Genomic DNA, 72089 nt, shown 5'->3' with positions numbered 1-72089 from the left:
CAATACAGAGGCCAAACCATCTACCGAAACATAAAAATACATTAAAACAAACAAAGAAACTTAAAAAAATAAAACAGCATGACTTACCAGTAGATGGCGCTCTCTAACATGTCTGTAACCGTGCCGACTGCTTGAGGGGAAGACTTGCCTATTCGCATAGAAATACTGTAAGTTGTTTTCTATTCAACATGGCTGGCATACCAAACAACTTATTAAACTTTCAGGCAAAAATAATCAAATGCAACAATAATCAAATGTCTTTCTATTAAAAGAAAATGTGTATTTTACGTTTCTTGGCAAAATGAAAGTGGAGCTCTTAATATTGCCTTTAGCTAATCACAAACTGGAGAAAAAAAACAGCATGGTTTTAATGCATAGAAATACATTGTTTTTGCTGTTTGAAATACCTGGCATAACTGCAAAAAAGGTAGACTTTACTCTGAACTCTATCAAATGTGACCCTTGACCACAAAACCAGTCATAAACAGCATGTAGCAATAGCCAACAATACATTTTATGGGTCAAAATGATCTATTTTTGTAATATGCCAAAAATCATTGGATATTAAGTAAAGATCATGTTCCATTAAGATATTTTGTAAATTTCCTACCATAAATATATCAAAACTTTTTATTTATTTATTTTTTATTTTAGTATTACTTCTTGAGTTTAATATGTTTAATACGGCTTTTATCTATCTTTGTTTATTAGTTTCATTTAACAGTTTGGACGCATGTGAATTATTATAGTTAAAAAATCTTCATTAAAAATCTTATCACAAACAAATACAGAGGCCAAACCATCTACCGAAACATAAAATACACTTAAAATAAATCAAAGAAACTTAAAAAAAAAGTATGACTTACCAGTAGATGGCGCTCTCAACTATGTCTGTAACTGCAGAACTGCTTGAGGGAAAGACTTGTTTTGGTCTGCATTAGAAATACTGTAAGTTGTTTTGCTATTTCGACATGGCTAGCATACCAAACAACTTATTAAACCTTTCAGGCAAAAAATAACAAATATCACATGTCTTTCTATTAAAAGAAAAATGTGTATTTTACGTTTCTTGGCAAAATGAAAGTGGAGCTCTTAACATGTCTTAGTTTAACTACAACTGTTGGAGAAAAAAAAAACAGCATGGTTTTAATGCATAGAAATACATTGTTTTTGCTGTTTGAAATACCTGGCATAACTGCAAAAAAAGTAGACTTTTACTCTGAAACTCTAATCAAATGTGACCTTGACCACAAAAACCACTTCATAAACAGCCATGTAGCAATAGGGACAAACAATACATTTTATGGGTCAAAATGATCTATTTTTGTAATATGCCAAAAATCATTGGATAATAAGTAAAGATCATGTTCCATTAAGATATTTTGTAAATTTCTACATAAAATAAAGCAAAAAACTTTTTTTTTTTTTTTTTTTTTTTTTGTAGTATTACTTCTTGAGGTTTTGGCGTTTAATACGGCTTTTATCTATCTTTGTTTACTGAGTTTCATTTAACAGTTTGGACGCATCTGAATCTTTATAGTTAAAAAATCTTCATTAAAAATCTTATCAAAACAATACAGAGGCCAAACCATCTACCAAAACATAAAAAATACATTAAAATAAATCAAAGAAACTTAAAAAAACAAACAAACAGAAAAATAAAACAGTATGACTTACCAGTAGATGGCGCTCTTCAACATGTCTGTAACTGCATGACTGCTTGAGCGAAGGACTTGTTTGGTTGTATAGAAAATACTGTAAGTTGTTTTTCTATTCGACATGGCTAGCATACCAAACAACTTATTAAACTTTCCAGGCAAAAATAATAATCAAATGCAACAATAATCAAATGTCTTTCTATTAAAAGAAAATGTGTATTTTACGTTTATTGGCAAAATTTAAATAGCATCTGATAACAGGAGCAACATAAGGGAATTTAACCTGCTACATGTTAACATTAACATTCTATCATTTAAAATCATATATAACAACATTATTTTAATATCGGTCACAAAACAAAGAGTGCAAAACATATTTCAGTTTTCAAACAATTTACATGACAAACAAAGCAAGCAAAAAGAAAGTCTTACCAGTAGGTGGAGCTCTCAACATGTCTTAGTTTAACTACAACTGTTGGAGAAAAAAAAAAACAGCATGGTTTTGATGCATAGACATACATTGTTTTTGCTATTGGAAATAACCTGTCATAACTGCAAAAACTTTACTCTGAACTCTATCAAATGTGTCCCTGACCACAAAAACCAGTCCATAAACAGCATGTAGCAATAGCCAACAATACACTGTATGGGTCAAAATTTCTATTTTCTAGTATATGCCCAAAATCATTGGATATAAAGTAAAAGATCAAGTTCCATTAAAATATTTTGTAAAGTTCTACCGAAAATATATCAAAACTTCATTTTCAAAAATAGCTGTATCTTGTCAAATAGTGTTGTACCTAAAAAAAAACACACATCAATGAAAATGAAAACATGCAGTTAGTATGGGAATGTTGTGACATGGGACACGTTAAAATTTAGATGGAACATGAGCCATGGTGCTTGATTGGAAACAATAGAAAGAGAGAGACGGAGAGAGCGAGCCTGAGTCACTGCCCATCCAGGAGCTCAGATAAAGCAGACAGTGTGTACGTGTGTCCAATCTGAAAACAGGTTTTCCACAATAGGAACTCTCACACCCATCCTGGTTGGACTTTAAAAGCCAAGCCTCTACTACAGAAAGACACCTGTTTTCTTCAGCTCTGCACACCTGTTCTCATCTGAAACATCGTCCACTGCAGCTCTCCACGGTGTCTTTTGTCCAAAACTATGAGTCTGAGAAAAGAAGAGCATCAGTTCCAGCAGAGCTCGGTGGTTTGGAGCAGTGGGAAGATGGGAGGGGATACGGGCTACAGCAGCTTCAGTGGGATCTCCTGGGAGCATCTTCCCGAGCTTTAGCACCAGCTCGCTTTCTGGGGCCTATACCATAGCTAGCGTCTCTGTCAACAAGAGGCCTGCTTTGCACTCTCAACTTGGAGATCGACCCAATATCCAAATTGGTGCGCACTAAGGAGAAGGAGCATGAATCACAGTCGCTGAAACAAACCGCTTTGCCACCTTCATCGATAAGGTAAAGTTGGGTCTCTTGTTCACAGAGTTGTTACAACGTTTTGTAAAATTTCAACCAAAAAGTAGTGGTCTTTTGAATGCTAAAAAACCAAAGGGTGTTGATGGCGATGATAAATTCTTAATACGATCAACATCCCAAACTTCTGAGGGAAAGGTGATTTGGTAGAGAGGCATGAAACTGATAGTTCTGTAGCGTGACCCACTTCTCTGAAGCCTGTAACCTGATAAAAAGCAGGGTTTTTTTTTCCAGATCTGATCAAGCCACTGAAGCACAGCCACTATCCCAGCGAGTAGTGAAGGAAGCTTTTGGTGCAGGAGGACAATGCAACCAAATCCCAGGGGCCCGCTGGACTGAAATCAACACTTCAATCGCCACTGAAGTACAACTAAGTCACTGTTGCGGGTCGGGGCAGGGGGGGGGTCCTCCAACAGGTGGTCTCAGGTCGGCTTTTTAAAGCGCTCAAAATTAAGGATTTACGGAAGAACCCATCTAGGTCAGCCGCTACTCTCCAGAGCAGTGTTACTGTTCAGCTAAAAGGGGAGTCATATGGCTCCGGTAATGAGTCCATCCTGGGCAGGGTGGGCATCAGTCAAAGCGTCCGGCTTTCAGGATGTGCAGTGAATTGAAGAAGTAGTCTCAAAGAAGAGCTCTTAAAATGCTTGTGAATTCCACAGAAGTGGACTCTTTCTTGTAAAAGATGATGACAGGAATAACTTTGGTAAACAGAACATTAGGTCAACACTTTAATTAACCTACTTTATGTTCTTCAAGGAAGATTTACATTTAAGGTGAACAGCTTTTACATCAATAATACAGTATACTGCGTACAAATGCGGTTACTTTGAGCACAATTCTTTAGATGATGTTGTAGAAGCCAACCTAAGGATTTACCTTTTCCTTCCATGAGCTTTGTGTAAAATGTTTCTTATAACATTGAATACCGAGACTTATCAGTCATACTGAACCCATACTGAACTTATATTATAAATTCAAAATTTTGATACTGACACTGGAAATTTTAATTAAATAACCAAATTAAATAATTTCTGTATTATAAATTAACTATGCATTTATGTTACCTCTACAGGTGCAAAAATAAATTTTTGACAATCAATAACAAAGGCACATATTTCTATATCTATTCCATATGAAAAACAAACTGAATTTAAAAAAAAATAAATAAACATGCATTTATTGTTACCTCTACAGGTGCGCTTCCTGGAGCAGCAGAAATAAGATGCGGAGACCAAGTTTGAGCTGCTGCAGGGCCAGACCCCGGGCCGGTCCAAACGTTGAGCCCATGTTTGAGGCTTACATGGCCAACTTGCGCAGACAGATGGACGTGGTCACAATGACAGGACCAAGCTGGACGGAGAGCTGAGGAACATGCTGGGACTGGTGGAGGACCTTCAAACACAAGTATTTAGATCTCACAAAACACCACTGTTGTCTGAACTTAGAGTCTCTCCTGCATTTCTTTGAGAAACCAATTATATAGAGCCACACCTGCTAATGATTTTATTCTAACCTTGAACTGACCACAGCTTGGGTATCATCAAAACCAATGGATCACACTTGCTATAAATGTGTTTTCAAATCCTTTGTCCACATTCACATTCACTAAATATCCACTTTATATTTTCTTTTGACTCAGATATGAAGATGAGATCAAACAAAAGGAACAACCTGGAGAATGATTTTGTGATTCTGAAAAAAGGTGGGGATACCTAGATGACTTACGTCAGAGGTCAAAATTGTATTTGTACACATTATGAAACACAAACCAATAGGTATGACCTCACTGTAATGTGGGGTTAGGGCAGGTAACACAGTGAAAAGCTGGCTTTTTTCAGGACCAGGGAAAGTTAAACTTTCACAACACGTTGAATAAAAGCAGCCCAGGAGAGGGAACAATGAAATGTTTGGGAGGGGTAAATAGCTCTGAGCTCAGGGATCAGATCACCATTGACAAAAGCCTGGGTGGGGACGCAGCATTATTTATACACTAGAGGATATCTGTTTTCAATGGCCTCCCTACTGAGAGAAGCAAGAAGTCAAAGTTGCATACTAAAGATCTCCAAGAGATGTAGGTTTTGATATATCAATATGAGTCTTTTCTGGTGCATGGGGGTGGGGGGTGGGGCTTCAATGGACATACAAGGAAGACATACAAGTTACTCAAGGTTGCAATTGAGAAGAGGAAAAATGGAGTACTGTGTGTCCCGCAGGATGTAGACTCTGCATATCTGGTGAAAGCTGATTTGGAGGACAAAGTTGGTGCCCTGACTGATGAGATCAACTTCCTGAGGACCATCTATGATGAGGTAATGCATATAACACTTAGAATACCAGCCATAAAACTACATACCAAACAAAGAATACTGTTTTTTCTTTAAATATTTTAACTACAATTTGCCATTTAAGGAAACAGTGGTTGGACCACAACAAACATCTCAACTAATATGGCTTGCAAGAAATGTGCAGTACAGTTTACACACAGCTAAACTACACATAAACTTTGCTCTCATCTCTATGGATCAGGAATTGCGTGAGCTGCAGGCGAGCATTAAAGACACGTCCGTCATTGTGCAAATGTCCCGAAACCTCAACATGGATCATATTGTGGCCGAAGTCAAGGCTCAATACGAGGAGATCGCAGCCAAGAGCCGCGAAGAAGCTGAATCCTGGTACAAGTCCAAGGTAGACACAAAACACAAACTGTTTACTGTTCCCTTTTATTAAACTGGTTGCCAAGTCAGCATGAAATGCCATTTTTCGAACTGTATTTCTGATTGACAAAGCACATTCAGTGACATAAAATCTAGGATGGGACCAATACATTAGGAATTTGTTGGGTAGGGAAAGTCGTATCTTAACATTTTAATGAAAGATTTTGAAGACATTTTTCAATTGGAATGAGTAGTAGTTCACAATTAGACCCAAAAGATGGATTAAGAAAGAAAATAGGGTAAAAATTTTCATGTTGACTTGAGGTGTTTTCTTCAGAACTTCACAAACAGCTTTCATTTTGGAAACAATCAAGTGTACTGATCGCTTTTCCATCTCGTGCTGCTCAGTTCGATCAGATGTCCTCTCAAGCCATTCAGTACAACGACGAACTGCGAAACACTAAAGGAGAGATTGCGGATATCAACCGCATGATCAGCCGTCTGCAGAGCGAGATCGAGGTCATTAAATCACAGGTGAGAAATGTGCTGCATTAACCTTTGCATTAAATTAAACCCATGGTAGTCGCTAACTCTCGAGCCTACAATCGATTTAGCGCGCTAACCTGGAGAACCAGATAGCGGAGGCCGAGGATCGTGGCGAGATGACTGTGAAGGAGGCCAAAGGTCGTATGAAGGACTTGGAGGACGCACTTCAGAGAGCCAAGCAGGACATGGCCCGCCAGCTCCGCGAGTACCAGGAGCTCATGAATGTCAAGTTGGCGCTGGACATTGAGATCGCCACCTACAGGAAGCTGCTGGAAGGCGAGGAGGACAGGTAACGCAATGACTCCTGTTTTAACACACTGTATTCTTCCTAAGAGGGGTGGAACTGAAATGCTAGCATTAATACATATTGACAATCCCATTTTTTCTTAACCTCTTACAGAATTGGACAGCAGCCCATTGTGAACATCCAGGCTGTTCCCAACTACAGTAAGTGTAAATGGACTAATGGGACATTATTCCTTACAACAATGGCCACATTATACACACTTCTACATGCCATTGCCCATGGCATTGTACAGGCTTGTAATGTACTGTCTTTCCCTAAGAGATTTAAAAAAGGGAAGTTATTATCATTGGGGATATGTGGAGATGCTCTTGAAATTTTTCACACCTCTTGGTCAAAAAATGCTTTCCCAAAAATATTGCCGCTGGTCCATTTCCTTTATGAAACAGCCACTTCCAATCAATTGTCCATGTAGAAATTCAAGCCTGTCTCACAGTTTGTCTGAAAGTGAAAGAGGACATTCATCATCACATTACAAAAGGAAAATGGGTCACAAATACCATTTCATGTTGAGCTCATCACCACAAAATCCAAAATTTTAAAACATTTGACCATCATACACAATTTGAAAACGTATTGTTTTTATTGTTTAATTGAATAATTGTTTTTCTTCACAGGTTCCAAAGGGGTGAACGGTTTTCAGCAGAACAGCTCTCCATCACCTAAAATCCTGATCAAGACTACTGAAACCAGAAACAACACCAGATTCAGCACTCACTGAAGTGTTAATCTTTATCAAAAACGCTATACTATAACCATGACAGTTCACATTAAATATAGAAGTAGTTTTCTTTTGACTTTCTATGAATCAATGGGAAGAATCTGAAATTAATTTTCTGAAAGAACAAAGACCTTGTGTTTTATTGAACTAATATATATATATATATATATATATATACAATTTAAATGAAATTACAGAATGATTTATTCTACAGAATTCATTTTTTTTTTGTTATTTTTGAAAAGGATAAAGCCTGCACATGATTGCAATACAACTAACACTTTTAAAATGTTTTTTTTTTTTCTTTTACTTCAGTCTGAATTAGATTATTGGATTTGATTATTTACTTATTATTTTGGACACAATGTGTATGCAACAGCAGTATATATCGTATACCTGCAACCTGATACAACATCTGAACAAACAGATCTGATTTCACCACTTGAGAAAAATGACAGTGCAGACAGTCCTGAAGACTTAAGATGAAAAAGAAATCATAATTGTGTGTGATGTGAACAGAGTAAGATTAGTCAATGTCTGTAAGAACACAAACCATACTGAAGAAATAAACACTTACCTTCTTCAACAAGAAAGAAATGAGAAGGCCTGGAAAATAACACCAAAGCGAACATATTCTCAACAGTGCAATTTGAGTATTTCTTCCTGTAAAACCTGTTCAAATGTAACAAAATAATTGTTTTATTTGGCTACAGGCAAATACACACAGGACAGTCAATGTGCACTCTGTGACAGTAAAACATGATATGATGATAATCTTCATATTGTCCTTGATGCTTCCTAAACTCACACAAACACCAACAACAGCCTCGGGAATAATTTCTGTTTGAGCAATATTTCAACAGAAACCATTTCAGTTCTGCTGTCTGTAATCCCATTTAAGACAGGAGCCGTTTACTTTGTCAGCGCATCATGATTAGTGAGGGTTTAACATTACCTTGAATCAGACAAACCCCAAATTTAATCAAAATTACATCCTGAAGACCTTTAGGTGATGAAAAGCATCACGGTGGAGAAGGGTCGTGCACAGACCTTTTTTGAGGGGCATGTGCTGAAACATGAAAAAGGGCACCCCTCTCCCTTTTTTTTATACCAAGATTATTTAGTAAGCCTGCATAAAAGGAAGAAGAAATTGTCACATCTTCATGACAAATTCAATAACACAAAATAATAGTCTCAAAGCTTTAGATTTATTCACGATTAATAACAACCATAATAATAATATTAGATAATTAGATAATATAGATCAAACAGGGTTTTAGAGTACTGAACTGGAGTAATGATGCTGAAAATTCAGCTTTGATCACAAAAAAATAAATTACATTTTAAACATATATTCAAATAGAAAACAGTTATTTAAAATTGTAAAAATATTACACAATATTATTGTTTTTTGCTGTAATTGGGATCTCAAATAAAATGAAGCCTTGGAATGAATCATGAATTCATTCTTGCATGATAAAAAATATAAGATTTTCACAGTGATCTTCTGTAATTTTTTTTAGTTACTACTACATTACTGTAGTAAAACCATGTTTTACTACATTTTATACATGTGAGGACGAGCGGAGAGTATAAGAGTATACCATACATGATTAGCCTAAAGTTAATAAATAAGTGTATCAGCAATCATAAAAGCAAAGAAGAAAATTTCTTATATATGTTATCTAGGTGACGGGGATCACTCGTCGCTTTGTGTAAGTTCCAGTACTAAAACCAGCGCGGGGGCCGCACCTGTTATGATTTTCAGATGGTAAAAAACAAATTATTGTTGTTGTATACTTATCAATATATAGTTTTTTGACCAGCGAATGTGTGCAAATGTGAATTTGTTTTTTGGTCCGTCATTTTTAAAACGGTGACGGCGCCTCAAAATACATTTGCATCCTACAGGGTCTACAAACTAGTTTTTGGTAGATATATAGACGGAGCGCATCAGTTTTTTTCACTGTGTGTAAACATGCATTTGGCCAAAATCGCATTTTATAAAAGATGAAATGCTACTGTATGCACAGGCTATTTAATGTTGGCTATGTATTGGCTATGACTAGAATGGCAAATGCTAGCCCTCTCTCTCAGGCGACGTCCCACTGTCTCAGTCAGTGAGTCATGCAGACATCAAATAAATAAAAATAGGAGCCTTTATAGACATAGGGTTTAGTAGTACTACTATTCAAAACACACAAGATATTTATTTACCCTTCGCAAAACTTTGTTCAGCTATCTCAGCTGTTGTTTCTCCTTGTGCGGCTGCTGTGGAACTTCAGTTGATTCATTGAATATTAAGAGGGGGCGGAGTTATCAGCTTACTGACACAGCTGAGGATCGAATAAGATTTACACAAGCTCGTTTTAAGAAACTTCATTTGCTAAATATTTGTAAAACAGACAACAGACGTAAAGGGTGACCAATAGCATTGATAAAAAAAAAAACACCAAAAAAAAGGGCACTTCAGAGTGTAAGGGCAAAAGGGCATGTGCTCTGCACAGGTTGAGCCCTACCTGTGCACGTGCCTGCGGTGGAGAACACAAAGACCACGATGAGTTATGAAGGCCAGAATACACCTACTTTCATTACATAAACAGCCCCAAATTACTTGACATTCACAAACTCGATGAAGCTTAACTATGATAATAAAGGATATTAATTCTTACCACAAGGCTTCACAGTTGGACGAGCGCTCTCCTCGTCCAAAACATCTTCGTTCATGTATTTCTGGTCACTTTCATCTTCATTTGTTTAAAACTGAAGGAGTCCAATTAAAAGTAATATTAAAATAATCACACATAGAAGAAAGCGGACAGCCGCTAAGTTAGACCGTTAAATCATTCGTCAGTTAATGTTTGAATTCTGACAGTCTGAAAGAGCGGGAAGAGTTCTGTGACGTTCAGTCTGGAAACGCGCGCCGATTTTAGTAGCTCATATCCATACATACATACATACATACATACATACATACATATATAGGCTATATATAACATTTACATTTCAGATAATTGCTGTTCTTCTTTCTTCTTTCTATTCATCAAAGAAACCTGATTTTTTTTTAAGGCTGCCCAGCTGTTTTCAATAATAATAATAATAATAAGTTTTTTGAACAACAAACCAGAATATTAGAATGATTTCTGAAGGATCATGTGACTAGAGTGATGATGCTAAAAATTCAGCTTTGAAATCACAGCAATAAATTACATTTTAAAATATATTCAAATATTCAAATAAAAAAAGATATTTTAAGTAGTAAAAACATTTTGGAATTTTTACTGCTTTTGCTGTACTTTGGATCAAATAAACGGGGACTTGGTAAGCAGAAGAGACTTCTTTAAAAACATTAAAAATATTACTGTCCAAAAACTTTTGACTGGCAGTGTACTTATTTTCACTTTACGCTCATTTGCAAAACGAGCAGTTAAAATACTGTGTATAAAACAACTTAAATTCTATTTATATGCAGTGCTCTAAGAAAACAGCAAATAAACAAGACATTAGAAACATTATAGTGGAGCATAGCGTTTATTAAATTAAAACATGCTAAAAGAAAAAAAAAAAAGACTATATCCATCTGTCTGTAATTTAAAAAAAATATAAAAATAATCCAGAGGGCAAACACATTCTTCTCATTCTTAATAATTATAAGTATAATAACAACAACGATAAACTAAAAATGCCTTCTTTGCATCTTTCAATTAGATATACTGTTACTTCAAAACATGTAAAATAAAAAACAGGAACGTGTACGTCACTAGTGCCCTCTTGTGGTTGGTTAAAATAATTACCAGACTAGTGTTACAGTCTAGTGTAGTCAGGCAGCTGTAGACTGATCTTGACTGTTTTGCTCCTAATCATCGTCTTTTGAAGAGCAGAAGACTTCTGTCCCATGCTGTATTGCCAAAACTCTGCACCAAATCCATGCTGCACTGCTTTTCCAAGTGCTCTCTAGCATGCGCCGCCATGTCCCCTCGAATCTCAAGGGTCTTGAAGTGGTCGAAGTCACTGCGCCCCAGTTTGCGTAACCGGCGCGCAGCAGAGCGGTAACACTTCCACGGCTGTGCCTCCAGCAAAAAAAACCAAAAAAAAAACCCAATCCTGAAAAAAAAAAAAAAAAACGCTGCGTCTCCGTGATTCAGGTGCACCCACATAGTCACCGCAAAACAGGTGCACAGCTGGAAACGGGGGCAGCCAAACCTTCCCAGGTAGGACTCCAGCACTGCCTGGCTCTCTGCAGCATCTGTGATATCCAGGGGGATAAACTGGATATTTTGGGTAAAGGGGTTGGAGTTCTGCGCCCGGAGGATTAAATCCTGATCCAGGTCAAATCCAAGCAGATGCACTTCTCTTTTAGAAAAGTCACTTCCAGAGGCTTAACAGACAAATAAATACAAAAATAATTAAAAGCCCATTTTTATGAGTTAAATTTAATACATTTTCCTTATTGAAACCCATATGACAAAATTATATGAGTCTTTAGACAAAATAATTTACTGCTGAGCATAACTAGAAAAAATTCAACTTTTGACTTCCATGTCTGGAAACCTGTTATTGCACTGAAGTCATTTATATCAGGTTTTACACCTAATACTTAAAAATGGATACATATGAGTGGTTTTGATTCAGTTATATCGGTCTAAAAAGAAAAAAAAATGTTAAGGGTAAACATTAAGGCAAGTTTGTGTTTAGAGATAACCACAGCATGCAAAGATAAGAGAGTGAAGAATTTTACAAGCTTAATATCTAACACTAAAAGTATAACATGATGATTTAAATACCAAACCAGATATTAAAATCTGCAATCCTTTTACCCCTGAATTGCATCCCACGTCCAGTATTACAACGCGTTCAGAGCCGAGTCCGATGTTTTCCAGCAGCGTTCCTGGTATCAAACTAAGGCGGTTCTCTGGCGGGTTGAAGGTGTAATAATTGACGAAGTTTCCATAGGGAGCGGCTCCTGGGTCTTGGTTTTCCTCTTCACTCACATGGGGAACGCGAGTCTCCATGTCTGTCCAACAACAAAATAATCCCCGACGGCGCGCGCTGCCTTAACAAACTAGTTCCTCAATTAATAAAGGCAGGCATTATACCCAGATATTCGGCTCAGTGCTGTAAAATCGTTCATTTACGATGATAGAGTTTATAAACTCTCGGGAAAGTTACAAGAGGGGAACTTTACTACACTTGGCCCTTCTGCTTCGCCATAGCGTTACTGAAGTAACTGCGCATGCGCACAACCCATTTTCCCGACATCGAGAGCAGAGCTGCGTCTCCTCCAGACCTTGAATTGTAATTTAAACAGGTGAGACTCCACGTTTGGCATATTTTATGTAAACGCAGTAATTATTAAACGACTCTAAAATCGTGTTTATGTAGAAAGAAATAAAACTAAATCTCTTACTCAAACATAAACCATGCGAATTGTGGTTTAGGTCAGAGAGCTGAGGTGCAAACTCGTGCTGATGTGTTGTAAAAGAAATAAAACGAGCGAATATGCATAAATTAAAGGTATAATCGTTATTAAATATGGTGACATGTACCATGGAATATTCCTTGACGTATTTTAAGATCTTTAAATCTAGAGCCACAAATCTATAAAATTAATTTTTTAGTCTTTCTTCAGTAAAACTGTGGCACATTATATATATATATATAATTGATGATATTTCAGATATTTTCATATTTTAAAGCTTTGACATATTGTGTATCATGCTTTTTATTTTTTGGTTCCCAGAATGTCCTGCAAACATTAGGTTTAGGTTCTCATGCTGTTTCCAGGACAGAGTTTTTAAGGTTTGTTTTTGGTCAGCCAGCTTTTTGCAGACAGTACACATTCTTTTAAGGTTTGCAGAACCTGTAGACGTCTTGCAGAGGAGCGTGCGTCTTGCAGATGTAAATGCAGACGTCAGATAGACATCTCTGTAATGTATATGTGCTGTCTTCACAGATCACAGTCATGCTCAGCGGGAAGCGCATCGCTGATGTGGGTTATAAGCTGTTCTCGGGCTCCATGATGCTGTTGACGGTGTACGGCGGATACCTGTGCGTCCTGCGGGCTCAGCGGTACATGCAGAAACAGAAACAGCTGGAGGCACAGAATGAGAGCGCGGCTTCAGAAACTATTAAAGACTGAAGACACGGGCTGTGAATAATCACTGGACCGGACACTGATCATGTCACACGAACAGATTGTCAGCAGAGCCACACCTGCGCTCACGACCCCCGAAGGGTTTATTTTTGCCTTTTTGAGGAGTTCAGTGAGATCTTCTGTGTTGCAATATATTAAATACTCCTTGTAAAATCTACCATCATCACGAGTGTCTGTGCATGTCCTGTAGATCTGCCGGGTTCTCAAGTTGTGAAAATGCTTTTAAAGATGACCAAACATTCTAGAGCTGAATATAAATTTAAATTATTATATTCCAGGGTTTTCAATGTTTACCCTAAAACTAAAAAATATTACAATTGTTTGTTTATTGAAACGAAGCTGAAATAAAATACAAAATTAGATGAAAAACGAAAATTTGTTAACGGAAATAAAACAAGTTTAGGTTGAAGTACTAAAATTAATCTGAAATGTATATATAAAAGCACATAAAATTACTAAAAGTAAAAACAGAAAACATAAAAATAAAAGCCAATTTAAAATATTAATAAATACTAAAATAATATTAAAATAGTTTTATTCACCATGCATCGTGTTTTTAATGCCCTTCGTGGTCAGAAAATACCATTTATTTTTTTTTGCATTATAGAAATTAATTTTTAAAAAGATTTCAAAATTGACTGGAAAACTGGAAACTACACTTAAAATTCTATTGCATTTGTAGTATAACTGTGGGAAGCCTTAATCTATAATTAATTTTTCATATTTTATTTCCTCACATAATCATTTCATTTAATTTAGATTTTCAGCGTCCTATTAATCAAAAAGCATCTCATTACAGAGCAAAGGCCCAGCTTTCATTTTAATAACCTTATTTGGTTTCCAAAAATAAAAATAAAAAGCGGAATGAAAAACAGCACAGGAAACAATTTACAAACACATCAAACAAACAATGAAAAACGAAAAGAGAAGCAAATGCATATGGAAACTCAAGTACATCTGACCATTAAAATCGAGAGAGAATCTTCTTTCCTGACTTCAGTAAAATGTGAAGCGCGGAGAAGAAACGTCTTCTCGGCTCCCGAGACAAGGAAACGAGGGAATGCAAATATCACAAATTTAATCGTTTTCTCTTTCACAAGCTTCTCATAGTGGCCATATTGTCATTACTGTCCCATCGTCACTGGAATGACGCCCCAAACTCCGTCACTGAGTCTCAGAAGTCCCACAACAGGGTGATTCCGTTGGTGTTTTGTCGATTTTTTGGTGTTGGAGTGAGTTACAGGGATGAGGAGTAGTGCCATCGCGATATTTCTGGGACATGAGTTCTTTGTGCGCAAGGCCACACGGAGGGAGCGTCACCAGTTGTTGTGGTTCTGGCTCCAGTGTTTGGAGCCAAAATGGCCATTGGTGCCATTTTCTCCTCGGGATGAAGCCGTCTTGAGTCGCTCTTTGGACGTCGTTTCGGTTTCTTCCTCCGAGCTGCTTTCGATGTCGCTGCGGTCATCTTTGGACACCTGGAACGACATTTGGTGTATCAGTTGTAGTACTTTTAATGGTCTGGATGTAGTATGCAAAAAAATAAAAAATAATATTAAAACAGTTTTAAAAGCAGATCAATCCAATAAAACGCTTTTTAATTAAAGGAGTGTTTTGGTTCAATTCTCTGGCTGGAAAATGTTGGCGGCCTTCCTCAAGAGGGCGCTTGGGTGCTTTAAAAGCAAAATCCTCCACTCAAAGATCTAGATGAGTTTGTTTCTTCATCAGATTTGGAGAAATGTAGCATTGCATCACTTGCTCACCAGTGGATTCTTTAAAGTGAATGGGTGCCGTCAGAATGAGAGTCCAAACAGCTAATAAAAACATCACAATAATCCACACCACTCCAGTCCATCTGTCAACATCTTGAAGACAAAAACTGTGTGTGTGTTTGTAAGAAACAAATCCTTATTATGAAGTTTTAACTTCAAACTGTTGCTTTTGGCTACAATATGACTCCACAATCCATAATAATGCTTCCTCTAATGAAAAAGTCCACTCTTGTTGTCCTCTCACGTCAAAATCCTCCAACAGTGCAGAGCTGTTTTGGATTGTAAACGGTGTTTGATCTGTGCAGATTTCGCTCCTGATTCAGACGAGACAACCTTTTCACTTTAGGAAGCATTATTATGGAGTCATATTTTAGCCAGAAGAGACGGTTTGAAGTTAAAAACGTCTTGATAGATTTGTTCTGGCTTTTCACTTCACAAGACTTGATTAGTTAATGGTCTGAATTGCCTGTGGATTATTGTAATGTCTTTTTATCAGCTGTTTGGACTGACGGCACCCATTCACTGCAGAGGATCCATTGGAGAGCAAGTAATATAATGCTACATTTCTCCAAATCTGATAAAGAACCAAACTCATCTACATCCTGAATGGCCTGAGGGTGAGTAAATGTTCAGGAGAATTGCATTTCTGGAGTAACTAGTCCTTTGAAACACATTCAGTTCAATTCACATTTCAAGCCACTACAAAATGAACCAGGAAATCAAGTAAAGAGAGCAGACTTACAGCCGAAGACACTGAGAGAGAGGGAAAGACCCTAAAGCGAGCGGGTTTAGCAGAAAGAGCGAAAGATTTCTATCAGGACAGAAGCTGAAAGATGGGAAGAGGCCTCCAGCAGCTAGAGAGGGGAAAGACAAACCAGTTCTGCAGGAGAGAAAGATAAAAAGAGAGGAAACGCGTGTAACTACATGAACGTGGACCTCCTGAACATGTGGCTCAGAGCCAGAGAATAACGGCGGGTTTGTGCGCACCTTTCCTCTCATGATGGCTTTGGAGGCGATGCGAGCGATGAGGTAGGACCAGATGATGTGCAGCACCTGCAGCACCAGCAGCAGAGAGTTGAAGAGCCACCAGGACGGGTACGGCCCGATGATCTCCCAGCTCTCGAAGAGCGTCGTGTTCAGAATCCTGCAACAACAAAACACGTCATCTCATCTGAACGTATGGGGACGATTCATTTTACCAACCATTTCACCATTAAACTGGATGAAGCAGTTTTATGGATTATGGAGTCAGATTTTGGCCAGAAGCAACAGTTTGAAGTTAAAACATCCCAATGATGGATTTTTTTTTTTTTAAACACAAACATGCAGCTTTTGGCTTCACAAGAGATTATTTGATAGACTGGAGTGGTGTGTATTACTTGTGGATTATTGTGATGTTTTTATCAGCTGTTTGGACTCTCATTCTGACGGCACCCATTCACTTCAGAGGATCCATTGGTGAGCAAGTCATGCAATGCTACATTTCTCCAAATCTGATGAACAAACAAACTCATCTATGTCTGCTTTAATATTTTGTATACTACTATTTTCTCACGAAAAACGTGTACTTAATGTGTACCACAAACATTCGTCGTCATATTTTCAGATTTTGAGACAGTTTTCAAAGAGAATATTTACAATATCTATGTTTACGTCCAGAGTTGCGAATTTAACTTGAAATATCACAGAAACTTTTGTGAATAAAGCACTATTTCTATCCCATGTATACAAGATAACAAAATAGCCACTTCCTGGGAAACTGGCACAAAGTATCAATAATAAAAATACTGGATATATAATTAATAAAATAATCAACTTCATTTGATAACATATTATAACAAAAGCATTCAAACAGTCATCGTTTACATTAACATAAATTTGTTGTTTTGATAAAAAAAATAAAAATAAGAATCAGAAAATTTAAAAATTAAGTTTTGAATAATTAGTGTATTTTAAAATTATGGCTGCAGGCAGGTTTTCATGATCTGTTGGCATTAAAACTATTATTTTTATTAAATGCAAAATACTATTACTATTTTTTTATTTCATTTCAGATGCTTTTCATTAAAACTTTCTTTTCATTTAAATTTCTAAAATGCTTGAGACTTTCAACACTTTTAATACTTTAGTATTAATACTATGAATACTAAATGAATGCTATTAATATGCTTTTAGTATTTAGTATAATAGAAAGTGATAAGTAAGCAATAAGAGAATGAGTCAGAGCTGAAGGGCGTTGTTAGACACGAGTCACTGCAACCACTTCACTCATTATTCATTACATAAATAATAAACAGTTCACTTTGCTGAATACATAACACACGGAACAGTTTTGACACTATATTATTGATTGTTTATGTAGCTATGGGTGTTGCACAGTGATACACAGAACCGGATGAAACGGTCATAGCTGTTCTTTATCGGGAATAAAACACTGCTGCTGGCCAATCAGAATCAAGGACTGTATAGAGACTCTTCAAGGCGTGTAATAGTGATTTCTCTATGTGATGTCCTGCTGATTGAGTGTTGTATCTGCGGTGGAGGTCAGTGGATCTGGACTGCGTGTCTGTTCTATCATCGTGATACCAAAACCCAGACACTGAATCCAGCCGCTCGGGTTTCGCTCTGCAGGAGACCATCAGCGGCTCTCAAACAGGTAATTGGACTATTAAATGATCGCCCGTGCACACACACACACACACACACACACACGGATGTGATACTGACCAGAAGGGGAAAATGATCAATCTCGTCCCGAAGAAGATCATACTGAACACCACAAACAAGAAGTCACATAAACGCTGGTATTTGGCATAGTTCGCTAACTTTGCGGCCTGTAAGATAATAAAAATAAAAATAATAAAAAAAACAAATATTAATTAAAAAATGTTGCATTTGGAAAAAAAATACAGTGAGGTAGAATTTTATACATCATTACTTGTTTAAATGCAATTTATATACAGCTATATAATGTTTTTTTTTTGCTCGATTTTTAATAGTTTTTGTCAACTAAAATAAAATATATAATTATAATTTTAAAAAATGTTAAATAAAATTAAACAAATATATAAAAAAACCCTTCTACTTGTTTCTTGAATTTTAATTTTTTTTATGTTAGCTGTTAAGGCGACATTTAAAAATTTAAATGAATTAATAATAATAATAATAAAAACAGTAAATAGACATAAAAATGAATGAATATAAATGACAAAAGCACAACAAAATGAGTAACTAAAATTGAAATAATGGAAAGTGTGAAAATTCTATTAGTATATTAATGATACAAAAAGTGTCATTTAAATGCTAATTTCTAAATGGTAATATAATAATGAAATAACTATAATATCTGGTATCTATCTATCTATAATAAAAATAATAATAAAAATAAAATTATAAAATTAATTTAATTATCAATACATTACATAAATATTATACGTTACATTTAATATATTACAATAATATTAGAAAATAATACAGGTAATTTTAAATATATCTGTTTTGTAAAGGCTGCTCATGTAGCACTGAATAAAATATAAAAATACTAGTAATTGTAGGCGCAATTTGACTTTAAAATCTAGTTAAATGTTGATTTAAAAATCAATAATTCATGTATCATTGAGGACAAAAGTGAATGCAGGTAATTTTGTGTAACGTTACACACTGCTCCTCAGTTAAATGCTGGTTGCTGAATATTACTCAGAATAACGTGACAGTAAAAGCATTGTTATGCGTTCTCACCTCCAGCAGGAAGTCCGATGTGTCGTGAACGCACATGACCAGACTCCCCACACGCAACATGTTATTAACATACGAGAAACTGATCAGGCTGATGGTCGCCAGATGATGAACGAACATGATGAGGAAATCCTGCAGAAATACACGGGAAATACGTGTAAAACTTCCAGCAGGACATGAAAATATGATGCAAATTAAACACGAGCGCACAAAAACAACTCAGATTTGTAACTTTTGCCTTCAGCTGCAAACAGTAGCCTAATTCTCCAGACTGTTTCCACCGTGTCCAGAAATAAAGAGGAACCACATCTCTCTGTTATGATTGAGTCACTGTAACTTATTATACAAAACTCTGGGCTCATAATGGCCACAGCCGCGTATCTTAAACAAATAAGACCGGCCGCACCCTGAAGATGCTCTTCAAACGCCAGAGTTATGTGTCTTTACGAGCGAGAAAAGGAAAAACAATAGAGAAACAAAAGCCATGTGCGAGTTCATTCTTGTTTAGTTTAAGGCCTTTCCTTCTCTAACGCACCGATCTTGAGTAGTTTTAATCTGTATAGCATGACAGAGCTGCTGACGTGAGGCGGTGGAGAACAATGCTTTGTTAAGTATGTAAAACAGCAGTATTTTGACCGTAGAGTCGAGATATATAAAGCTACTTTGAATATGTATGTCTGATGTGGGGGGAAAGTTGAGAGAGGAGAGAAGTGAATTAAAATAATGGATTAAACACAGTAGAAATGAATAGATGGTTGCTTGATTCAGGAACGCTCACCTTTCTTTTGATGTCTGTGAACTGTGACAACATCAGTTATATAATAATAATAAAAACAATACATCACCAACTACAGCACACACACAAAAAACACACACATTAAAAACTCCAAAAATTCAAAAAATAAAAAAAAAAAAAATAAAATAAAAAAAAAAAAAAAAAAAGTAATAAAAGAAAATAAATAAACCTAAATAATAATAATAAAAAGTAAAATAAAATAAAATAATACATTAAAATGAAAAAAAAAAATTGAAATAAAAAATGAGCATAAAAAAAAAAAAAAAAAAAAAATTGTGAAGTTTTTTTATAATGTGAAATCTTATTTATGATGCATTATGCATTTAATCCCTAAATCTTAATTTTATCATAAAAAAAATCAGCAAACAAACAAATAAATGCTTAATGTACATCTCAAAAATAGTTAATTTACTAAATCCTAATTTCTATAAATTACATTACATTTAATCCACAAATCAAAACCATAAAATAAAATAATTTCATTTAATTTGATTGAATTTCATTTCATATATGAAGTGACAACATTTTAGGTTCTTTAAAACCTTTTTTTTTTTTTTGTCATGTAAAATTTCTTTCAAGACAACCAAGCACATTTATTATCTAAATCCTTATTAATATTAATAATAAATTTGAATAACAATACAATACATATTTATTCGAAATGCACTTTTCTAATACCCAAAGTGCTATACAGTATTATATATAAAAATATTTTTGCATTCCCCATTTGCAATCATTTATATGCTTAAGAATTTTTATTTATTTATGATAATTTAAATTTGCCTAAATTCAACAACATGTCCTTTGCAGTTTTCCTTTATATGCTCTTATATTGTGGATTGTTTGCACAATTGAACCATAACGGGCAAAAGATTCGTGAAAATGTCAATGTTAAGTCAAATGTTAAGATTCATTTGAACCCACATCAGAAAACGGCAACATTAAGTGTTACCTGATAGGGGTAATTGTACCAGCAGTGTCTCGTGTCCCACATCCAGGGAGACTAGAAAAAACACACACACGGATTTAAAATAAATAAATCACATAAGTGGCCCAAACAGTGATATCTGTCCGTAATTCTACATCTTTCAGTTGAAACTCACCTGCCACAGGAAACGGATCCCATACATAAATATACACAGATAGAATGTAAACCTCCACCTGCAGAGAAAGAAGCAGAGAGAACAAAAGACAGAAACTCAAACACACGGCTGCATATGAGAGTATAGCAATCAGAAAGGAAATGTTGAACACAATCCTATCAGTCCAATCACACGTGTTGATAAACATGGCAGCCAGAGGCCTGATTTCACTGCTGAATCACAGAGAATGAGGGCAGATCTTGTGTTTGACAACAGATGCATCTGATATGATTAAATCAGGAAAGACCCCACAGGGATCTGTTAATAGTTTCCCATGTCAAGCACAACAACCTGCTCCTCCAACATCAACATGCATTTATATCTTCACGGCCAATCTAGAGCACTTCCAGTGAAGCTGTGATTGACAGGAAAACCGACCAATGGAGGAAGAGACTCACTGTTTCACTGGCAATGGATCCACAAGTATTTTTCCATTGGAATCTCAAAACAATCCTCAATACAGATTTCTAATGAACCAAACCAGCTATCTCTAAGATGAATTATTACTAGATTGTGTACTAATACTTGAGTAGCTTATACTAGAAACTATTTAGTCCAAATCTCAATGATAATTTCCTCATCACTTTCCATAAAAGTGTCTATAATGCACTAGCATTCATGTGCGCTAACAGAAAAGCATTAAAACGTACATGCTCTCACAAAACTTGGTTCTTGTGCTGGGTTTGTCCTGGTTCCGCCGCTGTCGAAACCATCGCTGGACCTTCCTCACGTCCCAGTCCAGCTGCTTTGACAGACCCTCTAAGTGCCGCGAGTCCGGGGACTGGAATAAACAAGAAAAATTGAGAGTAAATGTAATCATATCTCAAATTATCCTTCATGGTATTGTGGAATTATGAAGTTACGAATAAACTCTTGCTAGCAATTAAATTTATTTGTCCTACACACACACAAGTAATTAATATTTTCAATTTTTTTGCTTAATTCGACAATTTAAGCTAAACTGGAAATGACAATTAAAAAAAAAAATGAAAACTTAAATTTTTTTGGAAAAGGGGGTGGGATTGGGAATGTTTCCTCGAGTTCTCGAGTTAGGATTCGAACTCGGGACACAAGTGACCTTCACAGACATTTCATAACTCAAAATTTACATCTTAATTTTATTTAGTTCTTCACGTCTTGTATCTCAAGACCTTCACTGACACTTTTGTATACTAATAAACTAATAAATCAACTAAATGTTATAAAGTAAAGCATTTTTTGTTGTGAAGATTGTTATAGGCATAATTTGTTTAACGATGTATGTAAATCACACAATAAACACTGAAATAGCTACATTTATTTCACTTTTTCATTTTCTTCGTGATAGTTTTAAATTAAGATGATATATTTACATTTACATATCTCACATTATATGAGATTTTTACATTGTAAGCTTTAAAATCTTGATATAAGACAAAAAAATATAATTTAAAAAAAAATAATCTAAAAAAAAAAAAAAAAAAAAAAAAAAAAAACACAAAAAAAAAATTAGTTGCATTTATTTCACTTTTTCACTATGATAGTTTAGAATTGAAATAAATAATATATTTATTAAGGATTTTTCCACTGTAAGCTTTAAATTCTGGGCCTGGGACAAAAGTAAATACATTTTAGTTTTCATTTAAAAAAATTAAAATGTAAAAATAAAATGTAAAATGTAAAAATAAAATCAAGCCTTGGAGCATAAATGGAACAAAGGTATATAAATTCTACTTTCCATTAAAAAATAAATAAATAAATAAATAAAACCCTGGAACATCCGGAACATAACCCGTCTTAAGTTGATACATAAAACGAAAAAAAAAAGAAAGGCCTACAGAATAACCAGCAAAATGACAAATGAAACCACAATGACAAAATGAAAAATGAGACCACAGATTGACAGCTTTCTTAAGAAAGTTATCAGTTCAGATCTCCACCCACATCAGCTTGAGAGCTGATAAAAAGGTTTTACAGCAGCTTGACAAAACAGCTCTTTGAAGCCACTGGTGATTGTAAAGAGAAATGTCACAACTCTATTCATCTGTCTGCTGATGTTAAACCTGCCTGAGGTGCATTTACTGTTGGTTTCTAGACTAAAGTTGAAGATATTGCCTCATAAAACACACAGTGACAGCAGAGGAACAACAGGTTCACGAAAGAGAAAAACCAGGACTGAATAATGTCTAAAAATGGGGCTGGGAAATGTTTTGATTGTATTTTAATCTTATTTCACCAGTTTACTTCACATTGAGCATTAGCTTCGGTCAATGACTCTCTCTCTCTCTCTCTTGCACGGCTTATCATGGCTTTATTTTCCATTACGCTGCTCCAGCATACCTTTGTGATGGATGTAAACACTTTCTCCAGGACAGCGTTGGGCTGAGCTCTCCGACTCAACTCCGTCTGGATCTGAAGGAGGGAGGCACATGGACCCGCGATACACCTGCAGGGGGGACGCAGAGATAAATCACAATCTTATCTTGTGCTATCAAGACCGAATTCAAGCGATTTACATGCCGGACGTACTAATCTAGATCTAAAGTGTTTTACATTAAATTGTGTTTTGAATTGTGTTTACATTGAAAAGTGTTTTACATTAAACTGATTTTATGGTTTTGACTTCTGAGACTAAATTTTAAATAGTAGTTTCCAAGACACAAGCACCGAGTTTCAGACTGTTCTGAAATGTTAAAACATACTAACGGTGTGTGCACACCAAAAGCAAAGCGAATACTTGCATTGCGTTACTCGCAAGATGTTTTTCATGTTGCTCGGATAATTTAATACATAAAAAATAGAAACCGTTTTGCATCATGCAGATTTTACTTAAATTGAAATTTTTCGACGTTTTTCAAAATGCATTGCCCAATTTGCGTCATTCACATTTTCTGGCGTGAATTTCTGTTTGTTTATCTCACACCTCACATAAAATATATTTTCTAAAAAAAATATACGTTTTTTGTTTTCAAAAAACAAAAACAATGCGCTAAAACATGTTAGACATTGCTAAAAATGGGTTAAATCATGTTAACAACATGCTAAGAAGATACTCAATCATGTTAGCGATAAGCTGTGGAACTGGAACATGCTAGTAACATGTCAAATTATGCTAACAATGTGCTAAAACATGCTAGTGTTCATGCTTTGCACAACATTCTTTGTTCTTAATTTAGAAAATATTTTGATTGTCATTTGTTTTTGTACATTTAATTCTTTGGAAAAAAAATGTGCTAAAATTGTGCTAAATCATGCTAGCAACATGCTAAGAAGATACTCAATCATGTTAGCAGTAAGCTGTGGAATTAGAAAATGCTAGCTAAAACATGCTAAAACCACATGCTAATTCATGTTAACAATGTGCTAAAATCATGCTAGGAACATGTTAAAAAGTTGTTATTAATAATGTGTTTTCAAATCATGCTAGGAATCATGCTATTAGAAGTAGGAACCTGTTAAAATGTTTAATAATGTGTTTCAAAATCATGCTAGGAACATGTTAAAATGTTAATAATGTGTTTCAAATCATGCTAGGAACATGTTAAAATGTTAATAATGTGTTTCAAATCATGCTAGGAACATGTTAAAATGTTAATAATGTGTTTCAAATCATGCTAGGAACATGTTAAAATGTTAATAATGTGTTTCAAATCATGCTAGGAACATGTTAAAATGTTAATAATGTGTTTCAAATCATGCTAGGAACATGTTAATAATGTGTTAAATCATGCTAGCAAAGTGGCAAGTTATGCTTTCAACACAGTAAAGCAGGCCAACAGTCTTCAAACATGTTAGCAACATGATAATTCAATTTAACAACATGCTAAAACGTTATCCACATGCTAAACCATGCTGGTAATGTGCTAAAACATGTTAGCAGCATATTTTAATGACTTCAACTTCAAGCTTTTCAAACCCCAACACAAGGCTTTGTCAAGCTAACATCAATGTTTGTTTATAGACTTTACTCATCTAGATTTAATCTACTGTTCTACTACTCAAACACAAATCGTGATTTAATGAAAATTAACATGATCAAATAACATTTCACTATGTACATTTTGAAATCCCGTTTTAGAAGTAGGTGCACAATAACAGATATATAATACCTAATAGTAGGTGCTAATAATGGACAACAAACATATCCCAAAACTTTTAGTTAAAAGGGGCAAAGTTCCCCGCTAATCTCTCAGGTGGTAATGTTAGGAGCTAGTTTATCTAGTTAGCTCTTAAATAGCAGCATTTCAGACCGTATTACAAAAAGCACAAAAAGCAGATTTGACTCATGCAAAATCCAGCTACTTTCCTAAAACTCCACTGAATGCAAAACAAATTAGTCTTGACTGCAGGATTAAAGCTGCTGACGAATCCAAAGGACGGGAACATTTATGAGTGGGACACTTCAGTTCCATTAAATCTATAAACAAATTAACAAACGAGCACTGGTGATGGGTGAGGGAAACCTATTTGCATGACCTGATCCCAAACCTCTCACATCCTCAGGTCAGGTTTATCTCACACCATAAAGAAATCAAATAAGAATCAAATACATCCTGTTCTGGAAATGCGTCCTGTTCACAGAAGTAAATAAATGGAAATCTAGGCCTCCACGTCATTATACAACAAAGTCAGGACTTGGTTTTCTAAGAAACCTAGCTAAAAAAAGATGTTTCGTGTCAGTGAAGTAACTAAGATCATGTGCTTTTTAACCATTTATAGACGGATTTCTTTGAAAACTCTGAATACACTGCATTGTTTTCAACAATGATTCAACCAATGATGTGTGTTTTGGGTGGAAAATATATCCAAGCAATGACTGTTGCAAAAAAAAAAAAAAAAAAAAAAGTTAGTTTTGGCAAATTTTGAAAAACTAGTGGCAAGGCAGAAATTGTATACTTTAACAGCAAAAAGTAAAAAAAAAAAAAAAACAGGAAATATTCTATTTATTGTTAATTTGGTGAAATAAAATATCTGTAGAATAATTCATGTAAAAAACAGTGTGGAAAACATGCATTATTTTATTTTACATTGAATATGTTGAATCTACTATGCAACAATGGATATTTGATCCGAAAGATGCATTCTGAAAATAAATACAGAAATACAGGAAAAAATAAAAATTAAAATTAACAAAGAAATACAAACTTTTTCAAACACTAGAATAGAATACAATAAAATAATTAAACTAAAACAGAAACCCAATGGGATTTCTGAATGGTATTTTCATTATATTCCCAAAAACAGTAAATATGCTATATGACGAATAAAATAAAATAATTAAACTAAAATACAGAAAGTGCATAAAATGAAAACGTGATAAAAAAAGTTAACAAAATACTATCACAAACTCTGAAAAAATTATAAAAAATTACAAATTTGGAAAATTACACAACACAAGTTTACACGAGTGTCTGTAGTTCTGTTTTTTTGTTTTAATGTTTAAATGTATGAAACTGTTTCCATTAAATTATTTTCTAAACACTTCATCATCACTTAAAAATCTTAACTCAATGTAAGTTTTGGTACATTGTTTAAGTCTTAGTAATATTTATGTTTAGGAAAACGAAAACATCTCTGTTTACTGCTTTTTTATTATTAATTTGAAGAATTTAAATAATACATATCTCAGATTTTTGATGTTTTACATTTTACTTTGAACGTTTTGAATCTATTTAGCAACAATGGTTATTTGGTCAAAAAGACAATTCCTACAACTAAAAACAGGCAAAAGTCAAAATATACAAACTTTTTTAAACACATGAATCATTCCTCATGCTAAATATTTAAACAAGTCTTCATAAGAACAAAAACGCCAGTTAATTGTGGTCAAAGTTCTTAATATAAAACTCACTCCACGTCTCTCAAACAATAAAACCGGACCAGTGAGCAGCTTCATAAACACACCGCTCCGTAATGACCCTACATGCTCAATGGGCGCTGCAGCAATGTGTTGTCAATGGTTGTTTTGAGCAGTTCATTAACCCAGAATTGGCACACGTGGGTGAACTATGTCTCCAGGCCTGTTAAACTGCACCGCCTGCCCACAAATACTACATGCTGCACTGTGGAATCTGACACTCGCCATAAAAAGCAAGCAATATGTTTTAATTAAAACAGGGCGGAAAGACATTGTTAGTGTCTAAGGATGAAGTTAAGTGTCTTTGCAGTGCACCAGGAGGCTAAGGCTAAGACCTTCACTGACTGACACATACAAAATATTACATTTACGATGATAGGGTCAAAGTGACAGTTGGGTCAGAACTAAACATTAGCCCGCTGATTAGAGAAAACACTAAAATCTGAGCTAGTTCATCAGTAAACAGATGTTTTGAACGATACAATCTCAGTTAATCTCGAATTTATCCATATGTCTGCTCTTCACTTACTCCCACATATTGACATTTTTGACTGTTTTATGAGACGTGCAGCAAGTGTGCGTTAGCTTATGTCCAACGGGTTCATATGTACGCATCTAAACTCCTAATTATGAAGCAGATTCGTTCTGAATGAATATCTTCGCAAATCGTCCCTCCCTAACATTTCCGTCTCGTTTTTAGTCGTTGGGTTACGGTCATAGTTTTAGTCATTTCTTGTTGACGACTTTTTTTTTTTTACCTTTTGTCGTCGGTGAAAAAATAAATGTTGTTGACGAAAATTATGACGAAAATTATTCGTCAACGAAATTTTCCACAATCTCACTTAATTTTCAGAATTGTTTTTTTTTATTTATTTTTTTTTTTTTTTAAAAGACGACCATCTTAGGTCATTTTGTGTCATTAAATGCATCTTCATTTACTAAAGTTTATATATTTGTACTGGAAAACAAAGCAATACTGAGGAAGAACCTCACTTCTTTATATGAGCTATGAAAGGGAAGTAGAGTATTTCCAGGCTGGTTTGAAAGAAATCACGAGGTTTTGAAGATCTTGTGAAACAAACAATGATGACCGAAAACTGACTGTAACAGGCAACGGACTTCTGATTCAATGCTAAACAGGATGAAGTGTGGCAACAGCTCAGGGTCAAAAGCTGAATGCTTGATTCATGCGGATTACATCACTGCTATCACACGCATCATTTCTGGCACAGATTTAGCTGAGGCTGTTATAGCAGGGATTCTGAATTGCTCATGGTTTGGCTGTTGTGTGGATGTTTGTGTATCAGGCTCGTGTTCAGCGCTGCATGCAAACCTCGTCATGCCAGTACAGCCGGCTAACAGCATTTGCCATTTTCTCACTAATTTGATTTGAGGCTCTGATAAGTGAAACATGACCTGAGCTTGTCCTATTTGGGTGGAGACTCGTTCTGTGTGTTTCTATGTCTTTACAGGATGTAAAAGTAGAATTTTTTGGCAGGTCAACATGACCCCCGGAAAAAACTACAGATAACCAGATAATAACCAGTTATTAAACTATTTGACAGCTGAAGGTTAAAAGGATTATTGACACAGAATTGACAACTCTGTCATCGTTTACTCACTCAAACCTGTTTGAGTTTCTTTCTTCTGTTGAACACTAAAAATGTTTTGAAGAATGTGGATACCCAAACAGTTGACGGCAGCAATAGCATTTGTTTTTATACTACGAAAGTCAATGGCTACCATCGACTAAGGGTGGGTAAATTTTTTCTGAATTTACATTTTTGGGCTAACTTTTCCTTTAACTACAAATAAGACTAAAGACAATCAACACAATTTTGATAAATCACAACCATAATAAGTTTTCAATGTTAAATTCTTAGAATAAGTCAAAGATATGGGTGTAAATATATACTGAAAATGGGTAGATATAATTACAATTTCTAAAATTTTCTAATTTCAATTCTTTACTAAAAAAATTGATGTAGATTCTTTACAAAATTTCAAATTAGGTCAATTTGATTTAAGTTTTTCCACTAAATTATGCGAGTCATAATGGAATTTGACTTTAAAGTATGATTCAGTTCAAGAATCAAGATTTGGGAGATTCTTTTAGAAAAATAGGAAGTCCAACATGATATCTGATCATTATAATTCAATTGCGATTCACTTCTAAATAATGCAATGCATCTGAAAAAAATCTGAAATTTGGTCACGATTGGATTAAACTGCAATTTTGTACTAAATGGTCACGTTTAGATTTGATTATTTTAGTACAATTCATAAATTAAAGATCATTTACATCATTGTGGAATACTTCCAAAACCAGTAACCAAGTTTTACATTTACATTACATTTATAAAAAATATCACTAAAACCAAGTACGACCAAGATTTAAGATTTGAAAAACCAATGACTTAAAAATTTTCTTAAAACACCAACAAAAAAAGTTCTCTTAAGTGCGTGAAAAAAAAAATCATAACTCAACTTCTTCAAAAAATGCATAATTCATCTTTTTCAGCGCAGGAACTACATTGGTTTAGCTAGGGATGAAAAATGCTTTTAAACTCAAGTTTGTAAAGTGATGATAGTTTTGAATTTTCGGATTTGAATTGAACTTAAGTTAGAAACTTTAAAATATAAAACGCTGTTAAATTCAAAAGAGGTTGCAGATGCTTATATGTTCCAGAAATAAGTAATGTATCCTATGTAAACATAAAAGGCAATGAAATATATGAATTGTTAATTAAACGTGAAGATGTAATCAAACAACTTGACACATATTTGTGACAATGCATGCAAGCTAAAACTAAAGGCAACCTTTGACTCAGGAAAACCCAGCAGACCCACAGTATTAGAGCTGTCTAGAGCATTAACTATTCAGTGACAGACTGAACTCTAGAGGGAAGGATCCTGGAAACGGGTGATGACACATTTCCAAAACCTAAACCTCTTGAGCAACAGCCCTGTGAATGTCAGCGTCACTCCTGCGGAGTCATTATGATTCGCTGTTATCCGCACGACAGTTGAACACATTCCTTTGAGAGAATGAGCCCAAACAAGTGCTGCCTGAATAAGACCTTGTGCGAGTGTGTGTGTGTGTGTGACAGAGAGAGAGTAATTATTCTGTGTGAATGAAGGTTGTGGTGAACGTTTTGAGTCCTGAGGGAAAAAAGAAACACAAAAAGCGTATGCAATTCATGCCAAGAGCAAAGTGACACTTCAACTGAATGACATAATTTAATGTTTTGCCTGGGGGAAATAAATTAATGTCTTATATAATAAATTAAAATAAATAAGTGTATATTTGTACAATAAGCTAAAATACATTAAAAAAAAAAAAAGAAGTATGCATTCAAGGTAAAAAAATATATCCTTCTAAAACAACCATCTCACTTAACGTCTAATGTTAAAATGTATGTTTTTAATTTAACCTTCTCCCTTTAAATACTTTGGTCAGTTCAAGAATAAATTTATGCAATTTTATATTATTTATTTAAAAGAATTAAAAGAGCAGTCTCATGTCCATTCTTGTATTTTTCAACTGGTCGAAATTGAGATATTTAAAAAGTAATTTAAAAAAATATTGCGTTACTTGTTACTAAAGAGAGTTATTCGTACAGCAATCTAATTACACTATTGAAGATGTAATTAGCAAGCAGTAATGAATTACTGTTTTAGGGTAACCTAATTTTATACAACTTTTTTTTTTCTGGCTTTTGAGAGTATTTTCTGATTTGTGGAGTGATAAAAAGAGATATCCAAAAACTTTGAACCTGACATCTGTTAATTTTCATAAAAAATTAACTGTAACGACATCAAAAAATTCCCATACATAGTTCAATAAAATAAAAAAAGTCTTTGGTTTAGATGTTTGTGTGTATGACTCATCGTCGCTAAAGCACATTAACACTATCTGTGGTCCACAGTTGCCATGAATAAATGAAGAGAGTGACTGCTGACGTCATCCTGACCGACCGCATGCAGACGTCACCCTGAAACCAGACCAACCCCCTCTGGACTAACTAGGCTAATTGGCCACCGCAGAGGCTCGGTCAGACCCAAGACATGAGGACACTGGTGAAACATGACAGGGGTGAGCGCCTGAAAACCAAGTAGGCCTTTTGGTTCCCCTCAAGATAAATCAATCAGCTAAACAGTGCTGAAAACTTGCATCTACTTGTCAAGGAAACATCTGTCATTTCCATTTAGTCTGAAATAGACATGTTAATCAAAAGGCAAAAACACAATTAAATTACTAAAACTTCATCTAAAATTAAAATGGGAAATATATCAATGAAAACTAATTCAAAATACCACAATAACATCTCACATAACACTCTCTAGTATGTATCTAGTATATAATCTGAAAAAAAAAAAAACTGGATTCAAATGTGTAAAGTAGATAATTTACTTTATACACCTCAGTCCCATCTTCTGACATTTTAAGTGAACATCAGGGTTTCACACTTTTAAGAAGAAACCCAACACATCTGATGATGCCATGTGTCTGAGCGAGTCCTGTGGACTGGTTTCACTTGCTATTTTTAAACCACGTAAGTAAGTCAAACGTACATTTTAAACCGTTTCAACAGAACTGGTGCAACCAGACTCAAAACCACAAATACTTTTACCTCAACTCGATCAGGAAGAAGTTGTTGTTTCTCCTAACAGGTTCCTCAAGATATTTATCATACTCCGCATCAACGAACCATCAAGCAGCCAAACAAACAAATACTGTTTTGGACGTAATACCTTGGAGTTTCATTCAAACCCCATTATACGTGATTCTAGCAATTATTCAGTAGGATGCTTGATATCAAAGCAACACAGTTCTGCTTGTATTCATAATGGACCCACTTTTTCTCATGAAGACTTGAGTTTTAGACGTCAAACGAGATCCCACCCACCGAACATTCAGCTTAGAACGCTCTTAAATCAATACGCTGAATGCTCTTCCTGCAGAAAGCCAACAGCAGATAGAGCAGAATCGAGTTGTTACAGACACAAAACCAACAACATACACAAAAAAAACGATTTTGAAAAAACAAAAAAAAAATAACTTGCCCCAAAATTACGATTTTGCCATCAATTACTTGCACTCAAACTGGTAAAAGACGTCCATAAAAACAAAGCATATTTTAAGTCATTTAATATTACAGTTTAAAGGGGTCGTGACATGAGAAATCAAATTTGCCTTTGATACAAATGTGGTCTTTGTATTATTAAAACATCCCGCACGGTTCATAGCTTAAAACGTCTTTATGAACAAAGCATTTATTTTATTAAGCTAAAAAAAAAAAAAAAAAAATGCATTAAGCTCGTTTTGGATCCGAAGTGCAAGGTGACAACATCTAGGCGCAGTCGTTTGCATAAACTCCGCCTACTGAGCAACATGTCACCATAGGCCCCGCCCACTGGCATTCAGTCACTAAAGAATGTTCGGTTTGATGCGTTTACAACTCGTTCGCATCTTTGTACAGATATCATAAGGATCCCAGCGTAAGAAACAAGTGTCTAGTTTATTTTTAATGTCAAAACAAATCACAACAACACGAATATTTAACAAATAAACATTTCACAAAATAACAAAAACTCCAACAAATAAATTCTGTAATTGACCACAAGCGGTACTAGATGTGACTGCAGCTGCATCCCAAACCATAAGTAAATTATTTAATAATGCTTTGTCTGGAAATGACAGTTTTATTTTGATGATGTTGTCAAAACACTCACATGTTATAGTTAGGGAGTGTTGATGCTGTTTCCTACGCAATGACGTTAAGCTAATCATAAAAGAGAAGCCTGAAAGGCCCCGCCCCCTAAAACAGGTCATTTTTTTTGTGTGTGCATGTGTGCAAAAAAAAAAAAAAAAAAATTAACATTATAAGTAGGCTAAACCTCAATGAACATATTAAGATAATAAAAAAAATCCATGTCAAGACCCCTTTGAAGAACATACAGAAATTTAAATCATGTTTCACTTCGCGATAAAGTCACTTTAGTATTTTTTCAGACCTTGACAGAACTGGTACCCATTCACTTTCATTGTACGGAAAAGTGCAGCGTGAACATTGCGCCAAGCATCTCCTGTCGTGTTGCAAATAAAAAAAAATAAAATTCTTCGACAACCATCAAAAGGTTTTGACAGAAAACAGTAGTTCATTTTTGAGTGCACTATGCCTTTAAATCCAAGCTTTCCCACACTGACACACTCAAGCTCTCTTGAATTCAAAGCATAGTTGAGACATGACACTGCACGTGTTTATGCATCACAGGCTCTGCTAAAGGTGCGGTGTCCATTTCTGACACTATTTCCAGATATTAAAGTGTCAAAATCAACATTAGGTAACTCTATATCATTACACATATTCCTGCACTTCTGCTCAACGTGGAAGGTTGACTAAAAAGCATGCTTTCTTTAAATGAGAGTGCGGTTGTAAAGGTAGGGGTGGAAAAAAAGACACATAAAAAGACTTTTAAGCAAAGAAAAATAAAAGCAATCCTCTTTTCTGAGTCTAGGCCTTAAGCTGGTCAGCTGACAGATGCCTCAGACTTAAAGCTCACAACCTGGAGGCTTGAAATTCCTCTCAAGTTCATCCAGCCCAGATGGACCTCATAACAGCTTGTTTTAAACGTTCATACACTTGCATGCATAGCCTAAACTTTAAATATTAAATATCAGTTGAGTCTACACAGCGTTTTGGATGGCCAAATGAACGCCAGACGCGTTAAAAGGCGCCCAGTCAAACGCGAATCCTACCTCTCGAAGACGATCCGCACCGCGAAGATCCCCAAGGCCAGCGGCAGCGCGGAGAGCAAGTGGCCGGCTTTCGGGTACTCCACCCCGGGCGCAGGGTCGGCCAGATCCGCCCAAGTGACATTGTGCGGAAGCCAGAAGCGCTCGTTCCAGAACCAGGCTGAGAGCGCAGCCATGTTAGGAGGAAAACTAAAGATTCAGAGAGAGAAGAGGACGTAAAGAAAGAAAATATGCGGGTGGCAAACGATTCACCGCCCCCTTTCTCCCTCTCTCTCTCTCTCTCTCTCTCTCTCTCTCTCTCTCTCGCGTGTGTGGATGAGTGTGTGGACGTGTTGAAGGTGTTTCCACACGATGATGAGGAAGTGTGCGCACTACGTAGACCTCACAACATGTTACGACACAAAATGCTCGTTAATAATACATATTACATATGGTAGATTCATTTATTGCTCTGGTGTGGCGTTTCAGAACGCTGATGTTCGTGTATTTTTGGCTAAAATTGATTCTTTTTCATGATTTGGGCAAAATGATTCTGAAACCCAAGAAACTGTTACGCTTCACGTATCATCAACGAACTATTTTGATCGAAAATGTAGTTTAAGCAACAGTATTTAAGGAAATAATTCATTTAAATGAATCAGTTCTTTGAATCGATTCTTTTGGCGAGCCGCGGGAACGAAGCGATTCGCTTGAATGAATCATTCCTGTCGTCGCAGTCACGACAAGTTCACCACTTGTTATATTGCGCCCCGTTTTGGACAAACTATGAACAACAACAGTAACTATATTAATTTATTGATTGACATCAGTCAAGAGCTTGAATAAAAACAAATATCCAGCACATACAATATAATTTTAGTGTTTTACGGCGCCCTGCATACAGGACAGCAATTAATATGATTAGAAGCTTTTAATGGTAAAGGAAGATGGAGGTCAAATAACTAATGACAAAGCAGAATCCCTAGAAGACATTCATCTTAAAGATAAAATTATTCTATTAATTATAAACAGGCATATGAATAAATGTACAAATTTAATTGCCAGTATATTATTTGAAGACGTCGTAATTTAATGATTTCCCTCAATTCATTTTGAAGGCTCTGTGTTTTGTTTTCAAAAGCAGGGCAGTCTTTTCCCTTTATCTTTTCACTTTAAAATTATATACAGTACATGCTATGGTTATCATCAGCTGAAACATTTTTTAAATTTGAAATGAAATAAAAATTTACTGAGATAAAATAATAAACCAGTTCTTTTCCCATTTAGTTGCCAAGACAACATTTTAAAGTCGTTCCAAACCCGTAAAAGCTCTGTTAAGGGATACTCCACCATAAAATTAAAATTTTGTCATTAATCACTTACCCCCATGTCGTTCCAAACCCATAAAAGCTCTGTTTGTCCTCAGAACACAATTTAAGATATTTTGGATGAAAACCTGGAGGCCTGTGACTGTCCCATAGACTGCCAAATAAATAACAGTGTCAAGGTCCAGGAAAGTACTAAAGCATCATCAGAATACTCCATCTGCCATCAGACGTGCAATCTGGGTTATATGAAGCGACGGGAACACTTTTTGTAAGTGAAGAAAACAAAAATAACATCTTTATTCAACAATTCCTTTGTCAACAGTCTCCTCTGTGTCTCTCTATATCACCGTATGCATTGTTTGCTCTTCTGTAAGTGATTAATGACAACATTTTCATTTTGGGATGGTGTATCCCTTTAAATTACTCAGACTAAAACTTACATAATTATACATTAACAACTATATAGACAGAGTGAAAAAAATAATAATTTAGAATATTAATGACAAAAAATAGTATAATATACATACTGGCACATGCTTAACCAAGTAATCATTTACTTACAAATAATGATAATGTATAACATTTAAAAAGTTTATTTAAAAACACAGATTGTGCTGCATTAATTAACATCCTGTCATCAAAAGAATCTGATATATTAGTCAAATGTTCATTCTCATAATGAACACACAAATACAATACAAAAGTAACAACCACTTTTTCAGTTGTCGTGGCCTCTGGAAATGTTTTTCCAACTTATTTTCTCCATAAGGTTTTCAAATTCTCAGAGGTGAATAACAAACATTGTTTTTGAAAAAAAATAATAAATAATTCACATGACAATAGGGAAAAGAAAGATATGAGACTAGGTACTTCAAGTCTTTTTTTATTATGATGCCCACAACATCTCAGAGAATACATTTATATTTTAAAATTTCTGTTAACAGTACAAGTAATTCCAGCAACATCCATCAGCTGACAAAATTTCTCTATGTTCGGATATTAAAACAGTACAGATGGCACTTCTGGTTTGGTAATACAGCGTTAAGATGCACAGTGTCTAAGCTCCATGTTATTTCATGTTATCCTTTCATAATATACCTTGTTTTTTCAATACATTGAACTCATTACATCCTTTTTTTCATGTTTTATTTTTAATTTTTTTTTTTTTTTTTTTTGCAATGAAATTCAATAAAAAACATTTCATATATATTTTTATGGTTGTAAAAAAACAAAACAAAAACAGCAGGTTGCGATGTATTCCATGTTTGTAATGCATATATTGTCTTTCAAGAATCTGCTCAATAACAACAACAACAACAAAAAAAAAAACGTACATGCAATTATTGCAACATCAGAACATAGCGTTATGCAAATGTAGTTAAAGACAATACCTGTGATTCTACTGGAGGCATTCCTTTGGCTTGATCACATACCATAGTCCAAAAAACAAAATGTGTAAACCCACCATTATAATACAAAGCACATAAGTTAATATTCACTCCCTGGATGTCAGGGTGAATAAATAAACACTACAACTGCATTCTTGACACGAGTCAGAGCCTCAGTTACTTCTCAGAAGTAAACACAGACATGGTCTGTAACATTAATTCCAGAATAGATACTACAGATATAACATTTTATTAAAAAATTTTAATAAATATTTTAATAAAATATATTTCTTCATAATTTTACAGCTTAAAACCACTCTTATTTAAACACTCTGCTTTACGTTTGTAAAAATGTAATTGAATGGGGAAAAAATGCGGTAGATAATCCCTGTTGCGATCTTCTCAGATCATGTGAACTCCATCTTTCTTGTCCTGTAAGAAAACAATAAATCACAGAAGATAAAGAGAGGGAAATAAACAGCATCATTTATCAGCACATCTATTAGTGAACATGATTCTGTTAAAAATGTTTATTTCCCATAGGGATGCTCTTTGGGAAAGTGAGTGTTTTCTAGACAGGCATACTACAGTAGTACATTATCTCACCTCATTCCTGGACTTCACAAAACCCCTCATATCATGCATGTCTGCTTTGAAAATAAATCACAAACATAATAAACAATTATTTTTGCACATTGCACACAATGTTTTCAGGTCACTGTAGTATCTGTAGGTGACTTGCCAATTCTGCAGAGAGATTTAATCACAACAGCTACAGCCACCAGCAGAACAACACCAGCAACAATCCCTGCTATTTGACCTAAATACAGTCCCGAACCTGGAACAGCTGAAGACAGACGGTCATTATTGTGAAAGAATGTCACACTGACCTTTAACAAACACTGAGATTTCAGAAAATCTGTGAAAGTACACATGAATCTGATACAGTTTGAAGTAGAACACAGTTTCATACAGTGATGTCAAAAGTACTGTTGCTTCGGTACTAAGTCATCAAGACACTATTATAAAAATGTATTGATACCATGTTTTTTTACTCCTCTGTAGAAGTGTTTTTTCTCCGAAATGTCCGAATTACTCACCAATGACAGTAACATCGAAGCTCTTTACACTGCTGATGCTGCGGCGGCGGCGGCGACTGCTGCTGCTGATCTTTAGTTCATAAAGTCCAGAGTCTGTGGTTCTGGTGTCTGTGATGTTCAGAGATCCAGTCTGATGATCCAGCTTCAGTCTATCTCTGAATCTCTCAGGACAATGAAAATCTGTGCAGGTCTTGTTGGGATCTCCAGTGATTTCAGCGATGAGAGTGTCATTAAAATACCACGTGATCACATCATTTGTTTTTATTACACCAGGATCTAAAGTAACAGATTCTCCCTCCTCCACTGACTTTTTCATTTTATCTCGTTCGGCAGCAGAAACACCTGAAACACACAAACCAACAGCTGCTGAAGGATCTTTTTGACGAGAAAACTCTATAACAGGAACAAACCATGAAAATGATTGTGCACATAGTTTCCCTAGATACGCAGAAAACATTTATTACAAATAACCTTCTTTAAACATTCATTAATCACTCACCATGGACAGAAATGATGAAGGTCTCTTTATCGTTGCTGCTGTTGATCGTCAGTTTATAAACTCCAGAGTCTGTGATTGTGATGTTCATGATAGTCAGAGATCCGGTCTGATGATCCAGCTTCAGTCTGCCTCTGAATCTCTCCGTTCCTTCATTACACTGAACATCTGTGCAGGTCTTACTGGGATTGCCATTGATTTGAGCGATACGAGTGTTATTATAGTACCATCTGATTCTGTCGTCTTGGTTTTTTTTAATACTGGTGCTTAGAATGACTGAATCTCCCTCCGACACAGACTCTGAGACTATATCTGCATTAACACTGAGAAAACCTGAAGAAGAAATGAACAGCAATTTATAAAATCACAAAAAAACAACAAACAGGAAATTGCTGTAAAATTTTAAAGATTGTTTTAATAAAAGAATATTTCTGGATGCATAATGTAACATGATATTAACAGCATTAAAACAAACAGAAGAAGAACCTCATTGATTTACACATTCATTCACCAAACATACATAAGAACATGGCAAAGATGTCTTGAATCCAACTTGTTTATTCATCTATTATGTTTGCATTATACAACAAACTAAGGTTGTCACAACAGCATAAAAAATAATAATAGCTAAAGTATCACAATAACAAGTAGTACTGCGGTACTTTGCAGTATTGGTTAATAATTAATAATTCAAAACTACAGAATGAACCACATTTTCATTTTACATATACGCAAATGTAAACAGGCTATATTTTCCACTGAATACTTTATAAATGAAAATGAATAACTGGCTATTGTTACTAATCAAATGAAATCAGTGTAAACTAAATTCATCTTAGCACTGTACAGTAGCACAGAATCTGCATTAAGGGACATTTAGATGTGGTGTTAAGGCACTTAGACAGCAATTACAATTGACCCTTCGCAAACAGCTTGATTGACAGGCGATCTGACCAACCATAACGCTGAATCCACCATCCTGTCCAGCAAACAAATCAGACAGGAGAGTAGATTAACTTAAGTGGACTTAAACTTGAAAAATTGTGCATTACTTGATAAATTGTGTAATTTATGGCAGCTTTCATTGGCCAAGGCCCGACCATGAGGCTGTTTGACAATTCGTTTCGTTCAGCATAACGTTTCGAGGTGTGGAAATGTTGCCACAATAACAGACCGGTGTGTAAAACTCTCAGACATATATTAAAGATTCTATGCCGTGAACTTTAAATATTTCACATACTTTTGAAAATCCAGCATTTAGTTGATCCTGAAAAGGACTCGTTGTCACAGCTGTAAACAATAGGCTTTCTTCTTTCGTGAGGGGGGGTTTAGTGCCACAGCATCAGGGGCTGAGGCATCAAAAGTAACAAGCTTTTTTATGGATTGTAACTGTAATATTATTACTAAAATCTTATTAGTATTCAGACACACTAAGTAATATTATTACTGTAACTAGTTACTAGTAACTGCCCAAACACACTGCTGCTGATGTATCCCAAAGGAGACTCTTGAGTTCATACCATAATGTAAACTCATATTACAATTATTGCATGTAAACACCACATTTACTGGCTTAGTAATGGTGAAAGTAAAACTTTGATACACAGTGCTTAAAGCCACAATAAAATTAAATGTTTACGTCCAGCCACATGAAGCTGTGCAGAAAGACTGAGGATTTTCTAGAAGCAAGGGTAAAATAACATTTTGAGTACCCACCCTAACAAAATGATAGCTGAAATGTGGTATTATATTCACTAAAATAAATTTATCATGCTGCTGTTAATAGAATAAATGCACTATAATGTTATTAAATACTACGTGGAGACACGTTTTTAATTAAAATATTCATATTAATCAAGAATTTATTGACTTTTAATGTACCTTATTCCAAAATGTACCGAAATGTGTTTCATTTGTGCTTTAGTCATAATTATTTCATTTATTCACTACATACTATTTATCATTAATGTCTCATTTCAGTTTTAGTTCGGCCCAAGTTTTTTTTTTTTTTTTTTTACAGTTATATGAAAAGGTTCATGTAGCGTGGATTAAAATTTCATATACAGAACATCCTTTTCACTGAACGTGTTGGTGGGGAGTCGTGACGTTGAAGGCAAGCGACGTGGTGTGTAGTTCGTTTATAGCCTAAGTTTAGCTTTTTAGGTCTAGGGCTTGTATTTAGGTTTCAAAATTCATAAAAGTTCTATTATTTTGGAAGATTATCTTGATGGACAAAACGTGTAAGTTCTATGAACTATGGTTGAACACAGATCTTATTTTTTTTAGATAATCCAAAGGCCTATGAAAAAATCCTATTTGCTTTTTTTCCCCAAGGACCAAGCAGCCAAGGTTTTTTGTTTTATTTCAGACAATCTCTGTTTTGAACTTGCTCTCAAATTGCACTGCAATCATTTCCCCAAATGTCACTTGTGTGGGCAATTAAAAAACCTCCCAAAACGTAACTTAACTGGGGTCGCTCACTGCTACTGATATAAAGTTGGTTCAACGTTTGACGTTTGACATTTTGTCAGAGATTCAGCCTCGGAAATCTTTAAATAATTCTTTAACGATTTAACACAATGACAAGAAACATACTGTGTTGTAATTGTTTTCAAATGTAGAAGAGAACACACATTGTGTTTTATTGGTTTTAATCTGGCTTAATGAATTATAACTAATAGACCTTATAATGTAAAAGTGCAGGAAAGGGACTGTCTGCAAAGTGCAAAACGAAGAGAAAAAAAGCACAATTATTCCAACTAAATGCTTCACTTGTGAAATGTATAGATAATAAATCTCAAATCAAAGGGGTGTGTCGTATTATGTGTTCATAAAAGAACATTTAATTGTTGGTTTCACAGAACTGTAGCACAACATAAGTTATTGAAATGTACCGACTGAGAAAAAGCTTGCAAAGCATTACAAAGATTGTGCAGTTTACCGCCCACAAAAATAATATTGACCAAGTCTGACATTCCGAAGTTTGAATAAATTAATTTCATTTAGAATGCATATGTAAATTTAAATGGGTGTGTCTTGTTACTTGTTCAAAGAACAATATTTTCAGCCATCTTTTACTATCATATGTAAATCAGGATGCATACTATTGAATACTATTTGAATCCGTTAACACACTCATTTTTAAAACATACAGTATTACATCTCAACTTCAAAGGGCGTGTCTGCTTGTTACTGGTTTCTAGAAGAACATTTTGATGGTGGTTTTAGCCACAGAACTATAATAGAACACATAGTATTGAAAATTAAACCAATACATAATTTAGTTTCAAATAAATACAAATACACTTATATTTCAGCTACAAAGGCTGTGTCTTGTTACAGATTTAAACAATTATTATATTTTTTGCAGTAGTTTTTACTGTCAAAAGTGATGCAGAAGTCACGCTATTGACTTTCAAAAATCGAAGGCAAAGCCTTCCAAAGAGTCTCCAGTATTACTGCCCCCTAGAGGAAGATAGCGCAGGTGTTTTGACTGAGTTTGACATTCAAACGTATACATTCATTTCAAATCAATAAAGTCTTCTATTTCAACTTCAAAAAATGTGTTTTGTTTCTGATTTCTAAATGAACATTTCAATTCAGGTTTTACTCTCATATGTAATTCAGAACACATGCTATTGAATTAAACAGTAGGTTTCTTGAAGTGTCTCGTTGTTACAGTTCTTCTGGATTTATTCTCTCTCAGTTTGTATGTCACTCCAGACAGACGGATGATGATCAGATCAGATCTCTGTGTGGAGCACTGCCTGCTGTCAGACAGAAATCTCACTGGATTATTACAATTAACGGCAAAATTAATGATTGGAAATGTAAACAGCTATTTCCTACTGACACACTACAGCAAAAGATAGAAATAACTGACTTAAAACCATTTTTAGAATGTAATGAAATGCTAATCCAAAAAAAGAAAAAAAAACAGCCCATATATATTGTATATTAGTTTACTGACATATAGTACATTCGTTTTTTGAAGCACAACACAAATTACAATTAATAGATCTATAAATACACATACATACACACAAATATAAATCAGCATAAAATTTCTATCCATGCATTACCACCACCAACACCTAAAAAGTAGTCTTCCACTCTTAAAAGAGCTTTTTTAAAACAAAAGTTACTGCACTTTTGAGTAAAATATTGAGGAAAGTCCCAAATGTTATTTCAGTGACATATACAGAAAATATATTCAAACAGGAAATGATTTTGTTTAATAAACATCATTATTAAAAATATATAATAATAATAATAATAATAAAACAAAATAAAAAAAAAAATTACAGAAAGTATTTAAAAATCTTGCATAATTAAAATGTAATGTAAATACAGAAAATATGTAAGCAGGTATTTATTTAAATCGTTTATTTTGGATTGTAACATTTAGATATATGATTCTAAATAACAGTAAAATATAAATAAATATAACATTCGCTAGCTGTCAAAGCAAAAAAAAAATGTACAAAGGGTCCTTTTGATTGCAGTTTATTATTATAGTTCTATGAAGATATAGTTGTGGGCAAAATGTTAATTATTTTACTAAAATAAGAGGTATTACACAAAATGCATTTTATTTTTAGTGCTGCCCTGAGTAAGATATTGTGCATAAAAGATGTTTGCATATAGTCCACAAGACAAAATAATAACTGAATTATGTCAGAAGCTTCAGAAGAAACCTATATATACAATTAGCACAATTTATCCAAAGAGTTTGTGAGACCTGGAGAGTTTTTATGAAGAATAGTGGACAATTTAACTGCTCAGGAAAAAATAAGGGACAACTCAAAAACTTTGAATGTCAAACTCAGTCAAAACACCTGCAGTATCTTCCTCTAGGGGGCAGTAAAACTGGAGACTCGATGGAAGGCTTTGCATTTGATTTTTGAATGTCAGTAGCATGACTTCTGCATCACTTTTGACAATGAAAACTGCTGCAAAATATCATTTAATAAATCTGTAACAAGACACAGCCTTTGAAGCTAAAATAGAAGACTGTATTTATTTTTAACTAAATGATGTATTCGTTTTATCATTTTCATGTACTTCGTAGACGGTCCCTATCTGGCCTAAGCGCCAGAACAGCACTACAAAACTCACAAAGAAGAGACACCCTTTGAAGCTGTGTAATAAGACGGTGTGTGTTTATAAATGAATTTATTAAAATGTAGATTTTCAAAATCAAGTCAAAACAACTGCAAAACAACTCTTTGCCAGCGTTGTCTTATTTGTAGAATTTCAATAGCATGTTTTCTGTTATAGTTCTGTGACTAAAACAAATATAAAAAATCTTCTTATGAAAACAAGTAACAAGACACACACCATGAGGTTGATACAGGAGAGTGCATTATTTTAAATTAATTTCTTTCTTGGTTTTAATTTCAATAGCGTGTACTTATTTGGTGTCATACTTCTGTTAATATAACGGGAAAAAAAGTTCTCACAAGGACCTGGAATCAGCCTGCTGCATAACCACTGGATTATGGAATACTAATGCTTTTAATGTTGTTTTCCTTTTATTAATAAATTTATTAATAGTAATAATACAATAATAACCACTATCACATATCTTGTTTACAATATTTCTTATTTAAATTCAAGTGAGCATTATAAGTGTTTGTCTTTATATCTTTCAAAGACCTTGGTGCACAAATTGCTCTTGTGTTGTTAATTATGAAAAAATATTCCGGTGGGAAAATTTTTGTTTTATCATTTTCATGTACTTTGTAGACGGTCCCTAGCGGGCCTAAGCTAAAACAATCAACTGCTCGAGTCTTTATGTTTCGAAACAAATCGAGGAGAATTAAAACAATTAAACTGCGATGTGTGTTTAGTTCTACGTTCTATGGCTTTTCAAATAAGCCATTTTTTATACAATTATACTCATCCACTAAGAATTTATTGATTTTTTTTTTCGCGGCTGAATATCTGTGTAATATCCACCAACGTCAAACGTCGAACTAACTTTATATCGGTTCGTTTAAAAGGCAAGAGACGCAGAAAACAGACGGGAAAAAAAGCAGAAAATTACCCGACGCAGACTGAGCAGCTCTGAAGAAACAGTTGTCTAGAATGGCAGAAATATTCATTGTAGCAAATAAGCGCCTTACCGTACACGAGGAACGCGAAAAACTTATATTTCCACCGGCATCCTCCAACAACCACCGTCGCCATCGAAGCTCTTGTTCGCGAACGAGCCGGTATCATGAGGGTCATGGTGTCTTCTGGCAAACCTTTTACCAATCACGTTACGCAATCGGCAAAGCAAACTACCAACACGCGACAGTTTACTCGTAAAATACAATAGCCGCTCCTCCACTGTCGAGCCATTTAAAGGGGCGGGGCTAATAGACTCGGACCTGTAGCACCGAGGCCAATAAATCGCTGCGCTTTTATGTTAAATCCGTACTGTCAAAAGCTGATAGGGTAGAGTCTGGAAAGAGGGAAGGGTTTTGCATAAAAAAGGGAGTTTCACTGAGTGCATAAAGAAAGCTTATTTGTATAACGGCAGTGCACATAAACACACACACACACACACACACACACACCACAAACACACACACACACACACACACACACACACACACAGGTGAAATGGATAGTTCCAGCGGTTCTGAGAGCTGTTTGGAGGACTTCTCTCCACCAGAATCCCTGAATCACACTGGGATCATATTGATCTTATCAGTTTGAACGGTTAGACCCTCACATACATACAGGAGAAAGTCAAGATGATACTGATGAAGGACATATCGAAGTCGTCTCGCACTGGTGCGTTTTTGTATTTCCAATATTTCTAAAAAGCTCAATATGTATTAATCAAATCAAAAGTTCATCTTGAATGTAAACGCCAAATCTTCATGTGCAAAGTATCATTAAGATGCTCATCATGTTGTAGTTTTATAACAGCTGTCTCCAGACTCAGTCCCTGGGAGAATGTATGTTGTAAAAACATACCACAGGTAAGAACTCACTTCACCTCAGTTTCTGAAGAAAAGCACATACTCATCTTCATGTTGTAGCCTTTACAACGTACCAATATGTTCTTTTTTTGCATCAGGTGATGCACAGATGTTGTGGACAGGTGGATGGCGTCGCCTGTCTAACAGATCGAGTAATATCTCCCCTTGAGAAATATAAAATGTTTTGACTGTTTTTAAAACTGTGTCACTGTTTGGACTGTAATAGTGTTGTCTTACTTGTAACAAGTTCATAAGATGTCTTGTGTCAAAAAATAATTTATCCACTTACTGGCCTGAGGGCTTTCAATGTCATTTATTATATTTATGAATGGTAACACTTTACAAAAAAATATAAAGCTAAAATATAGTTCATAAGATGTCTTGTGTCAAAATCTTTATGCAGCTATGCTACATTTAAAAAAACTTAAGGCTCATTAGGGTATGTTGTGTATACCACGTAAACGTAAATGTAGTAGTACAATGTTGAATAGGGTGATTAGTAGCTTATCAGACATGGGCAAGTCATTACCATATCAGCGGGGTTGACTCATAAACAAACATTAGTACACATTAGCATTCTAACAGCCATCACATAATGTGTGAACAGCAAAGATGATTCAGCATTTTGCAAATGTCTGAGGTGAGAATGGCCCTTATAAAATCTCTAAATCAGAGGACATATTTGCTAAATTATACAGAAAAACTGACATGTACTGGTAATAATAAGTTTGTCCAAAGTATTTAACTACTGTCGACACATTCAACCCCAAAACAAAAAGGTGAATTTTTCTTTGCATTAAACATTTATTAAATAAAAAAAAATAATAATAATGGTTTTACATGCATATGCATCACTTATAGTTCTCTTTTGACAATTGTAATGTAAAAATAAATAAATATCAGATCCACAATCTCCAGTAAAACTTACATACCTACCATAGGACTTCACTTTAGCGGCCTTCACTGTACATTCACCTTTTTGTAGCGAGGATACTGTATGTGCCATCTAAGCTGTCCAGCAGCAGTAGTGGCTTGTACTGTTTTCATTGTAGTGCATGGCTGCCATCTAAGATGTAAAAGATACTGTTACATACTGTAAATCACGTCCCACTTTGCGTCCCACTTTCCCAATATTCAGCATTATTTGCTCCTGGAAGCTGTCAAAAATTCAAACAAGAAATTTGTTCAAGGGAATATTTGCAGATAAGAACATACCTGCACAACATTCAAAAGGCACTATGCTATACATATAAAAAACAGATAATATATCAATGTTTACATGGTTGTCATTACTTGGTTTGAGCCACTTTCTTGCTTGATCATCCACAAGTGGTTGAAAGAGGCATTTTGGAAATTCCCCGTCATGCTCATGCATGTCCTGCATGTAGTTGGCAACTGATTTTCATTTGGCTACAATTTCACTGTCTGTAGATGAACTTACAGCACACAGGTAAAGGTGGTTTACTATGCTCTTTTTACAAGCAACAACTTCTCTGCTACTCTTCAGCTTTGCAAGGGAGTCAATTTAGCAACACCTAAACAATACATAGAACAAAAATAAAAAACTATATAGCAGATACATATAAAATGGATGAACTGCACGCAAGATTATCAGCTGAGCGTTACCTGAGAAACTGTTCCCTATTATGTTTCTGTGAGACGTGGCTGGGGGAGGAAATTCCTGATGAACCTCTAACTTCATCAGGCCACCCTGCCGGACTGCCTCAACAACTTTTATAGCAGATTTGTCAGGATGAATTCGGACACACCCTCCAGACTCACCCACATTGCTGAGGACATCGCTCTACAGGTGACACACACACAGGTGCTGAAGGCTCTGAAGCAGGTTAACCCCCGCAAGGCTGTGGGACCTGACGGAGTGTCAACCAGAGTTCTGAAGTCCTGTGCTGAACAACTAGCAGGTGTGAATACAGACATTTTCAACCAATCCCTGTCACAAGCGGTAGTTCCATGTCTGTTCAAGTCCTGCTTTGTGATACCAGTTCCTAAGAAACCTGATGCTTGAACTCTGAATGACTTTAGAAAACAAAACAACAAATACCTGAAAAATACCTGTGTAGGTCCCGAATTTGGCACAGTAGCCTGAATAATTAATCATCAGAAAATGTATATTTTTGGTTGTTTAACCAAAATGCTCGCATGTCACTGCCCAAAACTGTGTCTCCACTGTTGATGGCCTCTGAAATAACTGTACCTTGGTGTACAGTCCACAGCCAGTTTATTTTGGGAAAATTCAATTCTGATGGTGGTCTAGACACAAAGAAAGTGGAAAGTTAGTCATACAATGGGCAGAGACGTTTCATAGGTGTGAAAAGAAAAAGTGCCTCGCCCTTTCCACTTCCAAGAAGGAGGCTCCACTAAAAATGACAGCTGCAGATAGCTGGATATTTCCTGCGGCTATGTTTGTGACATATGGCTGACTTGTCCAGGTCTTCTGATGGTCACAGTGTGTGGAAACCTGTTCCACACCCAGACACATTCCCACAGTCCTAGCATGTACTACACAGCTCCTTGAGCAGACAGGGCACTTCCTGAAGAGCTCAATGAGGTTTTCTTCATAAACAACAAACTTCCTCATTTTATAATGTGTGGTTTCAATCAATCAGCCAACATAAAAAAAAAAAAAAAACACAATAAATAACCTAACACCATACAAGCAGCTCCTAAAAAAGTACACATAACTCAATTAATCATCATAGATGCTGTGCTTAGTCACTTCTGGATGAAAAGTGATGTCATCTGCAGCTTCTCTTCTAGGCCTTTTCACAGGAGTGCCTAATTACAAAATAAAAATAAAATAAAATCAATTCACTTCAATTGTACTTCAATTCAAAATGATGACTAGAGGTAGAACAAAAATAATAAAAAAAATCAATTCTTACTCTTGCTTCTTCGCTCTGGTTTCCATGTGTGCTGTGTGGATACATGCTTCTTCTGTGAATCAACTGTTTGGCATGTTGCAAATTTTGTGAATGCATCTGTCTGGCAACACAACTTGGGCTCAGAGGACAACTGTAACTGTTGTACAACAGTTTTAAAAACAATACAATACAAACAATGTGAGCCAGTGCTTAAAACGGGTCGGGCGAGGCTAATAGCCTCGGGCCAGTAGCACCGAGGCCAAAATAGTGCTGCGTTTCCACAGTCAGGCCTGAAGCTCCGCTGCGCTTCACTAAAACCCACCCATGCATGTCTCTCAGGAACAACGACATACAACTCCTTTTTACCAACAAAGAGAAGTTATCAGAAAAATAAGAAATAAGTCACTGGGACATGCGCGATCACAAAATGAACATGATAGAGGCAGTTGGTTTGCATGCTTTGTTAAATATTTAAATACAAAACATCTATTTTTTTTTACTATAATACGGTGATGCATCATAATGAATTAATTTATCAGGATTGAAAATTAGTCACACAGAAATAAAGCGTTAAGGACATAGCCTGCTTATTCAGTCGAGTCTATTTCTGTTTATTTGTAGTCACATTAGCCAATATACATCATATTTTGAAAGTTTTCCTCCCGTTGTTATATAAAAAAACATGTATTTTCTCCATTTCCAGTAAGGATCAGATGACAGGAAGGTCATTGAGGACGACATGTTTCAGAATTATGATGAAGTCAGAGAGTGGATATAGCAAGAAAAATGGGATTAGATCAGGAAACATGCATTCTCACAGTCCCATTAACAGTAATGCCTCCAAGGTTTCTGTTGATTTATATCTACAGGAAAATAGTCATCTATATACAGGAAATTTAGCAGTGTTGGTGGAGGATAGGATTCAAACATTGTATCAGAATTATGTAGCAATATATGGATCCAAAGATCCAGAAAGAACAGCATAATAATTAACCACCACACCATCACAACAATCAACCAACAATAGAACAACATAACATCATCCAGCATATAAAACAGATTAAATAACAACAACAACAACAACTCAACAAGCTAGAAAAAAAATATTTCTTTAAAAGTAACAGGCGATGACTGCAAAGAATTTCAAACTGATTTTATTGGTCTGATGTTGCTTAGTGGGAGGGGCAAAGATGAATTATACTGGAAAGCTAAAGGACCAATTCTTTTCCAGTGATCCTGCTTTAGTGTAGGGATGCAATGATAAAAACTTTTCAGAACCAATCCGATACCGAAAATTCGGAGTATCTGCTTATACCTATCAAATCCGATACAGCAGATTTTTTTTTAAAATCAATGTATAATTTCTATACTTCTTCTATACTACTTTGTGTTAATCACAATCTACTACATACACACAACTTAATTTTAATGAAAAATAACAAATGAAAAAAAATATATAATCATAATCTGACATGAATACTATTATAAACTAGGTTAGTGGATAATTCAGCAGCAAAATATACTCTAGATTCTAGAAAAATGTAGTGGAATATTTTATCTACAAATAAAAATGAATGGTAAAATCTGGTAAAATTATACACATTGCTCTTTGTATTGTTGTAAAAAACCTTAATTAAAAAACAAGTATATACATTTATATAGAAATGTAAAATACGTTTCTTTAAAATCTATAGCACAGTAATAAAGGCAGTAACATGATAGATAGGAAAGAACAAGAAAGACTATTAATAATCTATGATTGCGCAGAAAAGTATTATAATACTAAAGGCGCCAGTATAGAGCGGCACAGAGCTTATGCGTATCCTGCGCGCAGAATGATGAGCTTGAAACAACACGGAGTCACAGTGTGCAGGCTGTGCAGCCCTCCGAGTCCACATACAACAGTTAACTTAGTACAAGCTGCTGGGCTCGTGCTCGTGTTCATCTTCAAAGCAGTTTAGTCAGTGTACTGTTTGAGTAAATGAATTACTCTGATATATTGGTTTATTTCGACTCAGAGAAAAGTAAGTGTTCGTGCTGCCACACTGTAAAAAAAAAATTGTTGTTTCAACTTAAAAAAGTAAGTGTTCGTGCTGCCTTAAAATGTTAAGTTTTGTAAACTTAAAGGAGCCATGTGTAATGTCTGGCAAAAAAAAAAATCAAGTCATACTCCACATTCCATACCAGATGGGGGCAGTATGCCTCAATAAAGTGAATTGGTCTACTCTAGAGTAACAAACGAGAAACGGCATAAAGCGCCAACCAACGTAACCAGAGCTGCCAACTCTCAAGCATTCACCGTGAGACACACGCAATTGACTCTTTTCACACGCTTTCAAAAACTTGACCGCTCTGAATATAGTGAGTGAGTGCGCGCGCGGCCGGGGCGCGCTCACTCTCTCGGGTTCATTATCATCGAAGACATTTCAAGCTTCTTAGGTAATGTTACATTTTAGCATCAGCTTGGTAGAGACGGGCTTTGGTAGAAAACAGGTGAAAACCGGATCGGATCTGTGGGTAAGTTATAGCTAGCTAATTATCAAACGCAGCTACGGTTAGCCATCGCTAACATTAGCACGTTTATCGAACAGCCTTCGATACATTTCTATGTTATAACTTCCCGAAAAAAAATACGCAAACATATAAAACAAACTTCTAGCGAAATACTAACAGCATCTTACTTACCAATCCAAAAGAAATGTTGCAAGTTCGGAGTCGAACCTCATTTCTTTCAAGTCCATCAGTTGTCTCCAGCGATGGAAAGCAGTGCCGATGTTTACTCTGTTTCGGCTCCTTTTTCTTATCGGATTTGATTTGTGATTCCGAGCGCGGTTGCTTCCCTGTAGCGGGTGGTGGTGGGAGGTGTGTCTTGCCAAGGGCTTCAGCCATCCTTCCGCTCTCTTCCCTGAACTGAAGTATTGGGCTGTACCTTCCACACGATTGACATCAGGTTCCAGTACGCCCACAAGCCGTGCGAGTTATTCGTGTATTGCAGGTTGGCTGGTGGTTATGTTGCCCGCATACCGCCTCCCATGGCCGAAACTGGTATTACGACACCTGTCGGTCCGTGGCTAGTAATGCTAATGCTAATTCTAATTAAGGTTGATATCTCTGCAGCACTATAACGTGACATTTTTTAATGACATCATCGCCCTTATTTCTTCTCATTCTTTTGATGCGTGTAGGTCATTTTTTGGATATTTTTACCTCAAAAATAAAAAAAGATTTGAAATAAATTTGAAGTTGTCTTTACTTACAATAAAACTTAAAAAAACAAAAAAAACAAGTGCAATAAACATCATTTAAGTTTTATGAACTTAAATTGTAAAGTTGCCTTAACTAAGAATAAAGCTGATAGGACTTTATAATACAAGTGCAATGAACATAAGTTTAGTGGACTTGAATTGTGAAGTTGTCTTAACTATGAAAAGCTGAATAGACTAAGTGCAATGAACAATATCAGTTTAACATTTAAAAACACAAGATAAATCAACTGAATATAAATCATCCGAATAAAACCATTTCAAAAAAAAACACTTCAAAAACACATACATTAAAAAAAAACAGAATAAAAAAACAAGTCAAAACAGCATAAAATACAGAGTAATGCTCTGCATGAATGACACTGTATTAAGCATACAGTGCTGAACTGCATAAAACAAATGTACTGCACAAACATACAGTAATGTACATTAACAATACTGTATAAACAAAACAAGTGTCTAAATTCAAACAAGATATTTTTATATTAAGTTACATAAATTGTCACTGCATAAGTACCACATTAAGAAAAAAATCATTGAACATTCATTGTTTTAAAACAACCAGAAATTCACCAATAAATCATGAACAAAAACAAAAAGGCACAGAACGTATACCTCTCAGTTAAAACACTACACAGTTTTGCGAAGGAGTCTATTTTTCAGTCCATGCACCTTCACGGAACACTGATCACCTCCGAGGTCAATGAAAATCTTCTGAATGACCTCAAATGTGTAGCGTAGTTTTTTGGGATAATCAATATTAAGCGCAAAAATCAGTCCGACTAATAGAGCCACAGCATGAGGGAGGTCTTTGGCATCACTCAGGACAACCTGTTCCTCCAGTACCACGTAATAGTCAAAGGCATCATCTCCATCAGGCATTATGAGAATGCCCACATCCATTCCCACCATCACACCATCTTCAATGTCAGTTTCCTACAGCAAGTATATTATCAAAACATTTACTGAGAATGTCAGTTATTTTATTGAAAGTATATAACCCAATTTTTAGTCGAAATGTATGTAGTGAAAATATCTTAATTCTGAGACCCTGTCTATACTGACCAAGGCCTGAAATCACAGTGAAATTAATAGCTGAAATTAAAATATAACAAGGCCTGAAATCACAGTGAAATTAATAGCTGAAATTCAACTTTGGCATTTATCTCATAATTAGATTATAAAACTATAATACATTTCATAGACAGGGTCCTGATTAAACATATACAGAACATTATTTTAAGCAAAGGTATAATATTAACATGCAAGTCTACCTCGGCTGACTTGAAGAAATCTGATGGATCCTCGCCGAGGTAATGTGGAAGGCCTTGAAGAACAACGGCCCTTTTCATTGACATGGAATTCTTAAATAAAAGAAAAAAATTATTATATTAATTTAGGGTTAGGGGTGCTGGTGGTGCAATGTTAAATGAAAATTATGTAACAAAAAATGAATAATTATGAATAAAAGGGTGCTGTTAATTGTGGCCAAAGTGTATTTAAGAAAAACATTTATCCAATGAAAGGTTAGAGTTTTGTGATTTTTTTTTTTTTTTAAATAAAAGATCTAAAGAATTAACAATGCAGATTAAATACATAGTTTTTTTTCTTGTGACATTTCATTTTATTACACATAACTTTATGAACTGTTATATGATTTCTTTGTAAGTGTAAATTTCTTCAGTTGTTACCAATTTCATGTCAATTGCTGTTTAATTAAACTGTTTAATTTATTAATTAATTAACCGTTTAATAAAAATAAAATTTAAAAAAGTTGACGTGTTCAATTATTTCCCCCACGTTATACAAAAAAAACTATACAACACAAAGCACACAACATATATAAAAAAAAAAAAAAAAAAAAAAAATAAACAAAACAAAACATAACATTAAAAAACATATTATTATAAATAAAGTTCTTATAAACAAAATTTAAAAACATAGGCAGAATAATATAACTATAACAAAAACAAAAAAAACCTTATAACATAAACTTCTGCACAAAATTGAACCGAACTGTGTCTTAAACCCATGTACGTAGTGTACCGTGAATTTTGTGAACCATTAAACCCCTACTTACATATACTGCTGCATTAACCACTGACATAGCATGTTACATAAAACTAACATACTGTTAAGCTAGGGCAGCTGTGGCACAAACCTTAGATTGGTTGATGGTCTAATACATGTGTTAAGCACTGTATATATTTAAAAACTCAATCCACAATAAAGGAACATTAACACATGCGCACCTAGATTATCTTTTACATAGACCATTGTTTTTATGCTTAGAATTGTACAAAATTAATATTTTCATTTCCCATAGGTCACTTACTTGTTTTTCAAAAAACAATCCTGGCCATTTAGCCTTCACCTCTTTCACAAGTGGCTCGTTTTCAACAATTTCTTTCCGTCGCACCGAAAATGTGTTCGCCATCATCATGTGCATTTTATTCCAGTCCACCTTTCTCTTCTTCATTTCCACAACCATTGACTCTCTCTCCTCCTCAAGCACTGCTTCATTTTTATCTTGTGGTACGTCTGGAAGAAAATTTGTTTCAGCCTTTTTTGCTTTCTTCAATTTCCGTTTAGATCCTAAGTCTGAGGAAGCAGTGTGACGATTAACTTGCAGTTCAGCACATCCTGCGGCCCGGAGCTTGCTGCGGTAGTTCCCCATTTTGAATTTTAGACTATACTTCCAACAGTACCATCCTTTCTCAGACCCAGGCTCCTTAAGACACGGATGCTTCTCAATAAGACTTTGTGCAGCATTGTCAAAATCATCGCGCTGTGGGTATGGGGTAAAAGCATACATTGCTTCTGCTAATTTCTCAAGAATTTCAGATTTTGTGTCCTTGCTTATGTCCAGCAAACTTCCATTGTTGTGATATGCCTCATTTCCACGTCTCAGTAGTAACTCTACGTCATACGTAAATTTAGGGATAGGAAATGGACATGGCAAAGGGCGTCGGCCACCAGACCCCAGACGAGCTGTGGGATTATCCAGGGATGATGCAGTGCTTGAATTTCCCACCTCAATCGTAGAATCGATGTCATTTGACTCCATTGTTGGTTGTAAAATTTCTTTTAATGTAGCCTTTTCTTTAGGAAGCTCTGCTAAGTTTGTCAAATTACAGAATTCATTGTTAAAATCCGGATCTTGGAATTGAACCACAAAGCTTCCGTCTACTGCAAGCTTGCATTTCAAAAATGCAAAGAAATCATGAAGTGTTTCTGGTAAACAATCGGCATGGATCTTCCGAATGTCATTCTCACCAAGTATAACCCTAAACAGCATTATGATCCTTCAGAAATAAAATAAAATAAAAATTAGAGCAATAAAAGCACCATCTCTAGAGTATTTTAGGCCTACAACAAGCACTTGAACAACAAAACCATGGTTATATAACTCAGCTTTTTCCAATTAAGGTAATGATTAGGCCTGTCGCAATTTTTTGTTTGTTGATATACTGACTCAGAAATAACTGATAGTCGATATTAGTCATTTTATGCCACTGATTACATAATGATAATATAAAAATGCAAGTAATACCTTTCAAAAGCACAAAGGCCTTTCAATTCATAAGAAAAAAAATACAATAGGAATTTAAATCATGAAATCACTAGTAATTATTTTAAATTAAAAAATAAATTAAACAAATAACTAACCACACCCATTCATTAATAATGACTAAATAAAATTAAAAAAAAAATACTCAAGGGCAAATCCATGCAAAAATCATGCAAAAATAACTACACCTTTTTTGTGACTCTCACCTTGATGTGTAAACTCAAGAGAGAGCAGCGCAGTTGTGTTTTAATCTGTCCATTTACAATAAATTTGCAGAATGGAGAAATCAAAAACAAATCACATTTTTTCTTTTCATGAGCTAAATTTTTGTGACTCTTAGCATTGTTGCGATACCAAAATGTTTACTTTGATTTGATACTTGAGTTAAATATTTCAATACCAATTAGGGATGCTAATATGCCACGCATAATGCCAACTTCCTCACCCAAATGAAAGGGATTTTTAAGTCTAAATAAAAGGCTAGTAGCAGGATTGTAAAATGAATAGACTGTAATTATGATCATTTGATAAAATGAAGATAGCACGCCGTAATTATAATGTTTTTAGCAGGTACGAGCTGTAATGACTCAGCTCTCTTCTGGAAAAGGGGCGGGGAGCAGCAGCTCATTTGCATTTAAAAGACACAGCAGAGAGGGCTGAGACCACGTTCAACGTCAAGTTTATATATCGCTTTATAGTCGATAAACTGACTATCGCGACAGGCCTAGTGTGTCAATAACAAATGAAATATCAAAGCATTAATCTCATATCACATGTGTACTAGGCAATGCATATATGGTGTAAATTATATTAATGCACTGATAATTACATTATATACAGGAAGAATAAATATTTTGTAATCTTCACTGTAATAATACTGTTCATTGCGATAAAATCAATATGAAAATGTCATACCGTCACATGCCTAATAATACAAGCAAACCTTACCTATCCAGTGAACTGTAGCCTCTTAATCTGGACAGAAACAGGAGGATCAAGTGTAATTCTGCCAATAACAAAAGAATAACAGAACCCACTTGTTAATAAAAATACTTCTTAAACTAGTTATATACAAGCAAACCTTACCTATCCAGTGAACTGTAGCCTCTTAATCTGGACAGAAACAGGAAGATCAAGTGCAATTCTGCCAATAACAAAAGAATAACAGAACCCACTTGTTAATAAAAATACTTCTTAAACTAGTTATATACAAGCAAACCTTACCTATCCAGTGAACTGTAGCCTCTTAATCTGGACAGAAACAGGAGGATCAAGTGTAATTCTGCCATTAACAAAAGACAAAAGAATTACAGACCTCACGTGCTAATAAAAACAGTACAACATAATACAATATACAAACCTTACCAATTCCACCTAAAATTTTGCTAATGAATAAAAATGGGGATTTTATGAGTTCACTCACTTCACTTAAGAAGAAAGGCTTTTGGAGAGAGGAGGCACCTGCCTCTCACCACGTATGCAGAAATGGGAGAATAATGATTTAGATCCTCTGGCTGTATAAGACAATGCCTTTCTGGGTGGTTCTTGTAGAGTTCATAACATCTGAGATGTTCTATGTACCAGGCTGTGTAAGGCTCAATGATGAAATATGGCTTGTTCTCAACAATCAATACATTGATTATTTTACCGAAGTCAGGAAGTCCACTTGTGCTCCCAGCTGAAAGAAACATCCCTCGGGTGTACTTTGTTCCATGAATTGTAGCATTTGTAGCAAGAGATACAGTCGTCACACTACTGAATTGACTCTTGATGGTACTTTTTACAGAAGAATCCAAACAGTGAAGTGCCACCACTGAAATTTTATCCACTTTAACTGCTGGCTTGAACAAAGTGGGTGTGTCCATGTAATAAGCCAACATAAGCTGATGCCTGGAGGCTAAAGTGTGTAGAATGTTTTTGAAATTATTTACATCCCGTACAACCTTCTTGAAAAAACTATGCTTGGCTTCAAACCTTATTGTCCAGAAGTCAAGCAGAGGTCCGAAACAGCGAATGAGATACGGGTAATGTTCTATAAAATGGTGCTTTGGTCTCAGTTTAAACTCTGGAAAAGCCTCCTGCAGAAGTTGTCTGTGCTCGTGAATTTTGGCCTCAAGGTAGCAAAGTTTTTCCTCTGTAAATACAGATGATGCAAGAACTTCAACAATGTCTTTTAACTCTAAAATAACACCCCATACACAGTCATTCTCAGGGATTTTATCTCCAATTAGTAAAGGCAACAGCCTCAAGAGAGTCCAATTCTCATGTCCATTCCCTCCAATTGTACCATTAACAGTAAAGGTCTTTGTGATTTTCTGTGGCCTATTTGTACTGTCAGAAAATCTGTAGGGAAAATTCTGGATGGCAGTATTAAGTTCCTCAAATGTAAAGTATTTCCTGCCAATCAGTGTCTTTAAACATAGACCAAGTTCCACAGGTACAATTCCTACCAATAAATCATGCAAAAAATCCGGAGGAAAGCCAGTAACACAGTGGAAGTAGCTCAGTTCATTTAAGACACATTCACGCTTTACTCCATCAACTGTTGAAGTTTCCTGCTCTTTTAAAGTCTTGATTGCATCATTGTAGGACAGTTTGGTTCTAATTGGAAATGTACCTGATCTTACTGAAACTGTCTGAATTTCATTGCGGCCAGCAAGACAGAATCTGCGAAATCTTTCCACATTAAATGACTCTTGAAAGCCAGCAAAAGAATGTGCTCCTAAATTGTCTGATGAAACATAAAGAACTGTACCTTTAACACACGTATCCAAACGGCTAATGTAAAATCCCTGGTTTTCAAGAACAATAAGCTCTATAAAAATTATCTATATTTTACAGGCAAATCTGCCAACACCCAGTATATTGCAGTAACCTTGTGTTTTTGTATGAAAGGAAGTTTAATTATATGAAATGTGGAGGATGTTAAAGGTTGATTTATACTTCTGTGTTGGAGCTAGGCCGTAGCCTTTACACCATAGGCTATGCGTCAGTTTTCATTTATGCGTCTGCGTCGTTGTCTGCGTCGACATGCAGTACACATGCAAACCGCTAGTCTGCAGTGTCCACGGGCATGTTGCTGGTGTAACCAGCAGACCACGGCAAAGGCCGAAGAAAAAGTGGCTCATAGGAGAAGCATTTTTGCCGTGACAGTGGCAAATAAATATCAAATCATTATTTAAAACTACAAAAGGGAGACAACAACGGAACAGGAGAAGATGGCATTCTTTCAGTCTCCACAAGGACTTGTACCACGGCAGATCAACATTGTTGGTCGCGGACAATTAACGTTAGTGATGTATAATGCTATGTAGAATAATAAATGATAAGACACTTGTTCTTGCTTTATTTTATATAAGAAGGTGTAACATTAAAATATATTAAAGTGCAGATAAAACTCAAGTACATATGGAGGGAGGTGTTCTAGCAGACCAATCACAGCACTTGGGGGTCCGCGTAGAACTGATGCGCTGTCAGATTTTTGGAGAGGTGCACGTCAGACTATGCCGTATGGTGTGCGTCTATGATTAGGCTATGGCGTAGGTTTGACGCAGAAGTATAAACTTGGCTTAACTGTGACAAGCTGATTGACAGGCCAGTTTACAATGACAGTGTATGTATCTATGTGAAAGAGTGGTCCATTAAAGATGCAGTTGTGTGATGTGATAGTATGTCCCAAAGCTTGTCTACTCTTCTACTGCACACTCAAAAGTGTGTACTTTTTCTTCACCAAAACATGTTGTAACATGGGCTCTTTTGGGCTTGTTGAAGACCAGCCGTGCCGCTGCATTCTGAATCAATTGTAGAGGTTTGATTGTGCTTGATGGAAGTGCAGCCAGATGAGCACTGCAGTAGGCCAGCCTAGAAATGACAATGGCCTGGACAAGAAGTTGTGAAGCATGCTCCGTTAGAAAGGGCCTGATCTTTTTGATGTTGTGCAATGCAAACCAGCAATATCGAGCAGTCTTTGCAATGTGGGCTTTGAAGGTCAGTTGGTCTTCAAAGGTTACACCAAGATTTCTGACCAAAGTTGATGGGGTAATTGTAAAAGAGCATAGCTGGATGGAGAAATCATACTGTAGAGTTGGAGTGCCAGGGAAAACAAGAAGCTCAGTCTGATCCCTGAGGAACCCCACAGGATGTGCTTTGGGTACCTCCCCTCCCCAAGCCACCCGCAAGCCACCCCCCCAAGCCACTCCCCAAGCAAAGTGGAATCCCTGTGATGCCCAGTGATGGAAGGGCAGAAGTCTGCCCCCCGGGAAGTCTGAAATAGGGAAGTCGTAGGCTAGTGGTTAGAGAGTTTGACTCCTAACCCTAAGGTTGTGGATTTGAGTCTCGGGCCAGGAAATACCACTACTGAGGTGAGCAAGGCACCGAACCCCCAACTGCTCCCCGGGTGCCGCATCAAAAATGGCTGCCCTCTGCTCTGGGTGTGTGTTCACTGCTGTGTGTGTGCACTTTGGATGGGTTAAATGCAGAGCATGAATTCTGAGTATGGGTCACCATACTTGGCTGTATGTCACTTCACTTCACTTTAAAGAAGGATCTGATGATTGACAGTGTCAAAAACAGCAGATAGATGCATTAGAGTAAGAACTGATGAGCTTTTGCAATCCGCAGGGCTTCCGTGACTGACAGTAGTGCAGTCTCCACTGAATGGTCACTCCTGAAACTTGACTGATTAGCCTCCAGTTTGTTGTTCTGTGAAAGAAACAATGATATCTGGTTGAAAACAACTCTTTCGAAGGTTTTTGCTATGAATGGAAGGAGAGAGAAAAGGTCTGTAGCTATCTGTAAGAGAAGTGTTTAATGTAGGTTTTTTGAGCAGTGGGGTTTTTTGAATGCAGTGGGGAAGGTGCCTGTGAGGAGAGATGTGTTGATGATGTGTGTGAGTGCTGGTAAATGTGTAGGAGAGATTTTTTCCGTGTAATTTCCGATTGGTTGCCACTGAACTGCTTCATAGCTCATTACTATGAAGTCAACTTGATTTCAACTCTCCTCGACTCCCACTCCGTCCAAGATGTGCTGGCTCGCATTGAAAATTAATGACTTATGGCCACTTTGATGCTCTTTCCGGCGGTGGAGTGAATGCAGGGTTACTGTGACTGCCACATGTGCATTACCGTAAAAACACAGGAGCTCCATGGCAGACTTCTACCCGACAGTCAAAGCGGCATTACGACACGAAAGTATGGACTTAGAGGAGACCATGATGGTGCGATTTGGGACAGGGCCTTAGAAGTATTACCGTCCCCTACTTCTTCTTCTTCCAGGGTTTGGCAAAGAATGTCATATCCAGATGTGTCATATATACAGTGTTATTAAAAAAAATAAAACTATATCCTTCCTTAAATTAGTTTCTCTATGATATTGAAACAATCGATTATAACACATATCTTTTGACTCTTTCTGCAAAATAGTTCCTTTCAAACATGATGAGTTTTTAAATGATAAAAATAATTTTTTTTCCCCCATTAAGAACAGTTAATAATAGCTAGAAGAACATTTATTTGTAGGTAACTATTCTGTGTTTGTGTGTGTGAGAGAGATATAATTATTAATTAATTAATTAATTAATTAATTATTACACATTTTCCCAGATTTTCTCTAGGACCTTTTTTTTACTGGATGATTCCCACTGTGTCCCTTAAGTGTGCTCCAGAATGTCATTTTTCATTTTAACCTCCTAACCTGAGGCATTTCTTCAAATTCTACCTGTAATAGTGGAAAAGAGGATGTTCTGAAAGCCCCACAACTTATTCTTAAAGTTTGTGAGTGAATAACATTTATTTTTCTTAAAGTGGATGCTGGTGCAGAGCTGCAACCATAGTCTATAAATTTAATTACCTATTCTATACAGAGATTGATTTAATGAACAACGTCCAATACGCATTCTGGAGATTAATACATCCTCTTTCCTGTTTCCAAACGTTCTTCTTTCTGGATCACCTTTTTCTTGTATGCAATGCAAATGCCTACCTTTTATTCCACTATCCCACTCCTTTTGCCATTTCTTCCTTATTTGATTTGCTGTTATACCTTTTACTTCTGTTTTAGTTAATGCCACTTTAACTTAGCTTTGTGCAAGTTTCAAAGCCAGTTTTATTCTTTATGAGACTCTTTAAAAATGTGAAGGGCGTTACCTGTAGGTGGCGCATTACACTATGTGATGAGGAATTTACATTGCAAAGCCATTAACAAAATCACTACACTATCCGAGGGTCCCCCCAGAGTAGAGGTCTTTTCGGGTCCTAAAATGTGTACCCGATCTGAATCGACCCAAATAATTTCTTACCCAAACCCAACATGCCACACACCACCCGAGCGTAAATGGCATTGACGTGAACGAGACAGACCTGACTGGACCCGAGCGTAAATGGCATTGACGTGCACAACCTGCAGCCCCGCAGTCAGACAGGAAAAATCTCGGTGTCCTGCTGACTGATTTGGCCACTTCTCCATTAGGCTACTTTGATTTATTCAACATTTATTCAATTTATTATTAGCTACTTTATATTAGTGCCTGCCTGATGGATAGGGCCTACAAGTTATTTCTGAGCTCAGCTTTCATTTGTGACCACTGGATTTGAAAAATAAATGTGATAGTTTGATAAAACAAAAATAAATCGATATAGCCTAATAATTCATAAATTCACTAGTGTCTACAACCTGATCTCTGGCGAAAGGCTTCTGCACACTTCAGGTCTAATCGGGTCCATTTGGGAAATGCATGTTTATTTTATGGAAATAAAATAAACTTACCAGAGGCCACTAATAACGAACCCGACCCAAGTCAGAGGAAGCCTACTCATCGAAGTATTGGACCCGAACCTGCTCTGGTGGACCTCGGGTTTTTAGGTCCAAGTGGACCTGTGACAAAAAAAAACCAAAAAAAAAAAAACTCGGAACTTCTATATATTTTTTATCTCCTCACAAATAAATCCAGCAATGTGCCTTTTTGCTCCCCTTTAGAGGAGGAGTTCTGACACGTTGTTAATGTGTTTTTCTTCCTCTGTGTCAAACACACTTTCACGTTGTGGTCTAATGTACCTGCAGATTAAAGAATAAATGGTTGCTTTTCAGTTCAGAGTCTTGTTAAAACAATTCTGTGCGATGATCTGCTGTCAGTACTTTTTTTCATGGTAAAACAATTCTGTGTAAAGTCAGACTGTGAAGTTCATAAAAGCAGGACAAGAAGATACTCTTCGCCTACAAACCAAACACACATCAAACCAATGGGCACTTTCTACACATGTGAAGAAAACTAACCACAGCAGCAACTAAAAGAAAACTAACCACAGCAGGTTTCAGTTTGACTCTGTTGAAGCTGCTAGTGTCACGCTTCAATTAGACTGGCAATGAGAGATGGCAAATGGTTTTAACTTTTTTTATTATTATTCCTTTTGTCTTACAAAACAACTGAGAGTTGATTACAACACATTTTCAAAATCAGAAATCTCTATTTTACAATGAAAATTTTGGAAAAGTTCACAATATTTCATTATTATTATTTATATTTAACCTAGCTAGTAATTCCTTTCAAACATGATCAATTTTAAATGACAAAAATAATGTTTTCAACCTTTAAGAACAGTTAAAAGATCCAATAATAACTTGAACATTTATATGTAAGTAATATTCTCAGCGTGTGTGTGTGTGTGTGTGTGTGAGAGAGAGAGAGAACTAGGAGGGTCAAAAGGGATTCACACACCAGCTTAGCTCTGCTGTGTGTTACCATCAGTTTGATTGTTTTAGCAGATAGTCTTACTAGCTCAGACTTTCTCTGAACCATTAAAGAAAATGTCTCGCGTGTTAGTTTTGTTCCTTTTATACTGGTGTCATCTGATTGGTAAGTTATGAATGTATTTTTATGGCTTACTGTAATAGTGTCACACATGAGGTCTGTGTTTACAAACTTTGTTTAGGTGCACAGGATCCCACAGTAATCTGAATGTCTTTATTTTAGAGGTTGTTAAATTAGAGAAATGTTTATTTAGCATTTATTTACATGAGATAAAAATGAAAATAAAAAAATACAGGAAATGTCGGTATTCATGACAACTACAGAAGTCAAGGAACTGACTTTAGACTTTGCATCTTAATTTCTGACTTAGACTTTGCATCTTAATTTCTGACATTTGGCTTTGTAAACCAACAATAAGCTTTTTATGAGACCGCTTTTTTACCTGGGGTTACGAAACACTGCTCCGGACTGTGACGTAGTGATTCTAGCTATGACTTTTAACTCAAATCACACTTCACAGAATAGTACAAAACAAAAATAACCACACTTTTTTTTTCCTGTTTCTTTTTAATTTAACTCAAAATGGGGCTTATTTCTTTTTACAATATCCCTTGCTTTTTCAAAGCACGTTAAAGTGCACAGCCAATAAACAACCAAAAATAAACCATCTCATGAATTAATTCACCACATAGGACGGCATCAAAGGATCATACGACTTTTCAAATGAGAAAGAATAATACACGGGTCTACGAGTCATCAATAGATATCAAGCCCAATAAATATAAATATTCCAACACAGGTAAATAATCCAAAACAGTACTTCGGTGCATCCAGTCTCAAAGTCCATAATTAAAGCAACCCAACATAACATATCAACTCACATAACATTAATTTGTAACACAGCAACATATGGTTCTCTCAACAGTTTTGATGACTCTTTTGAATGTTTGGTGTTCTTAAATGGAGGGTTCAAAGGAAAATAATTGATGTTTGATGTGTGTGTGTGTGTGTGTGTGTGTTAGATGTCCGTTAGACCCCATCTTTTCTGAGAGTCACTGATGATTAAATAGCTTCATGGAGATAGATAACTGAACTGTTCAAGGCCTACCTGGAGTCCAACGCACAGTCAGTGGATTTGCGGTCCAGCCAAGACAATATGAACTCACTCAAAGTTGCAGCATTCCAATCTGCGTAGTTCAAACACAGCTGATAAACGAATGGCATACCAAACGTCTAACCACTCGTCCACCGTGCAGCCAGCGAAACTCCTGTAACACTTTAGTCTTCAATCTTGTGGCTTCATTGTCAGCAGCTTTACTTCACAGCGCTTACTGTCTGATGATTCAGCTTTATACGGCCCAGACACCACGAGGAAAGGAGCAGCTTGCAGGAATTGTAGAATCCAGGCACTCCTCCGCAGCGCAGCGAACGAAGCTTTCTTAAGACAGTCATTTCCAGTTGCGTTGTTTCATGTTTTGCACATTTTAAATGTCTACAATCTCCAAGCACTTCATAATTATTACTCTCAGTTCAGCAAACAAAAAACTCAGAGGCCTGTAGTTTGTTTTCCGTCACACTCCCCCTCCGTTGGACAAGGCATCTCATAGTTTCCTTATGAGATGTTTGAAGCATTAAAATCCTAAGAACTCTTCGTCATCTGAGGATTCCTGAAAGAGATCAATAATCTTTTGTCTGTCTTGTGCTTCTACTTCAGAGGCAGTTGGAAAACAGGGCTTTAAATTGCAAACATGAACAACACGGACATCTTCACCTGTAGATTCCAGTGCTATTTGGTAATTCACTGGCCCCATTTGTTGGATTACCCGTAGGGTCCTTTCCATTTTCGGCGCAAGTTTAGCAGTGAAGTTGTCCTTTGCACTGGACTGTGGAAAGTGTCTCATCCATACTCTGTCTCTTTCTATGAATAACATTCTTATTTGTAATTTCGAAGCTGTCTTTGATGTGATTTCTTACTGTTCTCCTTTCGCTCTAGCTTGCAATTGTTTTAAGTGATACACAGTGTCATAGTGCGGGGTGCATCAGGTGACAGATCACAGCTTTCACCTTTCAGAAGCTTGTCCATGGGCCCCTGTGGTTTCCTTCCCAAGTGGAGTTCTGCGGGAGACATTCCAGTGGTTTCTTGCACTGCGGAGTTAATGGCAAATCTTATTTCTGGTAGGTATTGGTCCCATCGTTTATGATTATCTTCTACAAATGCTGCAATCATACTTTTAAGAGTTCGATTGACTCTTTCGGTCATGTTTGTCTGTGGGTGGTAGGCTGTAGTTAATTTTGGTGTTACATTCCAACTCTTACACACTTCTTTGAATATTGCAGACACAAACTGTGTACCTCTGTCAGATACGAGAAAGTCTGGAACTCCCCATCTGGTTAGTACCTCTTTTCTGAATACAGTTGCAACAGTTTTGGCTGTAGCAGTACGAATGGGAAACAGTTCTACCCAACGAGTGAAGTAATCAACAAATACTAAAAGGTATTCATTCTGGTTAGTGCTACGGGGCAATGGTCCCATGATGTCTACACCCATGATCTGACTTGGTCGTGTGCTGTTAATCTTCTGAATTTTCCCAGCAGGTTTCCGTTGGTCAGCTTTTAGGGTTTGGCATTTTATGCATCTTTTTACAAACTGTTTTATATTTGACCACATCCCAGGCCAGAAAGCAACTTCCTGAATTCTCTTGTAAGTTTTAAAGATTCCTGCATGTCCACTTGTGGGGTCACAGTGATAGTGTTCCAGTTTAGATGGCACAAGATCTTTGGGGAGAAAGAGACGATAGTGTGAATGATTTTCGGACACTGTTTTTTAGATACAGCTTATCTTCGATTACTTCATATTTTTCCAATTAGTTCATCTGTAATTGGAAGAGTATTCACATCCTTTTGACAATAACACGGTCACTGTGCTGTTTCTCCCAAATTAGTTAATCTGTAATTGGAAGAGTATTCACATCCTTTTGATCTGAATACAAATTACAGCTTGTATGGGGTGTGAGCCGTGAAAGTGCATCAGGAGCTGCATTCAGTTTCCCTTTCCGATATTCGACAATGAAATCATACTTCTGCAACTGCAGTGCCCATCGCATGAGACGACTGGTGGTTTTTGGAGAATTCATCACCCACTGCAAAACAGAGTGATCTGTAACAACAGTGAACATCCCTATGTTCAAGATAGTGTTGCCATTTCTCTAATGCCCCATATTACGGCTAAACATTCTTTTTCTGTTGCAGAATAATTTGACTCTGTGGGATTAAGAGTTCGACTGGCATAAGCGATTACTTCCTCCCTACCTTGTCCTCTCTTTTGGGTTAACACTGCACCCAGTCCTGTCTCACTGGCATCCGTATACACAATGAAGGATGGTCAAAATTGGGATGTCCGAGGATGGGTGGAGTCTTCAGGCATGTTTTCAATTCTTCAAAAGCCTGTTGGCATTGTGGTGTCCATTGAAAAATTCAGCCCTTTTTCTTTAAGGAATTAAGGGGTTCAGCAATTCTGGAAAAGTTTGCAACAAACCAGTGGTACCACCCGGCTAGTCCAAGAAAACGTTGGACTTCAGATTTCTTGGAACAGGATAGTTTCGAATAGCTTCCACTTTACTTGGGTCAGCGGGTAATGCCTTGGATATTTATTACATGACCTAGGAATGTCACTTTCAGGCAAGCAGAACTTACTTTTTAGAAGATTGATGGTTAAGCCAGCCTCTTGTAATTTTTGGAAAAACAGCTTGGAGGTCAAGGAAATGCTGAGCAACAGATGGAGAATAGACAATAATATCGTCGATGTACACAAAGCAAATACTTCCATGTAGCTCTCCTAAGACAGTCTCCATAAGATGTTGAAAAAGTGGCTGGGGCATTTTTTAAGTCCAAAGGGCATTACATTGAAGTGAAATAGCCCAGCAGGAGTAGTAAAGGCAGTCTTTGCTTTACTGGAAGCATCCATAGTAACTTGCCAGTACCCACTGTTAAGGTCTAGGGTGGAGAAGATAGCAGATCCTGAAAGTGATTCCAAAATTTCGGTGAGGTTTGGCAGTGGGTATGCGTCGCTGTCAGTTATAGCATTTATCTTGCGATAGTCAACGCAGAATCTAAGTTGTCCATTTTTTTTCGGCACTAGGACCACCGGTGAAGACCATCCTGATTGTGAAGGTTCCACAATGCCAGTCTCCAACATTTCCTGAAGCTGCTGATTCACGATGGCTTGTTTGGAAGGTGACATTCGATAAGGCCGTTGCTTTATAGGTATTTGATGATGGGTGTAGATTTGATGTTGAAGTACATTAGTCCGTCCCAAGCGAAGGGTGCACACTTGAGGATTTGTTTCCAGGAGATTATTTAAACCGTAGCTTTTGATCAGTGGTAAGTGTGCTGCATCCACTGCTTGGTAGATGAGTGTTGCGTCATCCTCACTGTCACCATCTTTCAAGGCAAAGGGTAATGTTAAGGGTGGAACAGAACTTAACAGGGAAATACTTAGTGTGGAACGAGTGAGCGATGTTTCCATCTTGCAGACATTGGAACCTCATCTGTGGTGGCACGCTGGCATGACCAGGCTGGAAGCAGTAGTCCATGTCTGTATCAGAGTTAAAGGAATACTTCCCCTGAGACACATTTATCTGCATTCCACTAAAGAAGATAAAGTCTAAGCCCAAAACAATAGAATAAGCAAGAGCTTGGGTTGTCAGCACAGCAACAGGTAAGGGGCAAATTTGGTCATGCAATTTAAGGTAAACATTCAACCATCCTAGGGGCACTTCTGTCTATCCATTGGCCAAATATAATGGTCCAAGAGTCCAAGGACTAAGGCTTTGTTCTGAGGGATCTAGGTCTTTCCCTAAGCTCTCATGAATTAGGGTATAACTCGCTCCCGTGTCAACAATGGCTTTACCGGTCCAGGTACCAATACTGACTGGCACAATTAATTGTTGTGGTACAACAGCAAATGTTGGTCCCTGTGTGGGTGCCATTTTCTGTGACGTAGTGACTCTAGCTGTGACTGTTAACTCAAATCACACTTCACAGAACAGTACAAAACAAAAATAACCACACTTTTTATTTTCCTGTTTCTTTTTAATTTAACTCAAAATGGGGCTTATTTCTTTTTACAATATCCCTTGCTTTTTCAAAGCATGTTAAAGTGCACAGCCAATAAACAACCAAAAATAAACCATCTCATGAATTAATTCACCACATAGGACAGCATCAAGGGATCATACAACTTTCAAATGAGAAAGAATAATACACGGGTCTACGAGTCATCAATAGATATCAAGCCCAATAAATATAAATATTCCAACACAGGTAAATAATCCAAAACAGTACTTCGGTGCATCCAGTCTCAAAGTCCATAATTAAAGCAACCCAACATAACTTATCAACTCATATAAACATTAATTCATAACACAGCAACATATGGTTCTCTCAACAGTTTTGATGACTTTTGAATGTTTGTGTTCTTAAATGGAGGGTTCAAAGGAAAAATAATTGATGTTTGTGTGTGTTTGTGTGTGTGTGTGTGTGTGTGTGTTAGATGTCCGTTAGACCCATCTTTTCCGAGAGTCACTGATGATTAAAATAGCTTCATGGAGATAGATAACTGAACTGTTCAAGGCCTACCTGGAATCCAACGCACAGTCAGTGGATTTGCGGTCCAGCCAAGACAATATGAACTCACTCAAAGTTGCAGCATTCCAATCCCGCGTAGTTCAAACACAGCTGATAAACGAAATGGCATACCAAACGTCTAACCACTCGTCCACCGTGCAGCCAGCGAAACTCCTGTAACACTGTAGTCTTTCAATCTTGTGGTTTCATTGTCAGCGGCTTTACTTCACAGCGCTTACTGTCTGATGATTCAGCTTTCATACGGCCCAGACACCACGAGGAAAGGAGCAGCTTGCAGGAATTGTAGATTCCAGGCACTCCTCCGCAGCGCAGCGAACTAAGCTTTCTTAAGACTTTCTTAAGCTTTCATTTCCAGTTGCGTTGTTTCATGTTTTGCACATTTTAAATTTGTCTACAATCTCCAAGCACTTCATAATTATTACTCTCAGTTCAGCAAACAAAAAAACTCAGAGGCCACCCAACTCCCTCTCATGTGCATCCACACACCTGTCTTTAATTTTGATTTGATTTCTCCATTTCCTCCAGCCTACTGACTCCTCCCACTTGATGCATTGCATTTTGGCGCTTTGTAGTTTGTTTCCCGTCACAGGAGTAGGGTTAGCACCGCTTACGCCCCAGAGCTGGGTTAGCACCGCTTTTTACCTGGGGTTACCAAACAGTGTGGAACTGAGTGTTGTTTGCTTGTTGCTGCTGGACACTTGGCAACAGACAGCCAATCAGAAATTGATCAGCAGGAAATGCATGGTTAAACAAAATTAATGTTCTTTTTAGCAACATCATATGACTCCCTTTTAATTTCTGACTAAACCTGTTCATTTTACCAGGTGTGTTTGGTGCTGAGACAAATGAAATACAGTCAGTTTCAAAAATGGAGGGAGATTCTGTGAGTCTAAACACTGACGTTACTGAAATACATGAAGATGACGACATACTGTGGAATTTTGGAGCCAAAAAGATTGCTGAAATCAATAGAGCTACTGGAATCTTCATCAGATATGAAGATGTTCTTGATGAGAGATTCAGAGACAGACTGAAGCTGGCCAAACAGACTTGGATCTCTGACCATCACAAACATCACAACTCAACACGCTGGATTCTATGAACTAGAGATAAGAGGAGCAAAACTGTCATTAAAAACATTCAGTGTTTCTGTCTATGGTGAATAAGAGGTTATTTATAGCATAGGCTACTTCAAACTTTTAAAAAGTTGACAAACTTAATTGTTATTATCCCATATTTCTCTCATGTTTTCAGCTCGTCTGCCTGTTCCTGTCATCAACAGTAACTCTTCACAATGTTCATCATCATCATCATCATCATCATCATCATCATCATATTGTTCATTGTTGTGTTCAGTATTGAATGTGGGTCATGTGACTCTCTCCTGGTACAAAGGAAACAGTTTATTGTCCAGCATCAGTGTGTCTGATCTCAGCATCAGTCTCTCTCTACCTCTGGAGGTGGAATATCAGGATAAAACCAGCTACAGCTGTGTGCTCAACAATCCCATCAGCAACCAGACTCAACATCTGGACATCACTCAACTCTCCCAAACATGTACATCTACAGCAGAGCTGATATTAGTTGGTTGTTTATATTTCCATAGAGAACTAGGTAATATCCCCTACACATTTCTGTAATAGCAGAAGTGGGATTTTGCTAAATTGTCATAATGAGACTAAAGTCAGTTTGCTGAAAATCACAATTCCGTTTCATTATTGATTATTTGCCCTCTCTCTCTCACCCCCCCACCAACTCAGAATGCCATGGTCATTGTTGTGCTACTTCGGAAGCTGTGATCCGATTGGTCCTCTCTGCATTGGTAGGCGTGGCTACTGTTGTTTTTCTGGTATATGACGTCAGATCTACAAGTGGAGGAGACAAAAAACGGATATCATAAAAAAACGTTGAGATCATGGAGCTTTAGTCTGTAAAGATAAAAAATATATAGCCTACAATCTAAATTTAAATTCCAGTTGAAATACAATTATCAATAAAGTAATATAATGAATGCAGTATGTTAAGACTTTTAGAATATCTGATCATATATGCAGAATTACTTTTAATTATCATTTAATTATCAACATTATCCAATATTTAATTGAAATTTTTGCAATAATTTAATGCAGAAATTAATATTTATTGTCACTTGATAATAATGGGAAAATATTAAATTAAATTTCATTTGTCAAAAAAACAATATAAATCCAGTATAAATCTGAAAATTTTCTGTTTAAATAATATTGACCATAAACACAAAGTGGAACAAACTTTCCATCTCATACACACACATAAACACACAAATATAAATACAAAAAAATACAGATTTCGAATGCATTTTAGAATGTTTAAATATATATTCACAAAATATATATCATAAAGTTGTGAGGATGAGTTGAAGCATCAAGAAAAATGAAGTGAAAATGAAATGAGTCTTAATTACTGGATATATGTGGTCATTGCACTTTAACTATACTTCTTTCCTTAACTAGAATTGCTTAAGTTTTTCCCACCAAACCTGTAGATGACAGCATTCTATCCCTGACACATAGAGCAAAGCCCAAATACAATTTAGATTCAATTAAAAAAATGAATTCAAAATTTTAATGACAACTATACTAGTGTATACACGATCCCAAAATATCTATCAGGTTCATGCTTACCAAGCAATATTTTCAGTGAAAATATAATTTGCTTAAACAATGTTTATTTATAACATTCAAACAGTTTATTTAAAACAGCAGACTGTTAAATTTTTTCACATTCTATTATTAAAAACTACAGTTAATTGATTATACTTACAGTACAATACAAACATGCAAATAAAGTGCAAAAGTGACGACCCGATTCATATACTATGGGAATATTTTTTCCATTTCTTTTCTTCAAAAGGATTTCAAATTCTAATGAGTTCTAATGAACCAAACTCTCCAGCTGTGTGCTGGATCACAGTAATACAAAACTCGCTTTTTGAAGCAAAAAACAATGTGTATGAATTATTATACACTTTGCACATTATAGTGAATACAGTACTTTGACATATGTATGGGAAAATGTAAATTTATATACAAAAATACATTGCCATTTTTTATATTGCCATGTGATTTTGCATATTCCAAAATGATTTTTTGCTACCCATATGTGTCCCTGGAGCACAAAAGCAATCATAAGTTGCTGGGTTTTTAGCAATAGCCGAAAAAAAAACATTGTATGGGTCAAAATTATAGATTTTTCTTTTATACCAAAAATAATTAGGATATTAAGTAAAGATCATGTCCCATGAAGATATTTAGTAAATTTCCTACCGTAAATATACCAAAACTTAACTTTTGATTAATAATAAGTATTGCTAAGAGCTGCTTTAAAGGTGATGTTTTCTCAGTATTTAGATTTTTTGGCATTCTCAGATTCCAGATTATCAAATAATTGTATCTCAAAGCCACAATATTGTCCTATAATAATATTTTTGTATTATTATTATTATTTTTTTTAATTTACCTTTATGACTGGTTTTGTGTGGTCCTGTTTTCAAATGTTTCCATAGATAAAACAGCTCCTTCATTGCAGTTTTGTGTCTATTAGTGGATTGATTTGGTTTGTGTGTCTACAAAACTGTACTAATTCTTACTAACTTACTAAATCATGATAGTTGAAACTTCTTCAGTATTGAGGAACTACCATTACCATACCTTAATGTAGAGCCCCCCCCCCCCCCTTTTCTTTTCTTTTCTTTTCTCCCCCTTAGTTTATGTGGGATATAATTGGGGTTGGGAGGGATTAGGGTGGATGTTCTGGTTATTTACATAATTGTAACTTATCTATGCTATGGATGGTTTAAAAAATAGCACTTTGTGTTGATTTTTACATATGGCCATGTAGCCTATATTTGGTTATTTTTAGAATCTGCCATAAACATAAAAAGAAATCAAGCTTTATTTATATAAGCAATGAGAGTGAAAAATAATATTGTGGTGGCATACTGTAACTACTAGAGTTTTAGAGGAAACTAATTTTCAAATAAAATAATTAAATCAACCTATAAATATATTAAAAAAGCGGATGTACGCCATTTCTTTGAATGTGCAAGACTTCCCTTGCATTAGCCGCTGCACGGGGGATTATTGTTTTTTTTTTGTTGTTGCAAAAATTGATTC

At 35.9% G+C, this 72089-nt stretch overlaps 5 protein-coding genes and 2 pseudogenes across 7 annotated transcripts; 3 read left to right on the top strand and 4 right to left on the bottom strand.

The window, feature by feature from the left end:
• Window positions 1-2828: 2828 nt before the first annotated feature.
• LOC122141480 lies at window positions 2829-7530 on the top strand (annotated as a pseudogene).
• A 3351-nt stretch (window positions 7531-10881) lies between these two features.
• Window positions 10882-12438, bottom strand: LOC109102216 (pre-miRNA 5'-monophosphate methyltransferase). Its single transcript, XM_042748929.1, has 2 exons — window positions 12159-12438; window positions 10882-11747 (listed from the first exon to the last, which is right to left on the bottom strand). The coding sequence occupies exons 1-2, from the start codon at window positions 12379-12381 to the stop codon at window positions 11230-11232; spliced, it is 741 nt and encodes a 246-aa protein (XP_042604863.1). The 5' UTR covers window positions 12382-12438; the 3' UTR covers window positions 10882-11229.
• Window positions 12439-12530: 92 nt separating this feature from the next.
• Window positions 12531-13680, top strand: LOC109102220 (cytochrome c oxidase assembly protein COX14 homolog). Of its 2 annotated transcripts, none has more exons than XM_042749018.1 (2): window positions 12531-12677; window positions 13323-13680. In XM_042749018.1, the coding sequence occupies exon 2, from the start codon at window positions 13332-13334 to the stop codon at window positions 13506-13508; it is 177 nt and encodes a 58-aa protein (XP_042604952.1). In that variant the 5' UTR covers window positions 12531-12677; window positions 13323-13331; the 3' UTR covers window positions 13509-13680. The 2 variants fall into 2 exon arrangements, with proteins under 2 accessions (XP_042604952.1, XP_042604951.1); XM_042749017.1 differs by lacking the exon at window positions 12531-12677 and adding an exon at window positions 13146-13168.
• Window positions 13681-14311: 631 nt separating this feature from the next.
• On the bottom strand, window positions 14312-33879 carry LOC109102223 (ceramide synthase 5-like). Its single transcript, XM_042749021.1, is given in 11 exon segments — window positions 14312-14998; window positions 16280-16436; window positions 18020-18126; window positions 19031-19159; window positions 19806-19839; window positions 19841-19875; window positions 20776-20826; window positions 20927-20984; window positions 21616-21746; window positions 23285-23390; window positions 33565-33879. Coding segments are annotated over 11 exon segments (1140 nt in total). The 5' UTR covers window positions 33738-33879; the 3' UTR covers window positions 14312-14839.
• A 1889-nt stretch (window positions 33880-35768) lies between these two features.
• LOC122141484 lies at window positions 35769-44192 on the bottom strand. The gene is made up of 6 exons (XM_042748994.1): window positions 43981-44192; window positions 37856-38185; window positions 37357-37698; window positions 36999-37103; window positions 36863-36903; window positions 35769-36688 (listed from the first exon to the last, which is right to left on the bottom strand). The coding sequence occupies exons 1-6, from the start codon at window positions 44084-44086 to the stop codon at window positions 36659-36661; spliced, it is 954 nt and encodes a 317-aa protein (XP_042604928.1). The 5' UTR covers window positions 44087-44192; the 3' UTR covers window positions 35769-36658.
• An 8807-nt stretch (window positions 44193-52999) lies between these two features.
• On the bottom strand, window positions 53000-57356 carry LOC122141482. Of its 2 annotated transcripts, XM_042748991.1 has the most exons (5): window positions 55969-57356; window positions 55770-55827; window positions 55632-55689; window positions 55494-55551; window positions 53000-54279 (listed from the first exon to the last, which is right to left on the bottom strand). In XM_042748991.1, exon 5 carries the CDS (start codon window positions 54270-54272, stop codon window positions 53232-53234), a length of 1041 nt encoding a protein of 346 aa, XP_042604925.1. In that variant the 5' UTR covers window positions 54273-54279; window positions 55494-55551; window positions 55632-55689; window positions 55770-55827; window positions 55969-57356; the 3' UTR covers window positions 53000-53231. The 2 variants fall into 2 exon arrangements, with proteins under 2 accessions (XP_042604925.1, XP_042604926.1); XM_042748992.1 differs by lacking the exon at window positions 55632-55689.
• A 4929-nt stretch (window positions 57357-62285) lies between these two features.
• On the top strand, window positions 62286-69835 carry LOC122141449 (annotated as a pseudogene).
• Window positions 69836-72089: the final 2254 nt, after the last annotated feature.

Source organism: Cyprinus carpio, chromosome B22, assembly GCF_018340385.1.
Source record: "Cyprinus carpio isolate SPL01 chromosome B22, ASM1834038v1, whole genome shotgun sequence".
NCBI lineage: Eukaryota > Metazoa > Chordata > Actinopteri > Cypriniformes > Cyprinidae > Cyprinus > Cyprinus carpio.
The sequence above is the reverse complement of the archived record's forward strand: the minus strand, read 5'-3'. Positions and strand labels throughout refer to the sequence as shown.

Coding starts and splice junctions, on each gene's coding strand:
- LOC109102216 (XM_042748929.1), bottom strand. CDS start 12,381: ATGGAGACTCGCGTTCCCCATGTGAGTGAAGAGGAAAACCAAGACCCA. Junction 11,748..12,158: donor ATTGCAGATTTTAATATCTG/GTTTGGTATTTA, acceptor TTGTCTGTTAAG/CCTCTGGAAGTGACTTTTCT.
- LOC109102220 (XM_042749018.1), top strand. CDS start 13,332: ATGCTCAGCGGGAAGCGCATCGCTGATGTGGGTTATAAGCTGTTCTCG.
- LOC122141484 (XM_042748994.1), bottom strand. CDS start 44,086: ATGACCCTCATGATACCGGCTCGTTCGCGAACAAGAGCTTCGATGGCG. Junction 37,699..37,855: donor CTTCATCATTTCTGTCCATG/GTGAGTGATTAA, acceptor TGTGTGTTTCAG/GTGTTTCTGCTGCCGAACGA. Junction 37,104..37,356: donor CTTCGATGTTACTGTCATTG/GTGAGTAATTCG, acceptor GTCTGTCTTCAG/CTGTTCCAGGTTCGGGACTG.
- LOC122141482 (XM_042748991.1), bottom strand. CDS start 54,272: ATGCTGTTTAGGGTTATACTTGGTGAGAATGACATTCGGAAGATCCAT.